Genomic DNA, 60948 nt, shown 5'->3' with positions numbered 1-60948 from the left:
TGTCGGTAAATGTCCAAAGATTTCTTCTGAATGCCCACGGTAGATGATTTGACAAATTTCTGCAAATTGATGGGATGTTAGCAGGGAGTCAAGTGGTATTTTTTTCTCTTGACCAAGAATACTAGAATAGGTATTAGTATAGTGTAGTCTGTGCAGTGTAGTCTGTAGTACGTATAATAATAACAAAATCATTCATTTTAGAGTAATTATCAACTAATTGATTATGAAGGGAGAAAATAGTATTTACCTTTAGAATTTAGATCATACTCTTACTCATAATATGCGGAGTTTTGTACAGACTTGTGTACTGTATTTTGAAATGACTAGATAGAGAGTTGTCCTCCCTGTCAAATCTATCTATCTAGTTCTCTTTCCTGACCCCTGATGGGAGACTGTAAAAAAGAAAAGAAAACAGTCCTTATTTTGGTTATCTGATATCCCCTTCAACCAAAACCCACTAGATTTCATACAGATAAAAAGGAAATAACTTTATTGATAAATTTACTGAATCTTATTAATGGTTAATGAATAAATCTAATGAACAAAGACCCACTTCAGTAAATTTACCAAAAAAGAAAGAAAGAAAGACCCATTGGAGAAAAAAAGTGCAGTAGTAGTATTTGAACGAGCTGGTTGTCTTTGTACATTTGCATTTTTATCAGTAAGGTTTAAAGAAAAAGCAAAGTTGTAGAAGAAGAGGATTAAGAGAGTGAGCGAGCAAAAAACTTAGTATTTTCAAATACACAGATCCCTATGGAATTATTATTCAGTTGAGCTTACTATACAACTATTTCGTTTTTTTTTTCTTTGTTGAAGCTCATTCTTTTTGTTTAGTTTAAAGGGACTTGTCTTGTTCTCTTCCTTTTGCTTATAAGTTATAGAGAGAAGAAAGAAGAGAGGATATAGTTGGTCTTTGTAGAGAGAAAGAAAGAACAAGTCTGTTTGTGAGTTGTGGGGACTGTAGAGAGACTTTGAGAAGCTGCATAGATTGGAGAGTTTGAATTTGTTTATCATTGTTATAGATTTGTTATTTTAGTTCTGCAGCTAGAAAACAAAAATAAACTAAGTTTTTTTTTTCTTCTTCTTGAAAATGGGTGGAAGAGATTGTAGAATGATTAGTTTATTTGCTTCCCAATGATTGAGTGTGCCTTGCAACAAGAAATCATCCTGTGTTAGAAAAATAGAAAAGATAATAGAAGAAGATGAAGTCCATGAGTAATGATAGCAACAGCAACAACAACAGCAGCAGCAACAACAACAACTGGTTGGGTTTTTCACTTTCACCTCACATGACCATGGAAGTTCCTTCAGAATCTCATCATACCCATACTCATAATCAACAACACCATCATCAAACTTCTTCTACTGCTGCAGTTTCAAATAACACTGTTCCAACAAGCTTCTTTCTCTCTCCACCTCATATGAATAACTCTGAAATCTGTTATGGAGTAGGAACTTGTCATGAAAACAGTGGATATTATTCTCATTTGAGTGTAATGCCACTAAAGTCTGATGGGTCTCTTTGTATCATGGAAGCTCTCAGTAGATCACAATCAGAAGGTGGTCTTATATCTTTATCACTGTTTCTCTCTTTAATTATTTATTTTTTTGTTTTCATTATTCTCGACACTTTATCAACCTACCCTTTTGTCTAATATTGTTTGTTGTTTCTATGCGTGAAGGAATGGTGCCAACTTCATCCCCAAAACTGGAAAATTTCTTAGGAAGTGGAGCAATGGGGAATCCTCATCACTATGGAAACAGTGAAAGAGAAACCATGGCTCTTAGTTTAGACAGCATGTATTACCACCAAAACACTGAAACTCAAAATAATAGACAACAACCACAACAGCATTCTCTTAACTTTCTTCAACAACCACAAGATCATCATATTCAAGTCCAACAACACACATATTACTCTGGATTAACTGGTCATGAGATTTATCAAACTTCATTAGAAGAAGAAAACAAAGGAACACATCTTTCAAATTCTAGTCTTCAACTTCCTCCAATGGGAGAAGATGGTATTTCAGGTTTGAAAAACTGGGTAGCTAGACACTATCCTACTAATAACTCATCCATGGAACAAAAAATGAATACTGCTGGTTGTTTAACTAATGATGGAAGTGGGTCTGGTTCTGTTAATGCAATGGGTTATGGAGATTTACAGTCTCTGAGCTTGTCAATGAGTCCTGGTTCACAATCAAGCTGTATTACAGCATCGCAACAGATCTCACCAACTGGTACTGCTGAATGTGTAGCCATGGAAACAAACAAGAGAGGGTCTTCAAAAATGGGTCAGAAACAACCTGTCCATAGGAAGTCCATTGACACATTTGGGCAGAGAACTTCACAATACAGAGGTGTCACAAGGTGTGTTCATTTTTTAGTACTGTTCTTACTTCATTTTGTTATAATGATTACTTCTACTGTAATGCTGTAGCATTTATACCTTAAATCTCCTTGAAAACTTAATTATTACTCTTCTCTGTTGATACTAAGTATAGTTGTGTTTTCTTATGTCATTAGGCATAGGTGGACTGGAAGATATGAAGCTCATCTATGGGATAATAGTTGCAAAAAGGAAGGACAGACTAGGAAGGGAAGGCAAGGTGAGCCAAAATGAAAACCTCCTCTGTTTTGGTTACTAGTCATTTTTTCTTCCGACTCTCTTTTATTGTGATTTATTGTGTTCTTGACCTGACTTAGTACCATCTATTTTGCTTTGTCATGTTCTTGCTTGTTTGGGGGATGCCATTCAAATCAAATAATACCATTCAGTTTATCTTGGTAAGCTTTCTTTAATGTTGATCAAGTACTATGATTTTTCATTAATAATTGGAAATTAATCATTCCAAGTTATTGGGTTTCAGGTGGATATGATATGGAAGAAAAAGCTGCTAGAGCTTATGATTTAGCAGCACTGAAGTATTGGGGACCTTCAACCCACATCAACTTTCCGGTATTATATTCGACCCAAATACCCTGTCTTTCCTAATGGGAAACCAACTTTTTTGATCACTTGAAAATTTGCCATGTTTTCCCTATTTGGTAGTTGGAAAATTATCAAGATGAGCTTGAAGAAATGAAGAACATGAGTAGGCAAGAATATGTTGCCCACTTGAGAAGGTAAACAAACAAAAAGGCCTTCCAAAATTCTCACTCACTTTTCACTTTTATGGGACATATGTTTAACTATTTAAGTTATGTCATTACAGGAAAAGCAGTGGGTTTTCAAGAGGAGCTTCAATGTACAGAGGAGTAACAAGGTCTCACAGGTTTTGATTAGTATTTAGCACCTTAACCATGTAAAATAATATCTTGTTTTATCTAACATATCTTTCGTTTATCAGACATCATCAGCATGGTAGATGGCAGGCAAGGATCGGACGAGTCGCCGGAAACAAAGACCTTTATCTTGGCACATTCAGTAAGACTTATTTTGCTAACCCGCGTTTCTTTTAGTTGGCATGCTCTGTTACTTTTAAAAGGTCTTTTTTTTTACAGTCATCCCCAATATCTTATAAGAAACTCCTTTTAGTAATTAGTGGTGCTTTATTTTTATTCATAAGGCTGTTTTTCATTTACTACTTTGATGAAGAGAATATGGACAAGGCTGATATTTATTTTCAGTCTTGAGCTTTATATAAGGCTGCTCATATTCTTTTTTCCAGATCGGATAAAAGAGAGAAAGTGTGTTTTATTATGAGAATTATAATCCAGTTTAAGGTTTTAACTTTTTCGGATTAAAAGTAGTTCTCAATTCTTATTCTTACTTATTTTCAGGTACCCAAGAAGAAGCAGCTGAAGCTTATGACATTGCTGCAATCAAATTTCGTGGTGTAAATGCTGTTACTAACTTTGACATAACAAGATACGACGTTGAACGCATCTCAGCCAGTAATACCTTACTTGCCGGAGAACTTGCCAAGAGGCACAAGGATGTAGAACCTGTTGTCGAAGTTGTCGAGCAACATTCCTCTGTTCAAAATGGAGGAGAAGGTAACTTGCCCGAGGAAAATGCTGCTGGGCCTGACTGGAAGATGGTTCGTAATCATTCGCAACAACAACAACAGCAGCTGCAACAGCAACAACAGCAGCAGACTGCATCAGTTGAAAACCTTGAGCACAAACCATTTGAGACAAACAATTACCGGAACCTCCCATTTTCGATGTCATTACATGATCTAATGGGTATTGATGCAATGAACTCAAACCAACAAGGATTAGAAGATTCTAACAGGTCGAGTGCTCATTTATCGAACACGTCATCATTGGTTACAAGCTTAAGCAGCTCCAGAGAAGGTAGCCCTGAGAAAAATGGGCTCTTTGGAGGACAATCATCAACCTCCAACAAGTTTAGTCCTTCCTCGGCAAACTCCTGGATTCCATCAGCACAACTTAAGCCTACTGCAATCACTATGGCTCACTTGCCTATGTTTGCTGCATGGACTGATGCTTAGACTTTGATGATACTGTTTTGTAAACAAGAGAGTTAGGAGAAAAAGAGAAGAATGCATGAAAGTATGATTGGGTGTTTATGGGAAAAGGTGGGAAATTTTTACTTTTACTTGGGATTTTGGTTAATTTGGGGGACTAATGAAGGTCAGGGTTTAAGACCAAGGTTATTATTAGGTTTCTGTAAAAAAAAAAAGAAAAAAAGAACAGTTTGAACTTGTTCTGTTTGAACTGACCCTCTTTTTAACTAGCCATATTGAAATGACAGATTTTGTAGAAATGGTGGGGGGAGATTTTAAAGTTTATGTGATGATTAAAATTCCATGAAATGATGTTTTAGGAGGTATTTTAAGTGATCCAAGTTTGCTTTATGCTTAAAAACCAGCTCAAAAAAATGTTTCCCAACAATCCAAAGTTTTAGTCTTTGTTTGACTACTACACTAAAAATTGTAACTTTCATGATTTCCAATCTCTCCATCTTTATGATTTCTTCCTTACAAAACACCCATCATTACAGATCTTTCTTTTCCATCCAAAGTTACTAAACATTCCCATTCCATTATCCATAAAGTTTTTTTCATGGTAGATTCTAATTACAAAAACTTGAGGACTTTAGGTGGTGGTTTAGCTTAAGATTTTATGTCCATAATAATCTCCTAATTTGTCCCCCTATCTCTTTACTAGTAATAGTTAAAACCCTTCGTTTCATCTTAACTTATTCACTTTTACTGTTAATCAAAAGATAAATACTAGTCCTAACTCTTAATTGCTACTCCATGGCTTACACTGTATCAACTTAAGAACATCAATGAGTGTTGTTCTTCCTTCATCTTATTCATTGTTGAGTGATGGGCACACGTGTGTGCAACCATGGAATGCATGGTCATCATCATCATTAGATTAAACGTGTAGTAGTTAAATTTAATTACTGTGGTCATAATGGTTTTTAAAGTGAAAACTTAGGATCCTATTTTCCGACGTGATTTAACTTGGGTTTTTTTGCATGTAATTGTTGTTCAATAAAGCATGAACACGGGGTGATTTCGTTCGGTCCTTATCTAATTTGGTTAACAGCTTGATGATCAAAATGATTCCTTGTTAAGACATAAAAAGGTTAAATAGAGGAGTTTTTCTTTTTAGCTAATATTGCACTAGTCTAAGAATAGTGATTTGATCAGATTTGTGTACTACTTTAAGATTTTCAATGGCAGAAATGTCAAATGTTTGCTGGTTATGTCTCACTGTCTTGATCCCACTCTGCCTGCGTGTGTCTCATTGTCTAGGACTCTTCTTGATCCCTCTGCTACTCTACTGGCTTTTTTAACGGAAATCCAGACTCTAAAATGTTATAATTTTTCTCAGGATTTTTTTTTGCATGATTAAGCATTTGAAACATGCAACAACTTTCTTGCAACTAAAATGCTATCAAGAGCGTTTAGCAAAGTATGAATTAATATAGTAATTATCACCGGGTGATTACAGTTATATAGCTGAGCGCTCAGGACCAAAATAATACTTATGTGCACGGACCTCGATGATTGTTCAGGATTGCGTAACCAATATTTCCTTAAAAAGGAATTTCTTTATGAAGTTTTAGATGTTCATCAGAGATGATGATGCAAAGTCTGTTTGTTACCTCGGGACCATAAATGTTATCATCATCATCATCATCATAATATTGGTCCCTGATCTGCGAAAACAACATGTAGCTATAAATTTAATCTTCCATCTGATTAACATCAGATCATCATCAACCATGTGAATGTGATTCCTTTTGTCGAACTACCTCATGGCTGATAAGGGTTGACATCATCTCTCCATCTTATTAAGTCAAGAGCTATACTGGCTGATAAGGGTTGACATCATCTCTCTATCTTATTAAGTCAAGAACTATATATATATATATATATATATATAATCTTAATCATATAAGCAATGCTAATATTTGTGATTTGTGTCATGGATCATGGATAACACAGTCGAATAATTGGATAAGTAGTTTGTTTGTCTTTATATTTTTGTCTGAGCCTGAATTCTCTGATGAAATTTGACCATTATTTGACAGGTACAGTACCGCTCCCCGAATCTAACAATAGATCCTTCTCATTAAATGCTCTTTCTCTGTAGACTACGCTACGGCTGTAACTCTATACTACTTACTGTTCGATTTTCTGCTTTTTGGTTTTTTCATTCAAAATCTATCTTTTCACTTTTTGTCAATTTGTGACTTTATTTACCCCTCTCTCTCTCGCAGCTCATCTGGTCAGCTTAATTTCAGTCACTGACTCATGCTTGTCCTATTATACAGCTGAGCCTGAATTTTTATCACTTTTGCAGTTTGAGTTGTGTGTTTCGCAAAAACTTTAAAGTCAGGAACAGAGGCGAATGAATGCTCCCTACATTCTTGTTCATCATAAAGTATATCAATGGATATCCAGATCCTTGACTCGTATTCTCTCTTTAGTTTTTAAAGGTAAATCCAATACAAAAACTTTGGTCGATCTGATTCTGATTATACACGCGTAAGGCAGAGAAATCGATACACACTATCTGGTCTGTTTTTACTTTCTAACCGGTTTAGACCAACTTTGGAGGTAATACAATGGTTGAGAAAATTTATACTCGCCAGATTGTGGTACATAAGTAAAACAAAATAGTTCCACAAGGATGTAAAACCCAAAGTCTTTAGCTATATGGAAAATTAGGATGAGGCCCAATCCATGGATAACCCATGATATGAGGCCCTTAATTAAAAGAAATTTAAATCTAGGCCCCGAGTTATTAAAGAACATTCATACCCTTTTATATATTGTCAAGCCCATAATTAAATAAAATTTAAATTTAGGACCAAAATTATTAAATCTAGGCCCAAAATTATTAAAATACAGCGTGAATGTGTAAACAGAAACTACACATGTATATGACATGTGTATCCAGAAGTTACACATCCTTATGCCATGTGTAATGCAAAGTTACACATCAAAAAAATAGACATCAAAAAGAACACATATAAAAAATACATGTATTACTTTAATATTCATTTACAATAATTTCTTAACATGTGTAACTAGAAGTTACACACGCATCTCTCTAGTGTAATTGAGAGTTACACATGCATCTATCTAGTGTAACTGAGAGTTACACATGCGTCTGATTTGTGCTTTTATGAAGTTTAAATCTTTGTGTTTCCTTCTTGTCTTCCTCCCTCCAAAATGTTTGCATATCTGCAACGAAATAAACATCCATGGATTAGGTTGGATGAACAAAAAGCAAAAAAATAAAAATATTATAGAACAAATTGTAAGGCAAAATTTTAGAACAAAGATCACAGAAAATACACATGATAACCTATCTTAGCATGTGTAACTGGAAGTTACACATGCATCCGTCATGCGTAATCATCAGTTACACATCCATATAGATGTGTATGCAGAAGTTACACATCCGTCATGAGATCGGTTTCTTCACAATACAATAAAGAAACTTGAAAGCAAATGAATGTATCTTGAGTCCTCATTCTGCATCCAGGTATGAGTAACAAGCTATAATATACGCAGAAAATGACAGAATAGGATCAATGCATAAAACAACGTATCAATGTTTTCAAGGTATATGCTACTTCCTACTAGCAAGCATTTGTAACACCACTCATAACTTCATAGCACAAAATTAAACATTCCAAACAATCTTCTAGTGAAAATTGAGACATGAAATAGTTTACTTCCTTGTGAAACGATGCTTGGTCTGTCCTCTATAACTTGATTATTTACGGTCATAAGTATATCATGGTAAAGAAGATGAGTTAGTGTCAATTAAGCAGAAGTAGTTACCTTCGATAGGAGCCGTAATTTGGTCTTCAATACAAGAAAGAGTTAACAGCAGCACCACCACCACCAGAGAGAAGTGAAAATAGATGTGTATGCAACAGTTACACATGCATATGGCATATGTATGCAGCAGTTACACATGTCATATGCACGTGTAATCAACATTTACACATCCATGTCATATGCAAAAGTTACATCCACTGGCTAAGAAGTAAGTTTATAGGACAAAGATAGGACATTGATGTAGACCTGTTCACGAACATCAGCATTTCCAGAGCTAAGAAGTTGCAAAAGCTTTGGAACAACACTATGTTGAATCACAACTTGTGTATGCTCTGATGTGCCTGCCGCGATATTCGTCAAAACCCACGCTGCCTCAAACTTCTCACAACAAATAAATAATCTTTAATTGAGGTTAAACAACAGATTTGCAGCTTAAATTAAGCGAGTTAAAGAGGAAATCCATGAAGTAGTTCATACATGGAGTTGAGGAAGATCGTTCCTTGCAAGAAATCCTACGAATCGTGGGACAACACCGGCTTTAATTACCTTATCAATTGGTGGGTCACGCGCTGCATGGATATGTGATCACAATTAAGTGAGTAAAGAAAGAAAAGAAGTTTAATAGACACTTATATAGAATTATAGTCTTATTGTTGCATACCAAGAGATAAAAGCTTCCTGAATTTAGTGGTCGACTCCAACTGTGCTTCTCGATAAACAGACCATAATTCTCCTACCATTCCTTGAGCACAATCCAACACCATGAACTCAAAACATCCTAATGATTAATGAAGTTATGTAATGTCAAAAATCTACTTAGGGAAACTATTTCACATTTTAGTCCACGGATTTTGGAAATAAGAAATCTTATACCAACATGTAAAATTGTAAATACTTCCTCATACCTAATTATTCAACGTAATCCATATAATCAAATTTAATCAGTACTAATACCACATTCATATATATATATATATATAACCTAATTAATCTCCTAATTCTTTCATTTCTTGCTCATAACAAATACAAAAGGACTAAAAATAGACAGATTCATGCACATAATTTAATCAAAAATCACCGAACTCCAAATTATTTCATGTAAAGTCCCATTTCCTCGAAACAATCCAGAGAATCTCATAAAAAACCTACAGTTTGTTCCTTCACAATCAAAGATTCTTCAATTCCAAAACATAATGAGATCCAATTCAACAAGCAAAAAAAAAAACAGAGAAAATGTAAAATCGCAATCATCAGATTGAAATTCTAGGATAAAACTCCGAACAGAAGAACATTGTGATTAAAAAAATTTTACCTTATCGGATTCAGAGAAACCATCAAATTGTTCCTCATATCGTTGTTGATCGCATCTTGAAATTGATAGTTAGGACGATTTTGACGAAGAACAAATCTGAAAATTTTGCTCAAGATTCTTCGAAACAATTACATTGATACAACTAGAAAGAGTAGTTGATTGTAAATCTAAGATCGGAGCATCATGATTAATAGAAGAGGATAATTATTTATATACTTAGCTTGTTGAATCTGCAGATTACGTTTCTCGGATTCATTTTCCCTCATTTTTTTCTACTGCAACGCAACGAATGCTTCTCCTTGTCCTGGTGGTGGATTTATGATCTCTATGTTCGCCATCCATAACACACTTTTCAAACCTTTGGATCTTTCAAATTTCATAGAACAAAAACCCAAGAACAATTGTTACAATAACAATAGTGAAATCGTGCGCTGAAAACTAGAACAAATATCGAAATTAATCGATTTAATCAAACTGAAAAACACAATCGATTGTCTCTGCTCAAAATCAACCGATTGTCGCTGCTCAAAATCAATTTTTGAAACCCCATAAAGTTTTTCGTAAGAACTGGAGAGAGAAAATGAAATCAGAAATGAAAATACGAGAGACAAAGAAGATGGGGAAATAAAATCTCTAATGATTTTCCCTTCTTTAAATAGTAAGAGTAGTTTTGTCATTATCAAAATTCACAAAAATTAATTATGGGCCAGATCTGAAAAAATATTGATATTCTGGGCCTAGTAATATCATTTTCTGAAAGTATGGAGTTGATAGGGGAGGATCCATTTAGTGGGGCTTCTATATGTTGAACCCATATAATAGGGGGTTATAGTATTTTTCACTTAGCTATATACTACGTATCACCGGGGCCTTACGGCCCCGGCTCAACCTCTGATAAGTGTCAAGCGTCACGTAATCTTCGGTAATGGGCTCATGATTTTTAGCTTGCCAAGTCCCGTAAAAATATTTCAAAATATCAATAATATGATTGTTATCCAGATGTTTCCATTGACATTGTCTGGTTTATTTCATCTAGGTATCACCGTTGATGATTCCTAAATTTTTTTCCTTCGTATTTTCGGTTCATTGATTCCAGGATAACTAAATGGTGGCCATTGATTAAATGTTAAATCACCTGTCAAACATGGAATTCAAAGTATCATGTGACTTTAAATGGATGATGTTGAGCTTTTTTAAGTCAAAATTAAGTTGAACCGTGGTTTGAACAAAAATTGAATGGTTTGAATAAAATTTTGAATTATTTACTTGAAATGAACAAATGAACAATTTTAGTATTTGCTTTAATAAAAATAAAAGTTTTTTTTTTTAAAGAATTTCAAAGCAAAAAGTATAAATTTTAATATAGCATTCTAGGAGATCTATTCCGAAGAGAAAACAGTCTGATATGGATAAGAATTTAAATTATCACAACAATAATAAGGTAAATAATTAGATGAATAATGCAAAATCTATTAAAGTTGTTCAAGCAGTTGCTAAGGTCTTTGACACGGCCAAAAATCTGGTGCACCATGAATATGATACAGTGAAGAATATAAACTTAAGTTATTACACATCTAGTCAAGAATGTAAATTGGATATAAAATAATAAATAAATTTAGATCCATTAAAAACTACTCCAAAAAGTGAATAAATATGTTTTTGACCCATTTCATGAACTCCGAGTTTCTCTCTTTGGGCATTTCATTATTTTAGTACAATTGTATTCTTTTTCGAGTCCAAAATTTTCCACACTGGATCATGTATTTGTAAACTTTTGTTCAAACCCACCTTATAGAAAAAAGACTGATGCATGCTCATTGTTTAAACACCGATGTTATGACACGACCTCCTAAAAATACAATCATGTTTTCGTTAAATTTCTTTGATTGTTAAATCGCAGTTATCTACTCCATATTCAATGTGATCTTCATTCTTCAAATAAGTCGTATCTTGCTGTCATGTTATAATAAGATTCAATGTTGCGATGATACTTCTCGTTGCTCTTAACCTGATCAAAATCATGCAATATCAAAAACTTAAAAAATCTAATACCATTCTAAATTTTTTTCATTTTCGTTTAATTAATTATTGTATGTCATACTCTTGTTTGTTTTTTTTTTGTTTTTTTTTTTGCATAATCTTCCATTCACTTTTTCGTTTCAAATTCATGTTTGGACATTTCTTTTTTAGATTCTAGTGACTCAAATTGATAACGTTTTGTTGATGTTGATACTCCAAGAAGTTCTCCAGTTTTTCTTCACTATCAGAATATTTTGGCTCTTGATTAAGGACCCATAAGAATCCCTCAAGAATCGATTTCCCTTTCATTTATTGTCTAATAATGCGTTCTTGTTCCTTTTCAGTACCACTGTCATAGCTCTGATCCTTTACATCATTTATTTTCGAGCAATGATTGCCTTTTCTTATGTCTCCAGGCATTATCCTGTCTATGTCCTTGGCTCAATCTTTCATCATTGTATATTTTATTTTATCCATGGTTATTCAATATAAGTTTTATTAATTAAATTATGAATAATGCTAAGTTCACATTTATATTTTGAACATTAGTTTAGTCCATAATAAGCCTATTTAATTTGGAAGAGAAGATTCAACATGTTATTACTTGTTACATTCTCAACCTATGGTTTTGGTATCCGATTACATGTTCATGATTATCCAATATTAGGGTTCTTAATTTAACATATTTCAGATGTTTACTTGATTTTAAAGTCTAGTTTCTTCACTTCTAGGTAAATACTCGGTACATAGGGCTAAGTAAAAATCTTGACTACAGTCAAGTAAACTGGCAATCAAGATGTTCAACAACAATCAATTTGCAATATGTTTTTGGTTGTCAATGGAATCGTTTTCCATGCCTTGACCGGTGCTTAGCCAAGTTAGTTTGACTTGATCGGAAAAACATGGTAATGCGAAAATGAGAGTTTTTCAATATCTATGAAATAAAATTGTAAAATTTGAAGACATGATTTTCCAAAATTTGAAGCTGCAGTTCACGACGCCTTATATAGTCAACCACTACCCATAATTTGATGTTTAGATTACAAAGAATGCCATATTGAAAAACTCACAAATGCATGATTTTAAAGTTTTCTTAATTATCTGATGCTCTTGCAGCTGTTTATTCGGCTGCAAATCTAGGATTGGACACCAATTTAGGAAGAATGAGCGCAATGTTGGACTGTTAAATGATGGAAACCAAAAATCTCAAACATCTACAACGGATTAATTTTTTGAAGTAAAACAAAAATGTCTTCTCAGAAAATTTTTTACAACTTTCTAAATCCTTTTGATATCTTAGATTATGGTAGAAACGGAATATTAAGAATAAATCTAGTCTTAGACATGCTAATATGAAGATAACCTTGCAAGAATTTTCATGACATTTCTTGGTTACTGATAATAATAAATAAAGCCAATGACAAGAGAACTCCGAGGGTAAACTTCCAGAAGTACAACACTGAAATGTTTGGTGAGCTTGATCAAGGTGGAAATCTCGTCGTTGTAAAAATCCCTTAGAGAAGATTTTTGTTTTTGAGAAATCACAGTAAAAACTTGTGCAGTTAACAACCTTAATAGCTTGCTACGATCCACACAAAAATCCAAATTAGATCAAATCAATACTCTAAATAACATTCAACCATATCAAGTTTCTAATCGATGCTCAAAAATTGTTTGAGGGAAGTATATTAACACAGAAATGATCACAACATCTACCTACAATGAGCATCAATTGCAATCTCATCAATTTTCTATGTGACAACACGTGCTTCTGGTCTTTGTACATTCCCTATTAAGCATGTGAAGAATATCATTCACATGAGAAAATGATTGATCTCGATCTATCAGCTATCAATGATTGATGGTAATAAGATAGTCAATTTCAGACCGAGAATGATTGTTGATATTTCCAAATGGATTGGATATTAAACAAAATGAAACAAATAGCGGAGGAAGACAATTCATATAGTAGATATAATATGAAACTACAATTGGCGCATTCGTTGTAGCCAAAATTTGTTGAAGCGGTTTATGTGATGAACTATATACTTCTGTAGGGTGGTTGCAAATTTTCACAATTTTTTGTCTCAACAGTGGGACCAAGAGTCCTAAGTGTCAAGAACACAATATTTACATCAATTACCAGAAAACCCTAAAATGTATATTGGGAGTAGGTTGTTATTATTTTACAGACCAGTTGATCAATCTATTATCATAAATTTATTAAGATCTACAAAATAATAACATATGACGCATTTTCAGTTTCCTAGTAAGGTCTTATTTGCTTCTTCTCAAATGGTGATTTATTAAATTGATATATTTATTAAATTAATTATTTAAATGGCGATTTATAAGTAGGGGATATATTTATAGAAGTGTCCGATAACTTTCCAGATTTTAGTCGCATATAATCAAAGGTATCATCCCTTATTTGGTCTATCTTCTTTTAATTTTCTCCCTATATATTATAGTCACACTATGTGTAATTTTACTTGATCAAACACAAATACAGTTTGTATGACTTCAATAATCTTGTAGTTGTTGCATTTCCCGCTCTCAATTAAACGCAATCAGTAAAACAACGCAACAAAGATTGTCACTCAAATGAAGAATATTTTTAAAAGCTACATTTCTTTATCTTTCATTTGAAATTTTTCATTCTCACAAAATATAAATGAGACATCGTATAACGATACACATCCAAAAATTTGATACGATATTCCATTAGTAAATTTAAATAAATATTGTATAGTGTCGATAAATCATGCAGCACCATAATCCATTTTTCAACATTCATACGACATATCTAACTTGAGGTTTCATGTGAGGCAGAGTATAAAAAGAAAACTAAAAATTTAAAATTCGTGTATATGTTATTATGAATGTCTAGTCGATTTCACAGTTACCTCAATTTTTCATATCTATGTAGTACGTCTAATGCCTACATCTATGTAGTATCTCTGATGCATATCGCGTGAGAACATTACTTTATGCAATGCTAACCTCATTTTTTCTTATCATATCACACAAACTCATTTTTTCTTATCATATCACACAAACGCATACGTGCGCAGGTCTTGGGCCTTAATAGCCTCTTTAGGTAGCAGAAGCAGTAGTCAGAAGCAAAATGTTTTTATTTCACAAAAAGTTGAATGTTTTGCGTTTAAAAGTCATTCTGAAATTCTGCACCCGAACTAATTTCTAACTTTTTTGCTTTCCGAAGTCAAAAAACAATTTCTGTAGTAGTAACTAAACAACTATAAGTTACGGGAATAAAAAGTGGAGATTCGTAATCTCAAGGCTTGCTCATATTGCTTGCGAATGGAAACCAAAATCCATTTTTCATTCTTATAAAAGGAAATTCTTTTTGAATTCTCGGTACGATTTGAAATTGCATCCCATATCTAACAGACTGATTTGAGAAAACTTATGAGCACAAATATATTTTCATCTATAATTTAAAAGAGCTCAAATAGATTTAAAAGTACCTTCAAACTAATAATAACTAATTTACTTGCAGGTTCCACTATAATTTATTTTCATCACAATTATTGTTCCAGCTAATTGATCTTATTTACAGACGAACTCAGAGGTCCTATGCAAATGCAATCATCTTCTCGCAAAAATCTTTAAATAACTTAAGTGTAATGCGCAATCAACTTCCAACATATTATCGTTTGAACGAAGTGCTGAGAAAACAATATTGGTTTTTGTTTGATAGAGAAAATACAGAAATGAAAAGTTTTCTACAGGTATGCCTATGTCGCTCCATATCTATAATATAGAGATGAAAAGTTTTTTATATGTATGCATATGTCGTGTTATATCTCTGTACGGGTATCAGAATGCATGTACCGTATTGACTTACTCATACAGATATGCTATCTGTGGGAGTCGAACCCACAACTACATGGTAAACACCATATGCTCTGCCATTTGAGCTAAGACAACAAATACAATTCCAATTGTTTGCTCATGAAGGGATAGCCAGAAGAGAGTGTACCTGACACCCTGCTTCGTATGCACATATAACCCTAACATCATGCATGATCTTAAAGTCTATATCGTTTGTATCTATATCATGATCTTAAGTCTATAACCCTGCTTCATATGCATTCTCGGCCTCTTCACGTATTTCCCTTGGGTTCTTAAGATGATTTATGTAGTCAAACGGGAGATGCAGGGGATTATAGCTATATCAAGCTGACATACCAAAAGGGAAAAAAATTAGGACCCAAAAAACTTATCAAACATCCATTCAATAAATCAAAAAAGAACAAATCAGACCCAAAAATGTTAGTAACCAACTGTGAAAAGAGTCAAAACCAACCTAAGCTGAGAAATGCATCATCCACTTTTTTGCACAACTTTTAGAGTTTGTAAGGAACTCTTCAGACTGGACAACAGACTTCAACATGCTAACGCAACACCTGTTTCTCATCCTTAGAATGCACCTATGATAGATCCTACAAAGATGGATAAAATTTTAAAAGCCAAAAATAAGCTTTTATAATAATTTATAGTTTCAAATAAAATTATAGATTCTATAAAGTGAGTACTATTCCAATCCACCAAATGATTTTTCAGAAGCATCCAGATTGTTTAACTCCTCTAAATAGTGCAACCTATAGTAAGGGGTATGAACATCATGATGAACTCACGAAATTGCGGATCATTATGCCAACTTAAGACCTTACAAAAGGGAATACATTCTAAAGAAGTCATTCGTTAACCCCAACTATTTAGTACTCAACTGACTAAGATACATGCCTAGAACGTTGGAAATTTATTTAAGAAACATAAGAAGCAAATCCTAAATACCAATAGAAAAGCCCAAACTGAGTATTACTATCTATTGAGTAGGGCATGCACACAAAAAATCTCCACGAGTACTGTAATATATTAACATGCTTTTCTATAAATTACGTAAACACTATGTGCATCTATTATGTGCATTTGAAATGCAAAAGAGGAGCAACGGGGACAAATACTTCTTGACTGTGGAGGGGAGAATAATATACAGTCATTAAGGTGATGTGCTAGTCGTGGAAAGAATGCAAGGTATTAAAAGGCCCATGGCTGTGGAGGGGAGAATAATATACAATCATTAAGGTGATGTGCTAATCGTGGCAAGACAACAAGGTATTAAAGACCCGATTTGAAGTGCCAAGATATTATAAAAACTTCACTATTTTTGGTACCCAAAGATAGATTTTAAAGAAGCAAAGCCAACTGCAAGATGTGTGAATAACTCTCGTTTTTCAGTAAATGAAATTTGATGTTATACCATGAAAGCTTCAATATTTGTGTAATAAAACAGTATTAATTCTCATTGGCGTATCAAGTTGATGTGGAAGTTATGTGATACTTTCAGACACACCATGTAAGCTATACATGGATTAATAGTAATACATTGAAAGTTTTGAAATTCCATTGGTTTCTTGCATATAAGAAAGTAATATTAGCCGGAAATAGATGGTTAGAAACTTCTCAGAACAAAAGCGATGACAAATACTCACATTTCTCACCTCCCGCCTAAATAATCACACATTCCCAAATTTTGTGCATTAACAAAACAAAATATAAGAAAGTGAAGCACCTGATGGATATTAGTCAAAGTCATAGAATTCCTAATATCACGCTTCCTCGGCATCCACGGTCCCATTACCCCCTTGTCACGAAACATTTCCCATTTTAAGCTTTCTTATCTAGAAAAATCAATAGATTTTGATTATAACCCCAAAAATAAGTCTCCCACTGCATCATACTGTTGCACAACATGGAAAATGGGTAAAAAAATGTTAACTCATTATATTGTAGCAATTAATGTTTTCTGAATGTGTAATCCAGCCAAAGTATATTTTTCCCCGTCTGCCAAAGTTTTATTATTCCTACCATGTGAGAAAGAACCATCAAATATGTACATATTCTATCAAGAAGAGATAGAAGTATCAAGAAGCATATTGCAACACCAAAATTATAGTCAGAGAAGAGATAGAGGTATCAATAAGCATACTGCAACACCACATGCGTACCATCTCATGAGTGACTGTTGGACAGCGAAATAATTGTAGACACAGAGGGACCGACGTAGGACCTTAATGAAGGAGACTATTGAGTGCATGTTCTGCTTGTATTCATTAAGGAGAACATGTTAGAAATCAACCCCATCAATTATCTTTCTTCTCTCTTTCTGGCATTTATCACTGGCCCCTACATATTCATTACATTAGGGAAAAAATAAAAACCCTTGGTTACTGAAAGAAACCAAAAACAATTTATTTATTTTTTTAAAGAGATTGATTTCTGACATACTCATTGTGCTTGTACTACATAGGATTTAAAAAGAACAATTATTTGGGGGATAAAAAAAGGAATTGGGGGATATTGATTACTTCCCCCAACCCATGGTGTGTGCTAAGGGGTGATTTTTGTGTATGAAAGTACTAAAATACCCTTTGATTGATTAAAAACATTATGAAAAGACTACTATACCCTTTTCCCTAAAACTTAAAATCTAAAAACCAAACACATATCCCCCATTCTTCCATCTACCGGCACTGACCTAGGTTTAGGTTTTTGAAAAGAAAAAAGTTCATCGTTCTTCATCGTTCTTCATCCATTCTTCGTCGATTAATCGTCGATTCAAAAATTTCTTCGTCGATTAACCTACCCGAATCATAAACAATGCCTCCACAAAAGAAAACGAATGCCCAATCGAACTCAAAATCAATTGCTCAACAAAAACAGGAACAAAGAATTGATAAGATTGCTCAAGAGCAAGAAGAAGAACAAGCAACGGATTCGGACAATCAACCTCTCGCAACCATGGCTTCTGTGAGAAGGTAAGTGATTTTAAACTACTTTATGAGTGTTTTAATCGATTTATAGAAATGGGTTTAGGTTATAATCGCAAACCCTAACTGAAACAGTTGAGTTTCAGTGATTACCGGCACTGAAATATGTATGAATACGGTGTCGGTTTTACCTTCCGGCATTCAATCTAGGATGAATGCGATGCCGGTTTCACTCCGCAGATTCACCAAAAACTGAATTTTAGATACCGGCATAGAATTTGGGTCGAATTCCCTACCGGTTCTTGGTACCGGCAGTCATTTATAACTGTTCGTGTATGCCGGTAGTGGTCTAAAAACATACAGGAGAGTTTATGAATTTGTCACCAGTACCGGCGTAGACATTTGGTTCCATTGTATGCCGGTTTATAGTACCGACATTCTTTTGTGAAAATTCGAGCATGCCGGTAGTGGACTTAAACCATACAGGAGAGTTTATGAATCTATCACCAGTACCGGCATACATTTTTGGGTTGATTTGAATGCCGGCACCAAGTTACGACATGGAATTGATTTATTTCGAGAATGCCGGTAGTGGACTAAAAACATACAGGAGAATTACATATGATTACCGGCATTGTCGACAGTCATTGTTTAATGATGGAACAAACAACCGGCGTGTTTTGTTTCAGTAAGTCAATGCCGATGGAAAAACTGAAAGTCAGTTGTCTCACATTCATTTCGTGTGATTTTATGATATAGGTCAAAAGCCAAGGAGGCTAACAAAAGAAAAACTAAAGATGCTGTCACTAAGAGAAGAAGGAAGGACGCTCTTGATACTCCTTAATCTCTCCCTCCTCGAGGGAAAGATGAAGGTCGTAAAAAGCGGTTGGGAGCTGAGACATGAGGGATAATTTGGGAGAGTGGTGGTGACCGTAGTCGAGCTGTAATCCGTGACCACGATGATCAAGATGAGCAAGATGAAGAGGAAAGTGAGGATGGAGATAATGTGGTTCCTCCAAGTCAATTAGCAAGCCAAAGCGAAGTTGTTGGGCCAAGTCAACAACCAACACAAGGCAATGGCAAGAAGGACAATGGAAAAGTGAAAGCTAAAGGTTCCCACCTTCCTCATATTAATGACATGATACCTGACCTTGAACGTGGTAGATTTGGGGTGAAGCTCCAGAACCGAAAACACTATTTGGATACAAGCACTCGTGGGCTCGTACTATCTATCAAACCTATGTATTGTTGTGTATTTATGTAAAATATCTTAATTGTATTGTCTCCTAATTGTAGGATCATACGAAGGTTGTGCGTGTTTGCCGAAACCAAGCCGCGGATTGTTGGAAATTGTCCAATGAATGTGAAGAGGTCCAAAAAATAGTAATGAAATCTGGTCTATATGCTTTGGTTGAAAATTATGTGAAGCCTGATTTCGTGACTGTCAATTGCTTCGTCGAGAGGTATCATGCTGAAACCGATACCATGCACTTCCCTTTTGGGGAGATGACCTTCATCCCTGATGATGCTCAAAACATTCTAGTCTTGAATGTTGCCGGAAAATCAATTGCAGAAGGAGTTGAGTCTTTGGACCTAGAATGGTCGAAGTTGCACGCTCTGACTAAGAAGTTGTTGGGTTGGGACTACAAAACTTCTGAGGAGAGCTTTTATGAATCCAAATCTGGTAGGACAAAGACAATCAAGTTGGCGCTGCTTAAGAAGAAGTTTGAAAACACAAAGCAAAGATGTTTGGAGGATGGATGGGACCCTGAAGAAATTCGTTATGCTGCCGCTGCATACCTGTTATACATCTTGGGCACTAGGGTATTCTCTGACACTAATGGAAACAGGGTTAGTGCGAACTACCTTCAGTATTTGGATCCATTGGAAGATGTCTATGGTTATTCTTGGGGCACCGCGTTAATGTCACATTTGATGATGAAGATGAGAAGGGCCTCTAAGGCTAAAACCAACCAATTTGTCGGGAATTTCACTCTACTGCAGGTAATTTTGTTTTTAAACTTATGTTATTATGTATATTGTTCACATGTACCCTTATCGTGAACTTAGAAACAAAACTTATTGCTTCACCTTGGAATAGGTGTGGGCTTATGTACACTTCCCCACCTTGTTCAAGGACTGGACCTCCTTGAAGATCAAAGACCTTCCCGAACCCGATACGCCTATAACAAGGAGATACGAGTTCAACAACACTCCGAATCCCGGTAACACAGGTCGACTGATCGATATGAGGTTGGATTTGGACGCGATGAGTACCCAAGATGTTGTCTACGACCCTTACAAGGAGGTTAGAGGAAACCGCCAAGTTTTGAGGTATGCTAACGTTGCATTCTACCATGGGTCGTTGTTCCACCCAAAAGGATACGTTATGGCCAATCCTACACGTGTGATGCGCCAACTTGGATTCAATAAATTATCACGTATCAAGACGGACTCTTTTCAATGTTTTGTTCTTGACCTTTCTCGGTGCTTTTCAACTCCTAATCGGTTGCATGTAGAGTATGATCCAAAACCGGATCCAACAGATTGGAGGGATAGGGAACCACGTCGTTTGGTAGATATTAGTCAGTGGGATAAGTGGTAACTTGCGGAAAACGGTGATGAGGTTGATGCCAAATACATGGAAGATTACCTGCAATGGTCACATCCTTTTGTCGTCCTCCCGGATGACGTCCAAGTTCCACCCCAGAAACACCCTCCCGTTCCAACTCCCGCACCTCCACCACCTACGATCGCCCAACTTAATAAGACCGTTGGATTGCTAGTAAGTATTATTAATTACTTAGTCGTTTAATGTACACATAATCTTATATTACCATATATATACTAATTATGTGTTGTATGTATGAAACTAGCGGCGTCGTCTTGGCAAGTTGAGGAAGCAGTTATATTGCAAGTACGATGAAGGAGCGGGGCTATCCAATGAAGAAGTGAAGGAAGTCGTGGAGAAGCTTGATAAAATTGAAGAAACTTACCCTGGTGCAAGGGATTTGTTTGGTGAAATTAGGAAGAAACCGGCACAAAAGAAGCAAAAGACCAATTGATTAACTATTTAGTTGTGTTTCTTTTTCTGGATGGTGATTGTTACGTCTTGAAAAATTACGAACTTGTTTTTGTTTGTACCTCATGGTTAACTCTTTAGTTGTTTGGTTTGCTTTTAGTTTATGTTACCTGGATTAAGAACATTTAAGCAGAATCCAGTTGTTTGGTTTGTGTTGATCATGTTTAGGTTTCGAGTGATTGCTTTATGTTGAACATGTTTAGATTTTTAGTGAAATGTTATTTTTGCAAGATTTATTTACTACTGCTTCCGGCATGGAAAAGCTTTGGTTCAACAACGCCGGTACAGGTTCCGGCATGCGAGAAAATTACAGTTCATTGTCGGTTTCTTGTACCGGCAAGGAAATGGTTCATAAAACCATACCGGAACTAGAAGATTAAAAATTTCATGTTCCTTTATAGAAATTGGAAGGTACCGGCATAGTCGTTTTTCTACAATCTATGCCGGTTTTATGATTTTTTTCCCAAATTTTCATAGTCGACAGAAAACCGGCACTGTAATATTGGTCGCTTCTATGCCGGCAGTCTGCTAGTTTTGAGTATAAATCCATTTCGAATGTTCTTTTATTTCATTCCTAAGAAGTATATTACATTAGATTTGATACTTTAAATTAAAACATGCTAAAAAACATAGAATGAATTACATTTGGATAAAGATTAACTATTTCCATCCCTTTTCAACAATTGCGGAACCTTTGAGCGTTTCCCGAATCTGTTCGAAGACATCGTCCGGGATGGGGGTGTCAAGGATCATCTTCATTGGTTCTTCTTCTCTTTCAACATATTCCTTTCCCTTCATATAACACCCATCACACCCATCGATAGGCTTGCATTGGCCCTTGTGGTTTTTTCTTGACTCTGCTAGTTCAACAGCTTTGTCAAACCATTGAAACTCATCGCACTTTGGGTGATTCAAACACCTTAGAAACATTCTTCCATTTTCAACATCATCAGTTTTTGCAATCCAAAACCGGCGTGTCCCATCACAGCTTCTACACTTTGAATAAATAAAAGGACAGTCCATGGCTAGATGAGAAGGTGACTTTCAAATTTGACACTTGCAATGGTGACTTTGTAAGAGAAGATTATATTAGTTATGCGTCATAGTAGTGAAGATTATATTGTTAGTAATGTTTATTCTACTTACTTTTCAAATAGAGCTAGATGATGAATCTCCCATCCCTTGCGAAGCTTTAACCGTGCTTGCTTTCTTGAGAGAAGGATTTTTGTTATTTGGTGGGTGGTTTGTGTAGATTTTTCCCAAGGAATGGGGGGTATTATATACAAATGAATCACCAACGGTCTTATTTTTCAAAAAACTAGACGTTTTTTTTTTTGAATTTCACAAACACCGGCATAGTCACCATGTGGTTGAAGATTTTTAACAAATTTATTCACGATTACGGTAACCCGAAAGGAAGAAATGCCAAACAAATCGAGGAACGACACGACATCATCCTAAATGCGGTGGTTGAGTATCTAAAAATGAAACACTGGATCAATCACGCTACCCGCAATACATTGTCCCCCCAACAACTCGTAAGTATCTTTATGATTAATTCGACATAATTTACTCGTTTGCAAATTTTATGAAACAGACAAAGTTTGTGTGTTGTTTTTGTAGCATCAAGCCGTGAAAACGCGTTACTTACAAGAAAAGGGGGAAGCATTCATGTTTGAAGCCAACGTCAACCGTATTGTAACCAAAGTCACGGAGTACCACCAGCTGGGTGAATCGGAGACGGATTCTTCTTAAGAAGATTGATAGTTTAGTGGTGTTTGCTTAGGTTTTTAGGGCATTTGGTTAGGTATTTCGTAAGGTTTTGTGGGTAGATCTATATGTAAACCCTCACGAGACTATAACTCGTCCACTAGGGTCGCTTAGGGGTTTAAAGGCTTGATGTGCGTGCTAAGTGTATTCGTTGTTCCGTCGACAAGGATTACATTTGAAATAAATTACATTTCCGGTATTCTATGTTTACATAATTCCATGTCGGTACCAAGAACCGGCATGGATTTTATATATTTATTACATGCCGGTATAAAGTATCAAGCACTATATTGTTTTTGTGTATAATAAACCAGGTACCGACATTGATGATATATAGGAAACAACGCCGTCTCCAACTTCCGACGCGTCGTTTATCCTTATTACTATGCCGGAAAATTCAAAATTCAAATTTTTGCAAGTACAACTTCATTGATTGAGTACAATAACGGCCATATTTGGGCACCATCCTATAAATACACTTTTTCTCCCTACAAAACAACACACACCTGGTTCCATATACTCTAAAAAGCTGATATCATTATATAATATTTCTAACTCTACCAATACCTCAACATACAAAGTAATGGCATCCTTTGATTCAAATGAAGATTTGGCGATCACCAAAGCTTGGTACGTGGAAACTCGAGCTAGGAGCCAGTCCTCGTAAGGGTGGATTCCGTGACCTTTTGGGGTAAGGTATACAACAAATATATGCAAGATTTTGGGAATCCGAATAGAAGAAGTGTTCAACAGATTCATGATAGGCACCAAGTCATCGAAAGTGCGATACTTGCTTATTTAGAAATCCAAAAACCAATTTTCAATGATCCCCACTTTAACTTGTCCATTGACCAATTTGTAAGTATTGTTGTGGTTTATTTTACGTGATCCATGTTGTTTGATCTTCATACTAAACACCACTAACCAAGTAAGTTTGTGTTATGTTTTTGTAGCATGAAGTCGTCAAAGCGCGCTACTTGGAGGAAAAGGGGGAAGCATTCGCATTCGATTCAAGCTACCAATTCATGGAATCCAAATCCCGGAGTATGCCCGGAGATGATGGAGGGTGTATCGTCCTCGGACGAAGATTGATGGCTTTAGAATTTTGTGTGTAGGTTTTGTGGGTAGATCTCTATGTAAACCCTCACGAGACTATAACTCGTCCACTAGGGTCGCCTAGGGGTTCAAAGGCTTGATGCACATGCTGAGTGCATTCGTTGTTCCGTCGACAAGGATTAAATTTCAAATAAATTACATTTCCGGCATTTTATGTTTGCATAATTCCATGTCGGTACCTTGTACCGGCATGGATCTTTTATATTATTATATGCCGGAATTAAGTGTCAAAATTATGAGTGCAATAAACAATGTTCCGGCTTTTTAGTTATATACATTAGCGTGCCGGCAACCGTTTCCGGCATTGTCGAAAATCTAACGTTCACTGCCGGAATAGAGTGCATAACGGCTATTTTTTTGAACCATAAACCAGTAAAGACCATTTCCGGCGTGGGATCTAAGATACTGACAATGTCGGAATGTTAAAGTGGAAAAGAGCCGTTGTGTCCTCATTTATTTAAAGGAATGGATACACTTATTGCAGTTGATACCTCAAAAAAAAAAAAGGTGACCTCCACCACATCTCTCTCATGGCAAAGAAATCACGAACTACCGATTTCAGAGATTTTTTATATGAAAAAAAATCCACTCCGATAGGGAATCAATCAACATCCACCACCAACTCAATTCCCATGATACTAGGAAAACTTAAAAGGAAGGAGCCAACCACCAAGTCACTTGCCGCAATGGAAGAAGAGATACTTAGAAGGAAAAGATTACAAGAAGAGGAAGCAATACAAGAAAAATATCGCAAAGAAACTAAAGAGATAATCGAACGTGTAAAACAAGCGAAGATAGAAGCGGATGTTGAGGAAGAAACCGAATGGATTAAGAATTACTTCATAGTTTCGGATTTGCTGGAAGATGACCGCCCTTCAAACCTTTTTTTGGGTCTTGTTGCGGATGGTCCTTATATGTCGAGGTTATATGATGGTAAGTGCAAGAAACGCAAAATGGATTACGGGGATGAGTTTGTAGCGAATCGGACAATTGCCCTCATAAAATTGTGTCGCAAATACAATGAGTTTCTCGCAAGATACCAAGATAATAGGTATCAAGCTCAGACCGCATATACCAAATGGAGAAAAGAGCCTTTTAGGCATTTCGAAGCTGCGTTGTTTGTTGAATCTCGTACCAAGAAATGATGTTAGTTGCAATTAGCTTGAAATCTTTCATTTAATGTGTTTAATGCTTATGTGTAACGTTGTTTATGTGTTTAATGTTTTTTAATTTATTTTCCTTAGTATTATGAATCACAATTTGGGTCAGTTTGCTTGCTTAAACCTTTTGGAGACACGTTAATAATGAATCAAGAATCACTACCGGCGTTGAAATGTTATCAACATACTGTACCGGTTTTATGGTTACAATTGAAACTTACTGTCACCAGTACCGGCACTGAATTTTGCCATCTTTCCATGCCGGCATTCTGACGGTTACAAACACAAGTTATGTGGCAGTTACAAACTACTTCATTTCACTAATTTGACGGTCACAAACTATTTTATCCCACTTATTTGACGGTTATAAAATCCTTAATACCATTTTATGCGCCGGTTACAAACTCCTTCATTCTATTTATGTGACGGTTATAGAAAGGAAATTATTCAATTTCCCTTTGTAGTCACTCTCCCATTTTGTTTCATCTTCTATACCAAAGACAATGGGTCGTCGCAAACCTCGTGAAAAACCCATAACCAATCCTGAAGAATCTGCTGATGATGGTGGTAAATCGAAATCAAAAGCACAAGAAATGGAGGAGCCTGAAGAGTCTGTTGGTGAGGCTGAAATAACACAATTGCTCCGGTAAGTGATGTATATGTTGAATTGAAGTATTTTTAGGGTTTATCCAAAGGCACCCCCAGCCCACCTTCCTGATAAATATGACATGATTCCAAACCGCGATGACGACAAATATTGGGGTGAACCGATAAACCCGCAACTCTTATTTGCTTACAAAGACTCTTGAGCTCGTTGGATCTATCAATCTTATGTAAGACGTTTGCATCTTCTTATTATATTATTTATCTTGTTATTGTATTATTTATCTGTAATCAAGTGAATTGAATTAAGTTTGGTGTGTTTTTATAGGACCACAAAAAAGCCTTCCGTGTTAGCCGCCATCAACAGACGGACTTATGTCCTTTGAAGCATGAGTGTGCCGCTGTTAAAGCAATAGTAAAAACATCTGCGTTGTATCCCGTGATTAAAAATTATGTGGCCACTGATATCGTCACGGCGAACTGCTTTTTGGAGCGGTTTTTTGGTGAAACTGATACCATGCATTTTCCTTTTGGCGAGATGACCATTATCCCTGAAGATGTCCAAAGGATAATAGGTCTAGAGGTACTTGGGAAAGACGTTAAGGTAGGAGATGACTCTAAGGACCTTGGATGGGACAAGATCTATGAGCTGACTTCTAAGTTGTTTGGATGGGACAAGGAAACCACTTTGGCAAATATGTACAAGACAAAGCGTTCCCAAACAAAGACCATCACATTCTAAAACTCGTTGAATTATTTGGGAACACGAAGAACAAGGAATTGAATCCCGAACAAGTTCAGCAAACTGTCGCTGCTTATATGTTGTTCATCTTGGGCTCCGCTATATTCCCTGACGCTAATGGTAACATGGTGCATATGAACAACCTACAATACTTGGATTCGTTGGAAAAGGTTCATGAGTATTCATGGGGCATTGCTTTTTTGGCACATTTTTTGGCAGAAATGCGTCGAGCTTCTAAGGCTTACGCTTGTCAATTTAATGGGAATTTCACTGTAATTAAGGTATAGTGAACTACTTATTTTTTGATTGTTGTCATTAAATTTGTTAGTTTCCAATTATTTTTTTTCTTATACATTTCATTGGAACGATCTTTCATTGGCGCAGGTGTGGGCTTATGAACACTTCACAAAATTGTTCATACGGTATAAAGGATTGGAGGTTGTCCCCGATTATCCACAGAATAGGCATCTAGGTCAGAAATACTTCTTCAACAATACCCCAAGGCACAATAACAAGAAACGGTTGTTAGCAATGAGATTGGCTTTGGATTCGATGGTTGTCCAAGATGTTGTGTTTGACCCATATAGGAGTTCACTTCGAAAGGCGTGACAATGTTTCATTTTACAACGGACCGTTATTTCATCCAAAAGGATTTGGTATGCACAACCCTCGACGTGTAATGCGCCAACTTGGGTACAAGCAGAAAGATCTCACAGACACATCTTATCAGAAATTCTCTCATGACTTTCCTCAATGCCAATCAAATGAGAACAATACTCTCGTAGTTTACGACCCAAAAGCTATTCTTGCGCATTGGAGTGAGAGGGAAGAACAAGGACTTTTGTTGGATAGGGATGATTGGGAATTGGCTGAAAACGGTTATGAGAGTGAACCAACCTTCCTAAGAGGCCATCGGAAGTACTCACATCCTTATGTTGTACGCCCGGATGTGGTAGAAGTTCCTCCACCACCAGCACGTCCCTCCACAACTCCGACAACTGTACCCGCACTTCTACAGCTCGTTACGTTGTTGGTACGTACGTCTTGTTCATTAGTAATCTTTTAATCAATATCTATGAAGTTATACAATTGTACATACTAAGTACATGTTTAATAATTCCTTAACAGCGTAAGTGGATTGGAAATTTGTCAAAGTTCTTTAAGAAAAAGAACAAGGAAGGAGAGGTGTTGACCAAGAAAAAAATGGAGAACGTCGAGCAAAAGATCGACAAAATTGAAGATCCATTGGGGATCTCCCGAAGGGGGAGGGTCGAAAGATAGTTGCTTCCAAAACGGATCAATAACCTCAATAGGTATCACTTCTTCATACTTCACAAGCATATGACGACACGGAAGCCCCAATGAGGACATGTTGGGACAAATACACACATCACCCGGTTTTCCGTAATTTTTCTCATATTCCATTTGTCTCATCATATGTTTTATTGCCCAATGAGAGACGTTGAATTCTATTCCTTGGAGCAACTTACGATAACGAAGAAATTGAGTCATCCTTTCCATTGAGCTTTTCTCAAAAGCCACCTTGATCCTATTGATATCAGCCTTAAAGTATTGCTCCATTGCCTCGGTGACCGTAACCACATTGTCTTGACCGGACTGGATGAAATCTTTAAATCTCCCATGAGCGGACTCCGCTGCACTAGTTGCTTCAGTCTTGAAGTGTCTATACCGTTTTGTCCATGCACGCACAAATTTTTCCTTGAACTTATCCAACCATTGAGTCCGACAATATCAGACGACAGTCGGATAGACTTCGTTCCAATCGGCAATAAACTTCTCCAATCTCTTTTCGTACATAACCTCGGTAAGAGACCAATAAACTTTCTCCCAATCTCTTAGAAATTCCAACCACTTTTTATGATTTTCCGCATGTTCTTTGTCCACTCGCTCCTTTATCTTGCCTCTCTCATCTTCTTCTTCTTTAGGGGATAGTTTGTTCTTTCGAACATCTTCCTCTAGTTGAACAATCATTCTCTTCTTAATATCCGCCTTAGTGGGTTCAAACAAGGCATGGCAAGTTTTTATGATATTTTGACGTATATGATATGTACATAGGAAATTTTGTGCGTCCGGGAGTTGATTTTCCTGGAAGTTGCATCATCTTGATCGGTTACGATCACCCTCGGAAGTTGATTTTCCCGAAAGAATAATTTCAATTGTCGTAATGCCCAATGATAATTATAGTCCCTCTCGTTTTCCATTAAACACCAAGCCAATGCGAATGTTACCTTTTCCGAGGTTTGCCCCACGATGTTGAACGACATATTGTATTTGTTTGTCTTGTAGGTACAATCCATCATAAGAACACCACAACATGTATTTGCCAATTGTGAAAGCAAAGGATGCGAAATGAATATTTGAAGGGGCTTCTCGTCCGGACCTCTTTTAATGATACGCGTGTAGTTTTAATCCCAAGCCATCTTCTCAAATTCTTGCATAACGGACCTCCCTTCCCATTCCACCCTTCTAATAGTTGCCTGTGCGCTATAAATTGTACGTAGAGAAGACACGTTGGACTCATCCTTTTCCTTGAAGCCTCTGAGAATTTGTCTCGGTTTGATAAGTGTTTTGGTCAATCTCTTTACATCATCGAACTCATGAGGTTTCAACTTCGCAACTAGGGAGTGACTAACAAAATCTTTCGGATCCCGGTGGTTATGACAGCCACACAAAACCTCACAATCCCAATTGTTCATGTCATTTAAACGGAAAACAAGCTTAAACTGACAATCATTCTTCCTCGCACGAGTCTTGTATACCCTATTAGTCTTCTTTGGATATACATAATCTTTTCTCTTGTGTCTATTCTTCTCCTTGTATTTCCCACTTCTCTCGCAAGCCATCTCAAAACGCCTCTTTGAACGTTCAGTATTCCTCACCAACACATACATGTTCTTAAGAGCCGTCTCTTTAGCCCAAACGATTGCTTCATTTCGATCTATTATTCCCTACATAAGATCAATTTCACATTAATTAGAAGGTTCATTACTAGCAATCATTAGTAAAGTATTCTTTGGTCACATACCAGAGGTATTTTATAGTATTCCGACGTATCCCGATAAAGCGGCTTTGCATTTTTTGGATCAATATATGTCACCACCTAAAGATCGAACGAAAATTAGTTCCAAACGAAATTAAAACACTATGCCGGAAACAAGTACCGGCATGCTCGACCAATGTTCCGGCATTGTCGAACTTAGCCAAAACTGAAGACCAAATTTGAAACATATTCCGGCATACATTATTCATTAGACAGCAACGCCGGAAAACAAGGTGTCGGCACTATCGTAATTTATTGTCCCAAGCCGATACACGCTACCGGCATTCCAATTAATTGATATGTAATGCCGGTATTTAGCTCTGGAAAACATTTATTCATGTATGTTTTTTTGTAGGTAACGGCATTGTAAATTTGAAACTCAACAACGCCGGTTCCACTGCCGGCATTCTCGAAATTGATGGTACCATGCCGGTAACTGGTTCCGGCGTTGATGGTTATTAATTTTCCATGCCGGTTTTTGGGTTTACATGGAAATGTTTCTATGTTTTTCATGCAGTTCCGGCATGGTAACCTATCAATGAACCCATGCCGGTTTAATATTTCGTAGTATATTCCTTGGTAGGTAAAAAAGTTAACTGCGTACCGGCATAGTTTTTTGGTAGAATACTATGCCGGATCAATATTCAAATTTGGGGATATCGCTTTACCGGCATGGTCGTAGTATGAATGCCATGCCGGCACCGAGGTTCTACAGTTGAAAAAATGGTGGGTTTAAAGAAAAAATCGATTTTTCAACCTCCTAGCAGCTTTACCTGTGTATTGGGGATGCTTGCATGTTGTGCAAGTTTACTTTCTTGTGTACTTTCTTCGAAAAACTCTCCATACTCGTAAAAATCATCATTCAAGGGTGTTGGCTTAACAAATAGTTGCAATTGAGAGTTGTTGTCGTTAGCTCCTAGTTGTAGTAGATCTAAAGATTCAGCAGCTGCAATTCTCTCCTCACAATCATCTTCCATTTTCACAAAAAAATTTCCACTCAAAAATATTTTTCCCTCCTTCTACTCTCACCTCACTCACCCAAATTCAAATAAAACACACACTAATCATTTATCAAAAATCTTAAGATTTTACTAATTATTATTAATCACTAATCCTGATTAGTGAGGGGTAGATTAGATAATACGTAAAATACTTAGATAAGGGGTGACCCCGAATTGATATCTGGAACCAGTTTTTGTCCTTTTCTTATATCCCCCAATTCCATTTTTATCCCTCAATTAATGGTTCTTTAAAAAAATCTAAGTCTAGAAATCACGACTAAAATGTTACCTACCACTACGCAAACGATAAGGACTCTGAATATTAAAACAGTTGTGTTCTAAGAAATTATCCATAAAATATTTAAACAGGATTTGGAAGAAATAATTGAGTTTTGTTTCCCAACTGATGAACATGAAACAATGAGCTTAAAAAACGCTATGTTTCCTTTTTTTAGGATAATGGAGCTTTGTTAATGGCAGAAAATGAATCCATATTTATGTTACATGTTGTTACCTGGATATATTGAGATGCAAAGACCAACAAACCAATAAATCTGTTCGCGCTCACAGCTATTGTAGGTAGCTGCTTCCTACAACTCCTACATAAAGAAAAGTGATGTAGATCAATTCAACTAATACCGAAGTATTTACCATGAAAGTGAATTAGTTTAAGAATAAACCTCCCAGTATTTTGCACCCGTTTACGGTTTATTGTACCTCCTCGACCGTGAAAAATCACTTTATGTTAATGTGATCGGAGGAAAGTTGTTCGCCTTAGGTCTTACAGATCAGTTTGTGATTTTGCGGGGGTTCTTCATTACCATTTTTTTTTTGCAGGGGTAGCACTTGAATGACTATCTCAGTGATATTATGAAGCGGAAGCCTGAGCATATATATCTACGAATCAGGCCTATGAAGCCTGAGCCGTTCATCTGAAAAAGGAAATTTTACATCAGACTGCTAGCAATAGCAGTTATAAGAATAAAATGGACAAAATACACCCAGTATTAACAATGGAGTGCGGCAAACATGCACTTACCTTCTGATTCTCTCTAACTTGCTTTTGAGGGTTCTTGTCTGAATTTCTCTCTAACGTGCTTAGAGTGTAGCTGCATTTGTAACATGGCATCAGAAAGAAAAGTCAGAAGAGTAAACAATTTATATTGATTACACAAATAAAACTGAAATAGTATCAACATCAACTCGTTTAGGTTTAAGAATTCTAGATGGAGCACTTGCTGGTGTCAGTTGAAGCTGTGAACGTTGCTATATCCAGGGGTAACAGACTTCGGATAGATCTTTCTATGTGTTGGAGGTGGAATAAAGAAACTTCTACATTAGAGCTCTTCAACGTAGCAGAAACTGCATTGAAATCCGGAGACCCTGCTTCTAACACGAACTCAATCTGGACTAAAATACATGCTTCTGGATCACTGCGACTTTTCAGCAACACTTGATTTTCCACCATATGATCCTGGAGGTCTACTGTTGGGCCTCTCGCATGGCAAATGTCAGATGAGAGTCATATAGTTTCTTACGTATTCTAATTAAGGGGAACCAAATCAATAATGCAAAACGTGCAAGGATATGAGCTGCAATTATCAGCTACTCGAGGTCATATAAGGTAAAGCTCTTCTTACATAAGAATAACTACTACCACAGTGTTTCAAGATTGCATTATTATTAATAATAAATTTAAGAAAATCACGAATCTTCATGCTCAGTACTCAGTATTCCACAACTATATTGGATTCCGCCTGAAAAATAATGAGATGCAAGGGTATATAACACAAAAATGTAAGAGAGGGACGTTAGATGTATGACACCTGTATATAACTAAGAAACAATCAGAGTAAAGGCTGAAACTGAGTTAAGAGCGACACGCTAATAAACCTCTTTCCCAAGATGTTCATAGTTAAGTAGAGAAGCCACCAAAACCTAAGGGTCATGACTCCCTCCACTAATGTAGCTTTAGTACCGACAATCTTATCACATAGTGATAAAACTGTGATATGCTAGACTGCATATGATATCAACAACAATCACATTATTCAAAGGAATATAACAGCAGGCATACTATCCATTTCGGCATATTTATACCCTGAAAAAATAAATTTACCCATCAATTCAATTGAACTAAAACTACTAAAGCATTTAACATTCACATCTTTAGTTTCAGAAAAACCAATGAAGAAGTAAAATCGAATTGGTTTTTCCCACTCATGTAAAGAGATCTACTTACATGGGTGGCAAGAGAGCAAAGAAGAAAAAATCAGATGTTACCCCAGTGATTTGAACCTCCAGTTTGAATGAATGTTCAACTTAGATTGTAATTTCTGCCTCAAAGGTGTAAAATTTCAGATTGTACCAATAAAAGCCATGTAAAAAAGATGCCAAATTAGGTGCACAACAGAATATCTCAAATGAAGGCCATTACTTTGTAGAACTGCGGTTTTCGTCTTTTACAAACAAAAAATAGCTGGGCAAGCAAAGTATAATAGCTAGAGACTAAATGCAACCAAACAACATCTGTCTGTGGATTTTAAAATCAATTAAAAATTGTTATTAACCAAAACAGAAATTCCAATAGTAAATACTTCAATTGTGTTACCCATTATACTATAACAATTATAGATCTTCATTGGAGTTGGTAGATTCAAATATCTCATGTTAGTGTCGCACTGAGCTCTGCCACCTGAGTCATTTACTCGAATAAGGTATCAAAGTCACACACAATACTCTGACATAATATTACATAAAAATAAAGATGGAATAATCAAAATTGCAAGTCAACTGAACTGTATGCAGCAAATAAGAGATATACATCTGCAACGTACCATGAAATTTGGCCAGAGGATATATTTCAAATGCTTATTACGACCTCAGCTCCAATACAACCTCTGATTGTCCCTAAAACAAAACAACAATGAGCGAAATATTTTTAGAAAAGCTGGTGCAGGTGTTAGATGGAAAATTCCGTAGCTTCGATATTCATGTAATATATGGTAAGTACATAGTCGCTATTAGGGACCTATTGATACTGTATTACGGGGGGGGAAAACAGAACACCGAGAGAAAAGAGTACATAAAAGTGAGTCAAATTCTCACCTGGTTGAGAATTCTCGTTTATGTACCTGTTAACAAATCAACATAACACTGAGTCAAGATGACAAAATATGATGAGAAATAAAGAGACTAAAAGAGATCAGGGAAAAGGAAAGTTGTAAGATAAAAAGAATACGGGAGAGGGAAAGCCGTAAGTGAAGATTAGGGCAGTGAAGATTAGAATAGTATATTAGTCAATTCCAATTTACATAATTCAAAAATCTAAGATGATTGAATGTTAACCTCATATTGAAATTGAATGGTTAAATCATGTAGTACTCAGATTTCATCATATTAAATACATCTTCTTCTCTACCAACAAACAAAATTCAGGACCTATTTAAGAATTCCTAAAATTATGTCACCAAAAAATAATAATCAGGGTTTAAAAGTTCTACAAAATAAATTAGTTTTTTTTATAAAAAAAAACTTACCACAGAAAGAAAACCCGTGAAATCACCAGGGATTCTTCATATTTCGCTTCAATAGCCTGATGCTGATAGTTTGATGATGGTGAAAACAAAATTAGGGTTTCCACCCAATTATATATAACGAAACTGTTAGAACAGATCAAGAAATTAAAAACGTAAAATAGCGTTATTTAGTGAGGAAATTAAGCAATTAAGAGATGGAACCAAGGTTAACACCTGACTATGTTTGTGAGAATACACCATACCTGTCTTACTATTGCATCGAAAGCCCCAACAACAACAATTATCAAGTTTTCATTGGTTCAAATATATTTGGATTGCCTCTAGATATAACTTCTTAAAAGTAGCTCTATCTACTGCCACAAAGTCCAACGCCATGGCTTTGTGGCAGTCGTGCTGTTACAACAGGATATCATCATACGCAACCCTATACAGTGGTAGTAAGTACCCACTTTTTCAAGAATTAACATATCTCTGTCGCACACAGGATCCTGCTACCTATTCTCTCGTTTGTTATTGTGAAGACTTAGAGAGAATTCACCATTTACCACCACATCAAACCTACCCATGAAAAGCACATCCAGTAATATAGTTACGAACATTGTTTGTCTGCTTAAAAGACGACGAAGATGTACAATCTTCTCTTTGTTACCCATACTTCAGGAGAATGAGCATTTCCACGAAGTTATTTTGTTCATCTGTAAAATAATTGCAGATACAACATTAGTGACAACAATACCACCTAGAAAAAATTTAAATTATAATAAGTCACACTGTCAATTCTTCCAAGTTATCTGATGATATTTCAAACCTGATAAGATTTTTTTGCAAGTAATATATGACGAATACACCATTCTCATTCTCCAGCTGAGGTCACATTTAGAATATACTTTCTACTTACTGTAGTAGGGAGTCACTGCCACGATAGATATAAATTAAAATTAAAATAAATGCGAGAACGTATTTCATATCCAGTAGACAAAATCTAGGAAGTAAATGGATTGTTAAATCAGTGATGATTACCTCTTGTTTTATTATACTAATAATCCAGATCATCCAGTTAAAATACTGTAGGTCACCATACGTACATATCCTGTTGAGAAAATATTCTCTTAAACAACTCCTACAGGTAGCCAATTGGACAATACTATCCAGTTTCATGTAGTGACATCCAAGTTGAAAACGTTTTTTCCCTGCGTATCATAGTAGATGGGTAGGGAAAAAAGCGCTTACGTTGAAGTTTAAAAAGCTCATATCCAGTAGACAAAATCTAGGAAGTAAATGGACAGTCAAATCAGTAATGATTACCTTTTGTTTTATTATATTAATAATTCAGATTATCCAGTCAAACTATGTAAACTGCACTCAAATGCAATTTTGGGAATGTTCCGCACTATGTTGCTGTGTCTTTCTCCATGTGTAAACTATCCTTTCGGTGATAAATTATCATCTCCAATGAGCAGTACTATATTTTCAGTGTCATCCATGTCCTCTCTTACTTGCCGTCTTGTACCGCTATATCGGTCAGGACGAATTTGTCTACCAATACCTAAATTGGCGACATAGTCCCATAATAACCCTTTATGTATTGTTTAAAGAGACCAAAAAATCTACTAACCGGAAACGTATACAAATGGCTATCACATTTCCTGAGTTGCCTTCTAAATGACTTCTCAACATCCTTATTGAGAAGCTTCCTTTGGAGCCTGATTTGCCTCGAAAAACCAAGCTGCTGAGACATCTAGCTAGAAATGTTTTCCTCCCCTAATTTGTACCTGCATATAGTTGTATAAAATTAGACTGGGGATTTTTGTTTCTCTAATCAAATAGACATATAGACAGAAATGCTAATCTTTCCATTTTATGCTGGAATCTGAACCAACCATCATCGTTGCTCACCGATAAGATAATGCCATCAATACAATCTAATATTTAACTTGTATGAAGGATGACAATCGCAATAACATATTGTGAAAAGCAAGAACAAAAATATGAACTAACTAATCAGAAAACAACGTAATGCAACTGAATGAAACTCAATTTATTTATCTGACTTTATTCAAGCAACCTGCACGAAGTGAACATCTCATAAGCCCTAAGAAATTCAGTCCGCAAGTCAGAGAAAACGCTGATACCAAAAATCAAAACTCTTACATTGTTTTGACCTAATTTTCAAACACAAACTCAATTGTATGCAAACAATAGGCCTCAATTAGGAGATTCATGTCTGGAATCAATCTGTAAGGAGCTAATGAAGGCACCTAAACCCCAGCAAGTTGACTTTTTATCTATATATTGAATGCCATTGTCCACAGGTTGTTAACCAATCTACAAAAATGGAATGGAATTACCCAAGAATTTGCAAAAACTCATCAACAAAATTGCAGAAACAAAAAAATCAAAAGCATATAAAAGAGCAACTAAATAACTCGAAACAAAAACGAACAGAAAACCCTAAAATCATATAAGAAATTGATAAATTGGTATTTCTTAGCAAGTTAACACAACAACCATTAAACTTATAACAATATATTTAAAACCCCCCAAATTTACCACCAGATATATGAAACTCTAGGTTTTAATTTCTAAAATATTAACAAAATTCAATTACTATTACAAAATCTCTTCTTACCTAGCAAATCCCTTCATGACCAACTGAAATCAACTAAAATATCAGAAGATGTGTGGTTAACTTCGAATCATTGTTGCTCCTCGAGAAGGAGAAGTAGATGAAGGTATAGCTTCTGGTGGTAATTGTGATGGCGGCAGTGTCGGAGAAACCAAAGAAAAACTCAGTAAGTAGAAGAAGAAACCTCACAACTCTACGTGGAAAACAGAGAGAGAAGGCCAAGAGCTTAAACCCGCCCAATATTTGGTTTACCCACATGACCAACTTAACATTAACAGAACTTTCCTAGTCGTCCATTGAAAAACTCCATCCGCAGCTTCCCAACCGCCGGATCAGGGTCCTCGTTAAATGACGTCCGTCTGATAGCCTAGGCTATCATGGAGACACAGCTCATACCTTTTTATAACTATGATTTTCAAAAATGACTAAAATGTCCTAATTTAATTAGCACTAATTGGCCGACCGAGCGAAGCGAGGGAGGACTCTATTAATATATGGTGACTTTGTATCGATGTGAAGCGTGACTTTTTTTTTCAATTTGACACAAAATATTGGATTTGGTTCGATGATGAAAGGACGACATTGCCCCTTTGAATCAAATTTTGTTTTTTTCCTTTAAACATTTTCGTAAATAAACCGAAGAGGAAGGGCAAATATGTATTAGATATTTCCGTAAATAAACCAAAAAGGAAGGGCTATAAGGTATTAGACATTTTCGTAAATAAACCAAAGAGGGAGGGCAAGTAGATATAAGAGTCAAATTATATTATAATTCCTTACATATCTTATTTTTTAGGGGTATAATTGGCAACCAAACTTTTATATAACATATCTAAAAATCCGTTCCTTAGAATTTTACAAAATTATTCTCGTTTGAAAGGTTTTAAAAAAATTGCGTAATGAGTACAAACAACAGTATCAAATTTACGGTTTTTACGAAAAATTCATAGGTATTTATCATTTTAGGCACAATTTTCAAAAATAAATGTATATATCCATTATGCAAACTACCACAAAGGATACATAATACTTTATGTAACCATATGTTGGTTTATGTATGCATCAACCAATTTTCCTTTGCCACTAATAAAATGATGTACTCCCTCTGTTTCAAGAAAAATGGTACTTTTACTTAGGCACAAGGTTTCTTTTACAATCCAATCTTCGGTCGGCCCTCCCCACCGTGGCAGTGGTCATCTAGTAAATATCTTTAGCTTAAGTGCTTTAGTTGGTTAATTAGTTGAATTAAAAGTTATGAATTTTGTTTTGGTTACATTGAACTTACGGATTTTGTTAGAAGATTTTTGGGAAAAAAATTGGTTTCGAGAATTTTATTTGTAAAGGAAATGAAACCACGCTAGTCAAACACCTCTAAAAAGGGGATTGCAAAGCTGTTTAGTGGTTTCATTCCCCAAATTACAGAAGAAATCAACACTTTCAGAATTGAAAATATGAAATGTGGGAATGTTTGACAAAACTGGAAGACTTCCTTAGTCGACATTTTGATAATAAGTCATAATACTGACCAAATGAGTTATGACATTCAGAGAAATGTATTATAAATGCTTGATCAGTCGACAAGTTTGTAGGATCAGAATCTCGCAACGACAATATTTCAGCGAAACTATCAACAACACAACACAACAACGTCGCAGAACAATTTCAGGAATGATATAATAAACGACGTCAGCTAAAATCCTGAGAAAGATGTGATGATCCTGCGAAAATTAGAGAGTTTGCGAGATTAACATTTGTAAGATTGCGAGAATGTCGCAAGTCATATCCGAAAATAAAGGACAGATTAGCTTTCATCCACTATGTATTTCCCTATAAATAGTCGTTCAAGTTGTAAAGAAAAGCGAGAGATCTTTTTTGAGTAAGAAACAAGTAAATAGGAGAGAGAAAGTCTAGAGCAGAGGTCATTCTTGATTCCTTATCTTTTCTTGTAAGAACATTCAAAGATTGATCAATAAAATTAAGAGTGTAAACCTAAAAATGAGTTGAGAGTGTAAACCTAAAAATGAGTTGAGTAATAATGAAATCATATGAGGGGTGTAGTGTAGGATTTCCTGCAGCTACATAATGGCGCTAGAAACAGGGAATTCAAGATCGAAAGTTGAAGATTATTGTTGAGAATGTTCAAATCAAGAAAGTGATTAAATAAATCAGTGAACCAGTTAAAAGAAAGATGATTAGAATTAATGAAGATGACAAAAGATTGGAGTGTAATATGATAACAAAAACGATGGTTAATGAATTCCATGAAAACATCAAAGGAAGAATACATAAACGAAATTTTGAAGGAAGGAAGGTTATGGCGGTAGAAAAGACATCACCCTTGAAAGATTGGGAAAAGCAAAAAATTACATTCATGACGGCAGAAATACCAAAAGAAAATTTGAACCACACATCTCCATTGGTTATTACAATGCCTATTACGCGAAAAGAGAAGGAGACAACAACAAAATCCACGGGAGAATGGATATTGAACAGGACTTTAATCGATACAGGAAGTTCAGTGGATATAATATTTTATCAGGCATTCCGGGGAATGGGATTTAAAGATGAAGAAATGTCCAGTTCAACATATTTTGTTCACGACTTTGGAAAATCCACAACAAAACCTAAAGGAGAGATAGTGGTACGAATTCCACTTGGAGAGATCGAAACACATGTAACACTGTGCGTGGTGGATATGGAATCGCCATATAATATGTTATTAGGAAGACCATGGATACATGCGATAAAAGCTATAGTATCAACGTTGCATCAATGTATTAAATTCCCCACACCAAATGAAATAGGTGAAATCATAGGAGATGTCGACAATGCGAAATTATGTCATCAAATTGGAGTAAAGCATTTTGAAGGACAAGCAAAAAAGAAACAATTTCGCAGAAAGTTGGCAAAGGAAACAAAGAAAGAAGAAGAATTTAGAGTATGTATGATAAGGGCAAAAGAAGGCAAAGGAATACCCAGCGAAATTTCGGAAAAAGGAGAAGGACCTATGAAAACAATAAAAGAACCAACACCAATGGTAGAACCTAAACCCAGTTACACTGCCGCAGAAACAACAAAAGAAATAAACGTTGGGACTATAGAAGAACCTCTAATATTGAGAATTGGAACCAAAATGGATGTGGAAGAAGAAGAAAGAATTGTTAACTTGTTGCGAGAATATAAAGATTTTTTCGCAGAAAGCATGGATGAGATATCGGGAATAGATCCATCAATTGCATGCCACAAGTTGGAGATTAACAAAAATGTGAGACCATTTAAACAGAGAATAAGAAAAATTGCAACAACTTACCATTCCCAAATAGAAGAAGAACTACAGAAAATGCTTGATGCGGGAATCATAAGAGAAGCTAAATACCCAGAATGGATAGCGAATATGGTCACTGTCCCAAAGAAAAACAAAGGAAACAGGATTTGCATAGATTTCACTGATTCAAACAAAGCTTGCCCCAAAGATAGTTTTCCGTTACCAGATATTCCTCAAATGGTGGAATCCGCAGCGGGAAAGGATAGAATATCGTCCTTAGATGGGTACAAAGGGTATAACCAAATTCCTCTCGCTGAAGAATATCAAGAACATACTGCTTTCTTCCCCCCTAGAGGTTTATATTGTTACACGAAAATTCCATTTGGTTTGCGAAATGCGGGAGCGACATACCAAAGAATGGTAGAGAAGGTGTTCGCAAAAACATTAGAAGTATACGTGGATGACATGTTAGTAAAGAGTAAAGAATCTAAAGACCATGTACAAGACCTGAGGGATATTTTTGAGCAAATGCGGCAGTATAACATTAAATTGAATCCTGAGAAGTGTACTATTGGAGTTGCATTGGGAAAAAATTTAGGCTACATTGTATCAAAGGAAGGATACAGGTTGATCCAGAAAAAGTGCAAGCAGTTCGTGACATGTCAACACTAGCAACAATAAAAGATGTACAAAAGTTGAATGGGCTTCTAGCTTCGCTGGGGAGATTCATTTCGCGATCATCAGACAAATACAAATATTTTTTCGATATACTCAAGAAGGGTGCGAAATTTAAATGGACTGATGAATGTGAAAAATCTTTTCAAGGGATCAAAGAACATCTTATGAATACAACTATTTTACAAAAAGCAGAATCAAGAGAAGAATTATTGATCTATCTTGCGACGACGTCGCATGCATTAAGTGACGTGTTATTGCGAGTAGACGCAGGAGTGGAGAAACCCAGTTATTACATTAGCAAAACTTTTAATACTGCCGAGAAGAATTACTCAAAGATTGAGAAGTTAATCTTAGCATTAGTTTATGCATCATTTAAGCTCTGCATATATTTTCAAGCGCACAAGATAAAGGTATTAATAAAAGTACCAATTGAATCAGTGATGAAGAATTCTAAAAGATCAGGAAGAGTGGAGAGATGGAATGCACAAGTAGGCCACTTTGATATTAAATATGAAATTTTGTCTTCACCAAAATCACAAGTTGTTGCAGATTTCTTGGCAGAATTTCCTTTAGAAGAAGATGAAGCAGTAGAAGAAATGATGGATATAGAAGAAGAACACGGAGATCCAAAAGATTTATTAACAGAACCAAATAGATGGGAGATATTGGTAGATGGATCATCAAATGGAGAAGGAAATGGAGTTGGAATTGTTTTAATTTCGCCGGAAGGAATAAAGATGGATTTTTCATTCAGATTGGAATTTGCATCCACTAATAATGAAACAAAATATGAAGTTGTGATACATGCCTTAAAATTCGCAATAGAAATGAAACTAGAAAATGCCAGGATCACTAGTGATTTGCAGCTAGTTATTCGCCAAATAAAGGGAGAGTATACTACAAATGAACCATCCTTGAAGAAATACAAGAAGCTGGTTGAAGAATTGTCAGCGAAAATCCAAAAAATAAAATGGAGGCACATTTCAAGAAAGGATAACAGACTCGCAGACGCTTTTGCTTTCATCTCAAGCATGATGACAGATCCAACTGCGAGATGCATAAAAATACAAACACTTCTGTCACTATCAATCAATAAAGAAGAAGAAGAAGTGGATGTGATGATAATAGACAATGAAGAAGAAGAACAAACGAACAATATCGCAGACTGGAGAATGGAACTTCATGCATATTTGGCGAAAGGAGAAACACCAAGAAATAGATTGGAAACACACAAGTTAAAAAGCCGTGCAACGAATTATGAATTAAGAGATGGGTTTCTATACCGAAAATCCTTTAATGGACCATCACTCAGATGTTTGACACGAGAGGAAGGAGAAAAAGTGCTAAAAATGTTACATAGTGGGGATGCTGGAAATCATAGCGGGGGAAGATCTTTGGCACATAGAGCAAAAATGCAAGTCTATTACTGGCCATACATGCACGAAGATGCAAAACAAATATCAAGACGTTGCGAAGATTGTCAGCGGCATGGAAAGAAAATACATGCACCTGGAGCACCACTATCATCTTCAACCAGTGTGTGGCCTTTTGGAAAGTGGGGCTTAGATATTGTGGGACCATTTTTACCAGGTTCTGGACAAAGAGGATATTTAATAGTCGCAACATATTATTTCACAAAATGGACAGAAGTGAAGGCAGTACAGCATATTCGCGACAAAGATATTTTTACATTCATATTCGAAAATATCATTTGCCGATTCGGAATTCCCGCGCAGTTGGTATCTGATAATGGGAAACAATTTGAAGTACGAAATATATAAATGCTACTTAATGCATTCAAGATAAAATGTGGAAAGCCTACTCCTTTGTATCCACAAGCTAATGGGCAGGTAGAAGCAACAAACAAAACAATTGCAGATATATTAAAGAAGAAATTGGAAGGACATCATAGAGCATGGTGCGAACAAGTACATAATGCAATATGGGCTTATAATACAACTAGAAGAGAAGCTACTGGAATGTCACCTTTTTGTTTAACATACGGAGTTGAAGCGGTGTTACCAACAGAAGTTGTTATTCCGAAAACAAAAAGAGAAGCTTGGGAGAAAAATCTTAGTGCGGGTTTGATCTTAAATAAGATTGATGAATTAGAAGAAAGAAGAGAAAAATCTTTACAACATATGGAGAATTATCAGCGAAGATTAGCCCGAGAATATAATAAACGTGTCAAAGTACGCGAATTTCAACCGGGAGATTCAGTTCTGAGAGAGACACCAATATATCAGCGAGAAAATGGTGGAAAATTAGCGAAAAATGGGATGAAGCTTACATTATTAAGGAGATAGTTGGAACAGGAGCTTATAGATTAATGGATCCAGAAGGTTGAGATGTTGGTCATAGACTAGACAGACCATGGAACAGGTTGTACTTAAAAAGATATTATTCGTAAGAAGCTTTGAGAAGTTATGGATTCTGAAAGAATAATTGCAAGAATACTCATATCAAAACAAGATCATGATGTGCGAAATTTTCGCAGAAATAATCACATAACAATGACATAAAAGAAAGGGGCGAACCATTATGGCGTACACCTAGTTCGCGAATAAAATTTCGCAAGAGGCAAATGTAAGACCTAAAGTACGTCATATTAGTGGGTACCTGTTTCATGGCTCAGGGAAAGGCTACACCGCCATCGGAACCTGAGTCATGGAGATTTGGGGTCAATAAAGCCCATCCGGGAGAGGCACCTTGGATTCTCAGCTTAAGCATATGACTTGGGTTGGGCGACTAAGGTAATAAGGACTCTCCCAAGGAGTGCAGATCTGATCAAGGCGCCGAGGTACATGGTTGAGTCAAGAGTGCCAGGGACGTTTGAAGCGTACCTTGCCATTCTTGACAAGTCTTGGCTTATACTGCACTCGGACCGAAGAAAACCCCACTTAGGGTGCAGTCTCGTAACCATAAGCCCTATAGGTAAAAGGGATAAGAGGCTGCGAAAACAACTGGTTGTTGTTAAGACTGGATGGGAGGAGCTAACCTTGTATGGTAGAAGTACGCCTCCTTGAAGGGGCAACCAGGGGGAGATAAGGGCGGCACCCTCCATTAGGGAGCTGATAAGTGTCTTAAGACGCAAATGTCATGAGGCTTTTATTCGCAAGAGTATTAAGGCTTGTCATATTTGTGCAACAATCCTGAAGAGGCAATAATACAAAAGAAAAAGATAAGACGAGATCAATGGGTTTTCGCATGAAAGTGCGAAGACGTCCTGCGATTTCGTCGCAACGGCAATGTCATGGGGCTTTATTTTCGCAAGAATATTTAGGCCTGTCATATTGTCGCAACATTCCTGAAGAGGCCATAATACAAAAGAAAAAGTTAAGGCAAGATCAATGGGTTTTTGCATGAAAGTGCAAGGACGTCCTGCGATTTTGTCGCAATGACAAGAGGTGGCATAATAAGACCTTTAATTAGGAAGGAAAAATAAGACCACATGATAAAACAAAATATTTATAAGTATTCGTAACAGATTTTTTTTGCAAGAAAGATAATGAGAGGAAAGTATGGGAATCAATAAACAAGAAGCATTATCTTTCTCATCAGCAAAATACTAAAAGGAAAAATTGATTCCAAAGTTGGTTGAAAAATGTACTCGCAAAAGTGATAAAAATAAGACAGTTCAAGAAGACAAACTAGATAAGAAGCTCAAGCTTCAGTATTAATTCAGTAGCAGGAGATAACGAAATTCTTCGCCAATATTCTCATTATCGCAAGCCTCTCCTTCATTTCGTTTTTTGATCTTCGCCTTGACTAGCCTTGATTATCGCCAGCAATTACTTCTTCAGGAGAATTTCTTTCTCATTTTGATTAACACACAGATGCTTCTTAGAAGGAATTTCTTCTTCATCTTCCAAGAAATTATCCTCTGCACCACTTTCGTAATCATAATCACTATCAGCAGGACGAGGAACTTCATCATCATCTACTTCTAAAGGTTCAATTGATGTAGGAGGAAGAGATTTGGACAATAAAATATCATTTACAAGGACTTCAGCCCGGAGATGAACTTGACGAAGAAGTGCTCTCTGATGATTCCTATCTTGAATATCCTTAAAATAAGCAAGATAATCAAGTCTTCTTTCTCTCGCTCGCGAGAACCAGTAAGGGAGAGACGAGCAATGCATTTTCTTTGCGAATTTTGGCATATTTAGCCTCCAAAACAGAAATGGAGAATGAAGATTCTTCTCAGACTCTGCGAAAGATAGAATACAAAATTTCATTAAGATGAAGAATCAGAAAGATATGACAAAGAAAAGATAGTTAAGGCAGTCAAACTATTATGACTACCTTCCTTTTGCGAAATAAGGTGTTGAATCAAGGACAGACAACTATTCTCCCAACGGTCCATTGCGTCATCAAATTTATCTCCAACTAAACCTTTAAGTCGAGACTGAAGATTTTTCTCTTTAGAAATAAGAAAGGCATTTTTCTTCGCAAGAGAAGAATAAGATTCTTCTAATTTGGAATATTTTCTTTAAGTTGATTCGCCTTTACACTTAAAGCTATTCTACCTTGAATGAGTGTATCTCTTTCAGCGATAGATGACTCTGTTACTTCTTTAAGTTCATTTCTCAAAGAGCGAAGAGATTGCTCTTGGTCATCACATACTTTTTGAAGAATAAGTTGTTGCGAAGATATCGCCATCTTGTTTAAATAAGTTCGCTTCTCTTGAGATAAGGTTTTATTCTCATCTGATAAAGTTTCCATCCCTAAATTAGCTTTAGTTAAAGAATAAGAAAGGCGAGATACTTCATTACTTAATAAATCTTGTCTTGAACTAATTGGGTATTTTCATTGGTAAGATTATTTATATGATCAAGAGAATATGAATAGAGGTTATCTAATTGGTTATATTGATCCATCAAATTTCTTTATCAACACGGGCTTCTTCAACAGCAGATTCAAATTGATATCTCTCCATTATTCGTTTCTGGTTTAAGCTTAACATGCGAAAGAGGGATTTCAAGGATAATTAAATATGGGAAGGATAAAACCATTAAAAGGCAAATTAAACAGATAAGAAAATCATACCTCTCAATTCATCATTCTTCTTGCGAAGATTGTCACGATCCAACAAAACATTCTGAAGCTTTTGATTTTCGAGACGAAGAGCATTACATTCTTTTTCCAAAGCTGTCTGCGAAGCAGCTCTGTCAGAACCCAAATGCTTGCTCAGAATTTCGCAAACATTAGACTTGATAGGATCAATAGAAGACTTCTTGCCATCATCCAGACTTCAGATAAAACTTTGAAAGCAATATCTATTCCTTCCACGGTTTCTTTCGAAGAGGAAGAGACTCAGGTAGAGAACTGGGTAGAAGGTTGAGAAACATTCTCAATGGAAGAGAAGAGTTTCATTCAAGAAGGATCAACAAGGGGGTTTCAATCATTGAAAGGTCAGCTGAAGAAATGAAGTCTGAGGCAGCTTTTTCGCGAATTGGAGATAAAGGTTTATCTTGCGAAGATGTCGCAGGAGATTTAGAAGACATGAGTAAGTGGAATGGAACGGAAGTTGGAACAGTTTTAAGGTGGCGAGATTTCTGGAGAGGTTTATTGGCATCCTTATCACCCTGCGAATTACAATCCAGATAAGAAACAGAGGCAACAATATTGTTATTAGAAAAGGATAGTGTTTCTTACTACCTTCTCATTCGCAGACTTTATTTTACGCGCAACAACCTTATGCTGTTATTTGGGAATATTAGGGTTCTGAACTGTAAATTTAGAATTGGAGGCGCTTTTGCTGAAATAACAAGAGTATGGGAATCACATAAACAACATCAAATAAGGAAATAAACATGATCAATTTCAGCAAAACCCATAAAGAATAAAAAAAAACTAACCTTGATGAATCCATGGAAAACAGTAGAAGGAAGATTATTTCAAAGAAAATTACGAACGATGAAGATCTGCAGAAGAAATAGTATGAAGATGAAGAAGAACTTAAAAAGATTGAAGAAGAAAGAAGAAAAGTTGCAATAACTTGCAGAGAAAATAAAAAGAAAGAAAAAGAGAGTGAGAAAGAATATATATAGAGGGAATTTTTCCTCGAGAAAATAAACACGATTAATACGGAAAGATATAAGCGGTTAAAAAGCAACGGTTACAAAAGACGTGTCAAGAAACAGATGGAAGAAAGAATACGTGTGATAAATGCAGAATATGAAGAGAGGAACAGCTGCGGTATTTCTCACATCATTCTATACTTCGCAGAAAAGATATGAGAAGAGGCAAGATGTAGGATCAGAATCTCGCAACGACAATATTTCAGCTAAATTATCAACAACACAACACAACAGCGTCGCAGAACAATTTCAGGAATGATATAATAAACGACGCCAGCTAAAATCATGAGAAAGATGTGATGATCCTGCGGAAATTAGAGAGTTTGCGAGATTAACATTTGTAAGATTGCGAGAATGTCGCAAGTCATATCCGAAAATAAAGGACAGATTAGCTTTCATCCACTATGTATTTTCCTATAAATAGTCGTTCAAGTTGTAAAGAAAAGCGAGAGATCTTTTTTGAGTAAGAAACAAGTAAATAGGAGAGAGAACGTCTAGAGCAGAGGTCATTCTTAATTCCTCATCTTTTCTTGTAAGAACATTCAAAAATTTATCAATTAAATTAAAAGTGTAAACCTAAAAATGAGTTGAGAGTGTAAACCTAAAAATGAGTTGAGTAATAATGAAATCATATTAGGGGTGTATTGTAGGATTTCCTGCAACTAAAAAGTTATTAATGGTTGTATTTTCATAAATGACGATCTTGGTCATTATATTATACTTTTACTACAGTTGTTTTTCTTCCAAAACAACAAAATGACGACCCTGGGTTAGTCGGTAAGCTCTGCAGTGTTAAACCGTGCCAACTTTTATTTATACCCAACAAAAACCTTATCAACTTTATTCATGCAATATTGGTTAGTAGTTTGATTGAAACATAAAATTTAACTCATTTTCGTAGGCAACACAGATGCACTTAGCATGTGCACCAAGCCTTTTAACCATTCGGAGATCCTAGTGGACAAGTTATAGTTTCGTGAGGCTTTATATAAAGATTTAACCTGAAAATCTACATAAAAACTTCTAAAACTATCAATCTTCATCGGAGGAATCTCCGTGTGATTCATACTCCGGGATTTTGGATACCATGAAATGATAACTTTCATCAAATGTAAATGCTTCCCCCTTTTTCTCCAAGTAGTGCGCTTTTACGGCTTCCTCCTACAAAAACACAACACAAATTTACTTTGTTAGTGTTGTTTAATTAGAAGATCAAACAACTTAGCTTATGTGAAAGAAACTATATAAATACAATTTATTAAGGGGACAAGCTTAGATGGCTAGCATTGAAGATTCGTTGTTGGATAACTACAAAATCATAGATGAATCATAGATGCCTTTTTGGATAACTTGGTACCTATCATGAGTTTGTTGAAGACTTCTTCTCTTTGGATTCTTATAATCTCGCATATAATGGTTATATATGTTTTCCCAAAGAGTTTCGGTATCTACACTTACGGGGGAAACATCTACAACTCGACTGTCGGCATGCCATGTTTGATTATGGCCAAATCTTCATCACTTGAATCAAATGCTGCCATGCTTGTATGTAGAGTCGTGTAGAGAGTTCGAAAGAGTATGAAACTAGGTGCATGTGTTGTTTGTATAAAACTAATATATTTACAGGATAGTGTCCAAATCTAGGTACAGTCGCGCTCCTTACACCTCTTGAATCCCAGCAGAACTCCGCGGAATTGATTCCCTTAGATGACGTCACACCAACTAAGAGTTTCTTCAACTCAATTGAAGATTTTGAACCAATTTGCCTATCACAAATTAATCATATACATGATTTCCTTTTACGATCAAATAGTTTGATCAAAGGTGATGGAAATCGATAGCAATAGACAAAGTCTAGCTAACCTCAAAATCTGGACTTATGCAACCCGAAGTGCAGCTTAGATTATTATTCACCTCACAAGTACAAAACTTGTGGAATCAACAAAGTTTGAGACAAAGATAACTTTGATGATTTATATCTATCTTGATCGAGTGAGCAACTCAACAATCGACCAAGATCAGGATACACGAGTTATCAAGGAAAGATAAGTGGATCTGGCTTCACGAATCCCTATGAAGAATTTGTAGTCGCTAAACCCTAAAAGGGTTAGGAAGAGGACATGTCTAGATAAAACTAGGATACACCAAAAAGTAGTGTCGAGATTCAAAGATTCCAGTTGGTTCCCCTTTTATAGAATTCAAAGCATAGGTTGTTTTCGATTTGAGCTAAGATAGCTTTAGAACCAAGCAATCAATATCCACCGTTAGATGAATCTTTGAATCTGATTTACATAAGCAAGATATACACTCTGGTTAGGTGAAACGGTTACAGAACCGTGTACAAAGACTATGTTCAACATGGTTAGCCGAAACTAGCATATTTGAACTTAAAAGCGTAATACTTATTTTCATGAACACTTAAGACATTAATCTCGAGTCACAATCATGTGATCAAATAAGTCTAGTGATTTTAGAGAACTAATCAAATGCTAATTATCTTGTAGAAATAATTTAATCGCACTTGAAGATAATTGACATGGTTAATAAATGCACAAAGTACAAATACATAGCCGTTCGTGACTCATGTCAGTCAGAGTACGTGTACCGGTTTGTAAACATTTAACCAAACCAAGTTCCGGAGTCAACAGAACTATTTAGGTATGCGTACCGGTTTAAAAACCTTAAGACTATGGCCGGTTCCGGTGTCCACAGAACTATTTTAGTTTGCGTACTGGTTTGGGTACTAAACCGAGTTCAGGAACACAAAACTATTTTGGTTTACGTACCGGTTTGTAAACTAACCAGGTTCCGCAACCACAGTTCCTAAATGGTTTGCATACGAGTATGCATACCGATCCGGTTCACGAGTTGAACAGATTTTCCCATGATATAATACAAATATGCGTACCACAAATCTGTGAATCGATATATATCTACTCATCTACGTGTACGAATACATGTAATGCGGGTTCAGACTTATAGAAATTTTCCCAGTTTGTAAGACTGATAACACTTTCTTGTATCCGGATCTATAGTAGTTCTATATTTCTCTCTAAATCGATTCAAAACATTCCCGAATAACATCAATCACACACATTACTGTTCCAGGCTATTTTCGAACGATAAAAACTTGAATCATGATTTTGATTCTGAATAATAAATTGTTCTTAACCGAAATTCATCAAGTATGAAAAATTTTCATTAACCTTAGTCGTTATATTTCTAGAACTTATCAAGATAAACTTGACTCGAAATTCTTGTCGATGCGTAATAGTCTAATTAGTTATGTGATATCGTCTCAATGATAGAAAAGTGAATATACTAAGGTGGTTCATTCTTCACTTACCTTTTGTTGATGAAGTTTTCTAAAAGCTTCTGTTGATCTTCGCCTTCAAACGGTAGAACGCAATGATGAGTGTCGTGATCCTCTGTTTCTCAACTACATTTCTATCCTAGTTCGAGACTTAACTAATTGTAGACTAGAAATCAAGATATAGTTTTGAGAACTAAATTTGACAACAAGCTTGAGATAACAACACTTGTGATTTCTACCGAGTAATGCTCTAACAGATATGGGTTGTCTCAACCCTTTAACAAGCCTTCTTACCAACAGGACAATTCGGTGACTGTACGTCTTTTAAAACTGTTTCACTTGACAAGTTCGTTGTCCCATGCAAGCTCGCGGATAAAATTTCTATGATGAATAAGGCTACGGCATCAGGTATGGCACCGATCAAGCAACCTGCTTCTGCGAATTTGTAGCAGAAAAAGAGGAGCTCTAGTTGGAAAAATGTTGATTTGGTGGCTTTCAAGAAAAAACATAAGCTTGAGAAATTTGAAGTTTACTTGTATGACAAAGGTCGTGATCTTACGCTCGAGAGGATATAAAATTTGTAGACCACCATCGGTGCTATTGAAGCGGGATTAAAACTTCCTTTATACAAGTATCTCGATTGTTTTTACCGAAATCTCTCATGGATGACAACTTAATATATATTAGCTACCATACAAGTATACTTTACTAATATATATCTTCAAAAGGTATGTTTACTTACTGGAAAAGTAAAGACATATAAATTTGAAAACTCTAAATAAGATTCTCAAGTATTTCGGTTTGGGATCTCACCTTGAGTATCAAGGAATATCTTTGAATAATTAATAAATTAGATTTTAGCACATGTTCAAATACCCATTATGTCGAAATTATGAACTTTCCTAAATAAAAACTCATATTCTGAACTCAACCTTCTGATATTCACGCTAACAACTGTCTAGTACAGTGGTTAAGGCACCCCCTTTCGTCCATAGTGCGAACGAGAGGTAAGGGGATCGATTCCCACTAGGGAAGGTTGGATCCCCCCATTTTCACCAATTTCCTCTACGTATAGATATGAGATTAGGTCTTGTTGTTGGGGTGGCAGTTGGATTAGGTCTTTTTGTTGGGTGGCGGTTGTATTAACAGTGGGGTTAGTCCAGCTTGCTGGGGGGGTAGGGGGTATAAAATGTACATAAAACCGGAATACATTTTGCTATTGGGACTGGTCCTGCAAGAGATCCCCAATAGGGATCGGTTCGGCTATAGATCCCCTATAGGAATCAGACCACCAAATCCTTTTGATTCCTTTCAACGATGAAACAAGTTTTGCCAGTCTGCCTCCTTAAATAAATGTAGCTAAATATAGTTTTCTAGGTATGAAATCACTTCTAAAGTTCATTTCAAAATCTAGTAACAAGTGACAAAGATAATGTTCATGTCGCAATTACAAAGTTTAAAAGATAGACGTTATACTTCGTAATTCGATATACCAAAATTATAATACAACTTGTATATTGTTCCTTGACACTTTGATCATACTATAATGATCAAGTCTCTAATACTAGAGATTCATATATATAACTTCGCATGTTCTTTTTACAATATAAACGACTTGAAAGCAACGTACATAGGAATAGAAACAAGTCAAGTCTTGTATTAGTAACCTCAAACAGAAGGATTATATGTTCGTTGACGCCCGTACGTCTTCAGGTTCTTCAGAGTAACACGAGCTTTTCTCAACATTTCTAGCTAGGCTTCCTGGTCTAACCTTGAGTTTTGGAATAAAATATGACAACCAAACTTGACATACCAACGCTTGGCGGGTTCAATGCCAATGCTCTAACAATCTCCCTCTTTGGAAATTTTTTAGTGACAAAACTCTATTACATATGGAGAATACAAGAATTAAAATATAAAGATATTATATTACATTACACTATTGTCTCTTAACTCATTCTTCATACGCTTGATTCCAAGTTTCAACATAACAATAACCTATATATATATATAAATGTCGTTGTTGAAGCATTTGACTAACAAAAAGCTTTACTCCCCCTAGAGGAAAGCTAGATATATATTTAGCCCGAACATATATGTTATTCACTTTCGTAGCATGTAATACAACACAATACGATGATATTCAATGATTTTATCTTTTCCTTTAGATATATATTTTTCAGCATATGTATTCTTTCTCAGTGATTGTAAGTCACCATATGCTCCATATATTTCTTTCCTTTTTTGTCACAAAAATGACAAAGAAATGAAAAAAATACACCAAGTATTTCGAAAGGAGCTTCAAGTTCATAACAACTCGATAAAACCTATGTTAGAGCATTGCTAGGTTGACCCCTCCAAGCGTTGGTATGTCAAGGTTGGATGTCATGTTTTAGTATTAAAACCCAAAAGCCACTTGATTAGATTACTAGAGTCAACTTCGTTAACTTAGACTAGAAAGTCTAGAAATGTTGAGACATACAAGTATTACTCTGAAAACCTGAAGATTCTGAAGACGTATCGACATCAACGAAGACATCATCCTTTCACTTGAGGTTAGTAATACAAGACTTGACTTGTTTCTATTTCTATTACGTTATTTTCAAGTCATTTAGATTGAAAACATAACATGCAAAGTTATATACATGAAACTCTAGTATTAGATACTTGATCATCTTATTATGATCAAACTGTCAAGGAAGAATATACAAGTTATTTTACAATTTTGGAATATTGAATTAACAAGTATATATAACGCTCATCTTTTAAACTTCGTAATTGTGAAATAGATATAATATTTATAACTTGTTTACTAGAAGTGTAATGAACTTAGGATTGATTTCATGCCTAGAAAATGATGTTTGATTACATGAGTTTAAGGAAGTAGATTTACGAACTTGTTTCGTAGTTGAAAGAAATCAATAGGATCGGTGGTCCAGTTTTCATTGAAGATCTAAGGCATGACTGATCCCTATTTATGTTAGGAACCATGATAGAAACGATCCTTACCTATATTTGGAGTCAAGGTAGTATCGATCCTCACCTATATTAGGAGTCAAGATAGTATCAATCCTTACCTATATGAGAATCAAGGTAGAACCGATCCCTACCTACATTGGGAGTCATGGTACCCATATGTAAAATTGTTTTCTACATTAACGTACACTTTAGGGTTATGTGATTTTGGAAACTATGTTTGCAAAATTGCAAAGTTCAATATATCGACATAGTGAGAAATTTGAAAATGTCCACAAATCTTATATTTTATTGTTCAAAGATATTCCTTGATACTCAAGGTGAGATCCCAAACCAAAATATTTGAGAATCTTTTTGTTAAGATTTTTGAATATATATTTTTTGTTTTTCCTGCGAGCAAACCATATCTCTCGAAGATATATTAGTTAAGTATCTTGTATGCTAGTGTTTATGGGTGAAAACTATTCCTGTCGAATTTGGTAATTTGGGGTGCGTGGATGAGGAATGAATCTAAACCCTAAACAAATGCACTGCACGGGAGTGTTTGTGATTCGAGAAATCAATCTGTACAATTCTGGCCTAAACCAAGAAATGGCCGTTCCAGACTTGCTTTGGTCACAAAGTGAAGGAGATGGGGTTGATCTTAGGGAAGGAAGCGAAGAAGGTGTTAAGATTGTGAAGGTGTTGGCTATGTATGACTTGTATCAGAAAGATGAACTGGCTTACAGAATGAAAGCTATCAGTTCTGGTGTTGGAATACGATTGTATCAACACTTGGTTTTTGTTGTCTTGTTTTTTGTCGAAATAGGGAGGAGAACCTATTTATACAAGTCATTGAGCCTTACTCACGTATCTCGTGGGAAGTGGAGAAAGTGGAGTGATGGAGTAGTGGAGTTGCGGGTGTTAGTGTTACACGATCAGTCTTGCCCACTTCTCCCATCATCACTAACCGTCCATGACTTTCTGATAGGTTATTGTGATGGCGCGTAGTGCGCTGCACGCTGTATACCGCCAGACCAATACCCCAGTATGTATCCCCCAGTTTGTGACATGATTGATGTCTCGAGTGTGTGTATCGTGGGACCCACAGAAGGTAGCATGTAATGCTAGGTTAAATAACTAAGTTATTTGGAATTTGATACTTGTAAGATATCACGTGAATTCTATGCATGTAATGCATCGAATATATTCAGCATGTATGAAGCATCGCTGTTTTAAGGCTTAATGGAGTAAGTCACGATTAAGCGTCTTAAAATAGATGCGTGTCTAGCCATCTTCAAGTGATCGTTTGCGGTTGTACAGGTAAGTCCTTACTTGACCGATCACTTGGTGTGATAGAGTGGCGGATGGTAATCACCAAAACACCTCATTGACCAGTTAACTCCTGACCAGGGTTGTATAACCAAGCAGGTGAAGTTGAACGAACGAGATGATCTTTGAGACACTCATCTGCGACTGTTAGTGGAATTAGGGTTTATGAAGAGGTGCGCAAGCATCACTCTTCAGCTTGGTCGAAACCAAGCTTGGGACGCAATTTTGGCCGGGACGATCGTGCATGCGTGTAGACGGCATGCCGGTGTAGGCACCCATACCTCATTGTCTCGTGAAAGTGTGATCTAAGCCACTCAATTTGTCCGGCGAAGTTGAGTGGTTGAGATCAATTTGCGACAGAAATCCGGTGCCACAAAATCCGCGCGTCATGCCAAATTCGGGCGCGTGTTTCGAGACGACCAAGCTTGGTCGGTCTTGGCCGATTAGTCTGGTATACAGACGGCGGGCTGGTGTACACGTCCATACCTTAATACCCGATAGAAACGTGATCTGAGCCACTCAATTTGTCCAGCAAAGTTGAGTGGTCGAGATTAGTTTGCAATTGGGAGGTGTGACCACGCCTAGTTTGGGCATGCGAATCGAGACGACTAGGCATGATATGCCTTGGCCGATCGGGTGTGAAGATATGTGGGCCCATAATGATCGTGTTGATACTCATTGGACCTGCTTAATCGACTCCTAGACCCTTCGTTCGATCAGGTGAAAATGGACGCTCGTGATCAAAAACCCTAATTAGGGTTTTGCCAGCCGTGCGTCATGCCTTGTTTGGGCGCACGAATTGGGACGACCATCCATGTTTGGTCCTGACCGACCGGTCATGTATGTAGGCGGGCCCATGGTGTTTGTGTTGACATGCTCTGGGCCCTTTGAATCTACATATACACCCACCATCTATGCCTACGAATATGGATGGTTGAGACTGATTTGCGATACATGTAATGTGCTGCAAACCCTAATTTAGGGTTTCTCGTCCACGCTGCTTTGGATGGACGAATTGGCAAGCCATGCTACCCTTTTGAGGAGGCTGACCATGCGGGGTACGGATTGGTCCGGTGTTGAACATTCCAATACCTGCTTGAGGGTTATGGATTCGATCTAAGCCATCCAATCATGCTGGTGAAGTTGGATGGTCGTGATTGTTTCTGAGACTGATATGGACAGTCTTGATGCTCAATCGGGCTAGTATAACACACCGAGATATGTATGCTCAATCGGGCTAGTATAACCCACCGAGAGCGGAATCATGTACGGGTATTTCGTATACGCTTCATTATTAACGCTTGGAGATTCGTGTTGCTTTGCTGAGAGCAACACACAGTCGTCATGCCGCACCAATAATGAAAGTTCAGCGGGAAATACAAGGTTAATCTTGTATTGATTGAGAATGCTATAAATTCACAGGGTATATGGGATTGTTGCTACATGCTCCAACCTGGATGAATTAATAAAGTGAAGAAGTATTCATCACTTATCAGTGGCTCTATCCTTTGCAGGATGTCAGCGCATAATTTTGGCTTTTACAATTTTATCCCTGAACTAAAATCCACCATCAACATTAAGTCCCCTTCCTAGCGCATAATGGTTGCATTATTATGGGGTAGGCATGAGATTGTGACAGTTAAAGATAAAACTTATGAGACAAAGTTAGATGTTACCAGGAGAGACGGGTCGTCCAGTCCTTGGAACATATCACGTTCAAGAGGCGTCCAGGCGAGCGTTCCCCTAGCATGTTGTCGGTCTTGCCTGCTTCAATCGACCTTTCTATGCCTGCTTCGATCGAGGGTCTATTGCGCTTGCTTGATCGAACGTGGGATTGATGTGCCTAATCGACGGACTGCTGCGCCTGCTTCGTTCGTGGGAGTACGGCAGGTGTGACGACGACCTTGGTGGGACATGTAACCCTGAACGGATGTGGACCCCACCATGTATATGCTTCTACCAAGCGTCACCCTGTTGCACCTGTTTGATAGGCATGTGGGCCCGCCTACTTCGCTCAACCGTGGGACTCATCATGCTCCTGCTTGATCAAATGTGGGCTTGTTGTGCCTGCTTCGGTTAAACATGGGTCCGCTGTGTGTGCCTATTATACCGGCCTTATGTCCTGACTAACACCGGCCTTGTGATTCGACCAATGCCGGTCTTGTTTGCTGATGTGGTATTCCTTTTGACTTGATCAACACCAGCCTTTGTGATTTGAGCAATACCAGCCTTGTGACCTGATCAATACCAGCCCTCATGATTTGAGCAATGCCTGTCTTGTATGTTGTCGTGGCTTAATACCAGCCTCGTTTGAATCCAATACCAGCCTTGTGACTTGATGAATGTCGGACTTGTAACTTGACCAATACCGGACTTGTGACTTGATTAATACCGGACTCATTTGTTGACGTGGCCCGATACCTGACTTTGACACCAATATCGGACTGATGTGACTAGTCTTGTCTTCACGTGAACCCATACTAGTCTCGTGACCTTGAATTGGCTACTATGACTTTATACCAGCCTGCTTGCTTTATGTGCTTGATCAATGTGGGACCCACCGCATGCCTGCTTTTCTTGGGGCCGGTTGTGCCTGCTTCGACCAGACACCAAACATGTTGCCTCACCCAACACCAGACTTGCTCCTTGACCAACACCGGCCTTGTCTTGACGAACACCGGCCTTGCTGATTTGACGAACCCCGACCTTGCTGACGGACATCGCTTTCTCGACCGGCACCGGCCTTGCTGTCTTGTTTCGTTCGAACACTGGCCTTGTCCCGTACACCAGTTTTGTTACTTCTACCAACACCGGTCTTGCTGACTAACACCGGTTTTGCTAATCAACACCGTCTTCCCTTTGCTCGAACGTGGGACCCAGGTGTGCTTGCTTTTCCCAAATGTGAACCTTGTATGTTCGAACGTGATGTGGGTCCCGCTGAGAGCGTTGGAGCAGCTTCTGGAACGAGCAGGTCCTGGAGAGCATTGAAGCAGCTTCTGGTGGAGGGAGCGTTGAAGCGATTTTTGCTGGAGAGAGTGTTGAAGCGGCTTCTCCTAGATAGACGTTGGAGCGTCAGAGAGCATTGAAGAGGCTTATCTTGGACAGGTGTTGGATCGCCTTCCCCTGAAGAGAGCATTGAAGCAGGCTTCTGAAGCGAACGTGGAGGAGGCTCCTGGAAAGAGCATTGAAGCTGGATTCTGAAGCGAGCGTGGGTCCCGGAGAAAGCGTTGAGGCGTCTCCTGAATAGACCATTGAAGCAGCTACTGCTGGAGGGAGCGTTGAAGTGGCTTCCTCTTCAGTTTTATTTACTCTTGCGAATTCTATGTTTCTTGATTGACTATCTCTCTCTTGTGTTAAAGAAGTTCTTGACTGAAGGCGAAGGAATTTCATGCTGAGCCTCAGTCCCCAAGCGTGGTCTTCGTGGCTCTATCTTGTATACCCGATGGGTCTTTTGTACGTAATGGTCGTTGTTATGGTGAAGCTCTGGATGGTATCAATCAACGAGTAACAATAATCCTTGGCAGCAGCTGTGATCAGAAGAGACTGGCAGGGGGAGGTGATACCTACGAGCACGAACTTGGCAGTCTTCATATAGTGGTAGAACTCGTCTCATTTCTAGAGGGATAAACTGAAACTAATGGCTTACTTGACTTTTCTTCATGAAATAGAGAAGAAGGAGACAGTCCCCTGCCCACGATTATCCAGAGCTTTCGACTTGATAGGTGTTGTCACGCTAGGTTCATGAGGATGTCTTTGAAATGGGCAGTGCTAAGCAGTCCCAGTCATACTCCTTTGGTAATGCAACTACTTATTCTACGGGAGAGCGTCTCTCATTGATGTAGTTACCATCGATCCAGACATGGAATATCTTGGACATTGTTTCACAATTACGGAAGTCGCGCATATGGTACTGGAGTTGGAGTTCGCGATTTTGGACGCGCAGGATGTTGTATCTCGGTGGCTTTCCTCTTGCTGCTTCATCGAAACTGGTTTTTTCTAGCAGGGCAGATGCTGTTGTAGATGAGCGTTCAACAAATTCACGAAGTCCAGAGGATGACCAAAAGCACAGATTCTCCAACATAGCACGATAGACATGCACCATCGTCTGATAGAGTGATTCGCCCGGATCTTGATAAACATGACGCGCGGACATCGTTATCTTCTTGAGGTTGCTCCCTTGAGGTGTCGACTTCAGTGGATCTGAAGATGTCCCATTCTCGCTCTTGTATGGACTGACATAATAGGCAAACCCTTTGTGATGATTCAGAGATGACAGTATTCGTTGAATCCTCCGAAACGCTTCCTGTTGTAGTGCGGTCCATAAGAAACTTGCTCATTTCTTCAGCAAGGGGTGAATGAAGGAAAAGTTCACCTTGCCCATGAAGTTTTGAAGCTCCTTCACGGTTTACGACAGTGGCATTGTGAGGATATCTTGAGTCTTGGACTTGACTATTATATCACGTAGTCTTCTACTTGCTTATGCATCATGTCGTGGAAGATTGTCGTCATAGTGCGTTGATACGTCGCACCGACACTTTTCAAACCGAATGGCATTACGGTATAACAAAAGTTTCCAATAGGGTTTGAAAAGATGTCTTACTTGCACCATCCTCATACATCCTTATCTGGTTGTAGACGCTACATCCATCCATGGAGGAGAACATGTCGTGTTCGCTGGTAGCATCGACCAACATGTCGATGTTGGGTAGAGGAAATCGTCACTGGGGAAACATTCTTTCAAGTCTCTGGAATCCATGCAACACCTGATCTCGCGTCTGAATTGCCTCGGAGATTGTTTAACCGACTTAGATCGGAGATTGTATGAATGCTTACACAAGGTCGAGATGATGGAGATAGGCCTAGGAGATTCCTCATCGTCGAGCTCATCAGTTGTGAAGTTGGTACCATCTTGCAGATGTCGTGGAACGTCTAGCACTTCTTCTTGTGGCTGATCGTTGTTGTAGCATTCCGTTGGATGGAGAGAAGAATTGAGATGCCTCGTCAGCAAGGATGCATCATGGGGCCTAGCCTTTGATGATGCAGGTCGATACTCCTCCTGGATTGACGCTCATGTGGGGAGTGGGATGCAATGTACTTTATCTGATCCTTCCCGCGGAGCTTCCCTCGGTTTGAACAGTTCCACTCTGCATATTTGTGCGTAAGGAAACAATGATGCAAGAATAAGAATGACTTCTTTATTCAGCATAGTCTTCAGGCATTGGTGACACGTTGAAGGGACGATCCCGTATGTGCTGGTCTAGTTTCCTTCAAAGTCTATCATTGTGGTAGGATGCCATACGATATTTCCTGAGCGAACCTTGGCCGTCCTGAGAGTCTTGAGAGTAATCACATTCGAAGACGCTCCCGTGTCGATGAGGGCCCTCTTGAACTCCGAATCCTTGATGCACGCAGTAACATGTAGGGCCCGGTTGTGACCTTCCTCCGCCATCATGTTGTCTTCTGTAAATGTGACATTATTCACAGATGTCTCTAATGTGTTGGATATTTCTGGTCGTGAAGGAGTCAGGTGCAAGTCTAGGGATATCCAGTTAATTGCAGCAAACGTCTCCGCCCGCTGATTCTTCGAGAGGTGTAAAGGTTCACACAAACTTTCTATTATAGAAGCCTCTTCCTGATCCACGGACTCTGGCTCATAGTGAGACTATTGACTCGAGGAGGATCGTTGTGAGGATCAGTCCCCAGTGTAGGAATCTCCATGAAAGGACCGTTCATATCTAATGTCGCTTCTTTGATCAGGTCCATGTAGGTCTGCGCCGCTGAAGTACCTTCTCCGGGTGCGTTGAATGCGTTCCTTGTTGGCTTCAGGGGATGTCGTGGCTCTTATGGAAATCGATCAGTTAATGTCTTAAGAAAAGTGAGTACCACTTTCTGAGTTGCAGCCATATCCGTTTGAGTCTTAGCAAGGACTTCCTGCCTATCCATGCGATGGTATAGGGAGATGGTCCTCCTCTATCTCCTCGTTCTGATGAAAGGGTGGAAGTTGTTGCTCTGGTGACCGCCGGATGCGTTACTCTTGAGGAGATGCCGGGATTTGCAGCTGCTCTGGCTCTGGTGATGGGAGGTGTTACACTTACTGGAATATCTCCTGTTCCGATGGTGCTAATAGTAGAGGAAACAATTCCACGAGATACATTGATGGTATTGACTGGCTGCGCGGTGACACCTGGGATATCAACACCGAGAGT

The 60948-nt window shown here is 37.1% G+C and overlaps 1 protein-coding gene and 2 long non-coding RNA genes across 17 annotated transcripts; 1 reads left to right on the top strand and 2 right to left on the bottom strand.

Annotated features, from left to right (window-relative positions):
- The first annotated feature begins 641 nt into the window (after positions 1-641).
- Positions 642-4804, top strand: LOC113356718 (AP2-like ethylene-responsive transcription factor CRL5). 2 transcript variants are annotated; one of them, XM_026599928.1, is made up of 9 exons: positions 642-1560; positions 1683-2373; positions 2530-2612; positions 2782-2790; positions 2874-2962; positions 3056-3129; positions 3219-3278; positions 3354-3430; positions 3787-4804. In XM_026599928.1, the coding sequence occupies exons 1-9, from the start codon at positions 1203-1205 to the stop codon at positions 4461-4463; spliced, it is 2118 nt and encodes a 705-aa protein (XP_026455713.1). In that variant the 5' UTR covers positions 642-1202; the 3' UTR covers positions 4464-4804. The 2 variants fall into 2 exon arrangements, with proteins under 2 accessions (XP_026455713.1, XP_026455714.1); XM_026599929.1 differs by having other exon boundaries at positions 643-1560; positions 3219-3269.
- A 2829-nt stretch (positions 4805-7633) lies between these two features.
- Positions 7634-10208, bottom strand: LOC113361431. Its single transcript, XR_003365116.1, has 5 exons — positions 9601-10208; positions 8950-9066; positions 8766-8857; positions 8289-8666; positions 7634-7682 (listed from the first exon to the last, which is right to left on the bottom strand). It is a non-coding gene; the product is annotated as an uncharacterized LOC113361431 (long non-coding RNA).
- A 7554-nt stretch (positions 10209-17762) lies between these two features.
- Positions 17763-37346, bottom strand: LOC113356717. Of its 14 annotated transcripts, none has more exons than XR_003363127.1 (11): positions 37120-37346; positions 35796-36262; positions 35511-35680; positions 35299-35403; positions 34491-35185; positions 34060-34085; positions 33789-33861; positions 31991-33646; positions 31632-31883; positions 31466-31550; positions 17763-17832 (listed from the first exon to the last, which is right to left on the bottom strand). It is a non-coding gene; the product is annotated as an uncharacterized LOC113356717 (long non-coding RNA). The 14 variants fall into 14 exon arrangements; XR_003363132.1 differs by having other exon boundaries at positions 31669-31883; XR_003363126.1 differs by lacking the exon at positions 17763-17832 and adding an exon at positions 29949-30010.
- Between the last annotated feature and the right edge of the window lie 23602 nt (positions 37347-60948).

This window comes from Papaver somniferum, chromosome 3 (assembly GCF_003573695.1).
Source record: "Papaver somniferum cultivar HN1 chromosome 3, ASM357369v1, whole genome shotgun sequence".
Classification (NCBI taxonomy): domain Eukaryota; kingdom Viridiplantae; phylum Streptophyta; class Magnoliopsida; order Ranunculales; family Papaveraceae; genus Papaver; species Papaver somniferum.
This window is presented reverse-complemented; position numbering and strand designations above follow the sequence as displayed.

What these genes read in the sequence shown, in the direction of transcription:
- LOC113356718 (XM_026599928.1), top strand. Translation starts at nt 1,203, where the DNA reads ATGAAGTCCATGAGTAATGATAGCAACAGCAACAACAACAGCAGCAGC. An exon ending in TATGTTGCCCACTTGAGAAG is followed by an intron (nt 3,130 to 3,218) that starts GTAAACAAACAA and finishes ATGTCATTACAG; the next exon opens with GAAAAGCAGTGGGTTTTCAA. An exon ending in GGAGTAACAAGGTCTCACAG is followed by an intron (nt 3,279 to 3,353) that starts GTTTTGATTAGT and finishes TTCGTTTATCAG; the next exon opens with ACATCATCAGCATGGTAGAT.